The 72089-nt window shown below is 34.7% G+C and overlaps 1 non-coding gene and 1 pseudogene across 1 annotated transcript; one reads left to right on the top strand and one right to left on the bottom strand.

The window, feature by feature from the left end:
- Positions 1 to 11650: 11650 nt before the first annotated feature.
- Positions 11651 to 11995, top strand: LOC117702921 (large ribosomal subunit protein eL29 pseudogene; annotated as a pseudogene).
- Positions 11996 to 26109: 14114 nt separating this feature from the next.
- On the bottom strand, positions 26110 to 26237 carry LOC117704812 (small nucleolar RNA SNORA40). The gene has a single exon (XR_004606331.1). It is a non-coding gene; the product is annotated as a small nucleolar RNA SNORA40 (small nucleolar RNA).
- Between the last annotated feature and the right edge of the window lie 45852 nt (positions 26238 to 72089).

Below are 72089 nucleotides of genomic sequence, written 5' to 3'. Positions count from 1 at the left end.
CTCATAGAGCTGACATTGCTTACAAATTCATGACCTTTTATCCATTAATTGATATCTCATGCATATATGTATATACCGATGAATTCTAAATATAACATGCTCACGATGTATAATGAATGCTACTTGCATGTATGTTTTCAGGGATGGCCATTTGGTGCTGCATACCTTGCAGTAAACAACAACTCTCAAATTGGACATTTCCAGCAAAAGAGAAACCTAGCTAACTATTCAATACTAGTGAAGTCACAGATATTTATTAGAACATGCAACCACTACTTTAATAAACCAGGAAAATTCCTATCAGTAATCTGAACATTTATCCTTTTACCCAGTTAGGTGTAGCCTTCACCCTTCAATAAGGAAGCATCTTGTGCAACACAAAGAGATCACTACACATCACTCCTAAAAAAATTGCATAGTTGTGGATTCCAGTCCCAATGCACATATATATATATATATATATATATATATATATATATATACAAAACACTACCACACCTAAGGCTCAGGGAAGATTGTCAGTGAGAGAGTTGACAAAATATTTGAAAAGGCAGAAGATCTAGGAATTTGGTGTGAGAATGTGTCTCTTTGGAATATCAGAAGTTACACACAGAAACTCTCACCATCATCAATGCCTAAACATGAGCTGAACAAGGTCAACACAAACAGGCATATCGAATGGCTTAGGAAAAGCCAATGGAGCACAAACTATGTAACAAGTTTTATAGATAACTCTGGAATGTTGAGAACAGGAAAAAATAGTCTTCCTTAGGAAAGAACACACTATCAAGGCCGTAATGAAATATTTTGATGCTTCCTTTGAAACTTTTTGGTTTCTTAGACGAGTTTCCAAGTATATCTAAACTTTTTTTTTAAACCCTGAACCTATGTATTTCAAGTTCTGTAGTGCACCAAACTTGATGAGATTGTCACAAAAAATCAAACAAAAATTTCAGAAATTCTTTATCAGATTTACTTGACATGAAGCCTGACAATGTATTTAATGGCTTCTACATATTTCATTTGCACTCATTCCATTATCAATTTATGGACCAACATTTGTAATTTTCTAAAGAAAATATGATAGTACTGAGCTTACAACTCTCCCATATCTAATCTGTATAGAAGTGATTGAATTCACATATTATATAGTCAAACATTAAACAAATTTATCACATTACCTAGGCATACATATATGAACTATAAATTAAAACATATTTTCAAATGGTACAGACCATGCAAACTTCCATCTAGAGTAAAGGCTCTCAACCAGTGGGTTCCAAACTTCTTTGGGGATCAGATGACTCTTTTACAGGGAGTCCTAAGACTACTGGAAAACATAAATATTTACATTATGACTCTTAACTGTAGCAAAATCATAGTTATAAAAGTCACAATGAAAATAATTTTGTGGTTGAAGAACTGTAAGAAAGTGTTGCAAGCATTAGGAAGGTTGACAAGCACTGATCAAGACAGAAATATTCCTCACTAAAATCTATTCTCTTTGAGGATGTTATAAAATGAAGCAATTGAGATATTTGTTTTACATCTTTCTATTGTTTCATCTACATTCTTCAGTAAAATTTAATTGAATGCATTATCATCTACTTGCTACTTAATTTTCTAGAGCCATCTATAATGGAGTCCTAAAGTTGAAAATATCAATTATACTCCTATTTGCATATATAATCTTTTTAATTTGAACAGTTTGCAAAATTTTAGAATCTATGTGCATTCCTACTCTCCAGCACATAAATGCATATACACATGCATATGCAGTCAAGTTTAACAAGATGTTCAAATACAAATTGCAAAATTCTAGAATGTCAATAGATTTTAAGCACTTACCACAATTAATATTATGTGCTACAAAAGTAGATGGCCACAGGTGCTTAGTGATTTACAACATCCCGTAATTGTTGAGGAGAGACTATATTACTGTATTATAAATGATTTCAATGGGATGAGTATTTTTATGCATAACATTGGATTATAAATAATTTTTAAATCATATGTATTTAATTTTTATTAGATAGATATCTGTCATTTACTGCAACATCAATGAAAATTTTGTGAATATTTATAGTCCAAAGAGAAATAAATCTAGTGATTTTTTTCTTATGAAATACACACTAGTGTGATATTAAAGAAATATTACTATTGTTAGCTAATTTTGCAAGTATATAGGCCAAAGAAATCTGTAATGACAAACCTTTGAAGCATGAGTGATGTGGAAGAGTTATGGATATTAATTCAGTCTTTGCATGTGGTGTTCAGTGAAATATTAAGCTTTAGAGTCTGTGTGGGAGTGTATCTAAATATAGTTGTTATTTTGCATTTTTATTTTGCAGTTTTTCAGACATATTCATGGCATGGTAAAAAAATAAAAATGTGTCTGCCACAAAGGCATAATTCTCAATTGTATGTTGTGAGGTAATTTCTTCAGAGCTAAACCACAGCACAGGGAGAAACAAGATACTCTGCTGGGTTATCTCATGATTAGTTCTTCCCAAATTTCTTTTCTTCTGCTGCAGTGTGTGGGACGTCTACAATAATGTTTCTCCAGAGATGTCAGCTTCCATGAGGAATTCTGTAACTGATTAGTTTGATTTGCATGTACCATTGATTGCTTCTCTGATATTCTTGTCAACAGTTTGTTGTACTGGCTGAAAGAGGAAGTTTAGTTTTAAAAGCATAGACAGAAATCGAAAATTTTTGAATCAAGAACTCAAATTTGATCCAAGAGTATTTTGTTTGACTAATATGCTTCTTTAAGGTTGTAGAATAGTTAATATTATATGATAGTCATATATTTTTTCTTTATTATTTCACATTGTCTTTCATAACTGTTGTTTATACACTTATTTTAATTGTCTATTACTGAAATTTAAGATTTCAGCCCTGCTTCGATGGAGACCTTTATGCACTGTGTGCCACCTATGCATTGTAGACTCACAGAAGTTGTCGTTTTGTTTGTTTGTTTGTTTGATTTGGACTAAACACTTTGTTTTTAGATTTTTACTAAACAGAGGTAGAATGAAGAAGTTATTTATTTAAAATCATAAGCAGGGAGGAAAAAATAGAAGCTAACATTTGTAGCAAAAGAGAAATTTATCAGGTAGGGAGGGATATGAAGTTATGGAGTGCCAAACCTAATCCATCTTGGGGCCAGACTCAAAAAAAAGAAAGAAAGAAAGAAAGAAAGAAAGAAAGAAAGAAAGAAAGAAAGAAAGAAAGAAAGAAAGAAAGAAAGGAAGAAAGAAAGGAAGAAAGAAAGAAATCTTTGAACTTGACCTTTAGCAGGAACCAAGCTGTATTCCTGCATCAGGAAGGACTCCATAGCTTGTCCCTGGCCAGAGTTACTCCCCAGCTACTTCTTAGCAACAGTTAATCAAAGATTAGTCTGTTTATTTCAGATGTACTTTCAGACCCGTTCGTGACTGTATATGGTCTTGCTTTAGAGTACCCACCTAACAATAGTTATTTACTTAGGTACTTGCCAGGCTAAACTCCTCTAACTTGCTCATTATTTCCTATGAAGCCTTGTCTCCCTAAGAGTTTGAGGTTGCATCCTCCCACTCTGCTTTCAGAGAAGGTGGTGTGGCCCAAGCTTGAACTTGTAAATAAAGACCCTAATGCGATTGCATTGAATCGGCTCCTTGGTGGTCTTTTGGGGTTCAAGAGCGCTTCCTGAAAACAGTATCTCAAACACAACTAATTCTGATTTTGTCAATTGAAAAAGAAAGATTCTTCCGCTAAATAGTAATGTTAAACAGGAGAAAAAATGCAGAGATTGGAGTCTAGTGGAGGCTTTCTTGGACCAAAGTACATAATCCCATCATTCTCAGAAACTTTTGACAGTATATGACAATATTAGTCAATACACTTGGTTACTCTGAGTCAACAGTCATACTTGCATTTTCATTGCTTAAAATGCAAGAAGATTTTTAAAGACTCTGAAATCAATTTGACACCTCAGTTCTCATCATCTCTTTCAATAGATCCTTGAAAACTTAATGAACCACAAAGACAATAAAACAGATATGTTGTTTCACCTGGATTAGGTTTCTCACTGCCATTTGTTAGCTTCTGCATTCAGTAGATTACTAAATTCCACTGTTTGGAGATCACAGGGATGCTGGGCATTTCCTCAGCTTCTTGGCCATCACAGCACCTCTGGCTTCCTGGGGGTTTAAGCTCCTGTGAAACTAAGATAAGGCTGAAATGCCAAAGCTAAAGTCACTCGGCACCTCACCTAGACACCACTTATACTTGCACAAAATTCACAAGTTTCATATAGAAGCATAGTAACTTCTGAGAATTTTATCTAGATTTCATATTGTATGTCAATGTACAGTTCAACACATACAGAGAGAAAATTTACAAGACTTCCATCTTTGCATGTAAGTGTCTCTCAGGAAATATTCAGGCATAGTGCGTGAATAGCTAATGAGATATTGACCTTAAGAAAAAAGTGAAAGCCTATAGACTGCTTGAGCTAGTCATCTTATTAATGGATATTAGGCTTGAAATTTTCCTAGAAGTTATGTCAAGGAGATTCATCAGACTCACTTATGCAGAACAATTATTACTTAATAATAATAAAAATGAGACCTGTTGCCTATGGATCATGGAGTGTCCTCAATCAAAAATTATGCAGTTTGCTTTAACTCTTGGATGGAGCTATTAATGGCAGATAAATTTATCAATAGAAACACACACAAGGTGTCTGATCAGAATCTCAGGAGACAGATAATTTGGAGTGTAGTACTCAAATAAAAGGTGAAAAATATTTTAAATTAAACACCAAGAAGCTCATTACTATGGATATAAGATTATATAAGATTAAATTTCTTATCTGTAATTCCTGAATGTCTATTAATCAAGATTTGAAGTGATGGTTTCATAATGTTGGTTTTTTTTTAATCTAACCATATACAAAAAGATGATGTTTATTTGGTGCATACATAAACCCAACTGCTTGATGGTTTAACTAGTTTTAATATTTTATCTGTAAGTAATGTTTTTATATCATTTTCCTATTCCCATCCTTCCTCCACCTTTGCTATTCCTCACAATGCCATCTCAAATTAATGACTTCTTCCTTTTAATCATCATCATTGCATATGTATAGAAATAAACATAAATATCTTTTATATCTAGTTAGTGTTGTTCATTTTTAGGGCTGATTATTTGGTATTGGAAAACAATTAGAGAGTTCTTCCCTGGGGAGACATTTTCTCAGTAGTCTTTAATAGCCAGTAGTTCTACATCTAGGAGTGGGGCCCCACATGATTCCCTCTCCCTAAATAGGCTTATCAACTGGGGCTGTCACTGTTCAGGTTTTAACAGCCTTACTATTTCTCAACAATATTCATGAATGAAATTTACCTGTCATATACAGAAGATTCAATCTTGCAGCAAGATGGTCCTTTGGATCTTGTATTCGTTCCATTCTATTTTCTTCAGTATTCTGTGAGCTTTATCCATAAGAGGTATATTATAAATATATCCATTAGGGTAGGGCACCTCATGATCAGCTGTTCTCTGCATTTCTACCAGTTGTATGTTTCTGTGTCTCCTGAACAAAACCTCTTTGATGAGAGGCAAGAACTATACTTATTTGTTGGTATAAGGATAAGTATTAAGAATTAAGCTAGAGATTTTACTGATTTAGAAACATAGCAGAAGTTATCCTCTAGATTGGATGGACTCATCAACCATGGGTAGTTGGCTAGGTTTACAGGACCACACAGGAATTCCTTCTTATTTAGAAGCTCTTAACTCCAATTAGAAACCTCCTTGTTACCCCCAAGGTACACAGCAGACATTGTGCTACACTGGTCACTGTTCTAGGCAACACAGTTGGGTGGGACAATTGATTATCTTCCTCCTTGGAAGTTTGTCAATATTTAGATGTACTTTGAAAGTAAATTTTGGGTAAGACCCAGCTCAATTAAACCAAAATCTGAGTCTAAAATATTCGGAATCCAAAATGTTTGGTATCATAAGCAACTCGGGTTATTTTCATATTCTAGAATGCAATATCAACAATTAATATCCTTATTGATCTGCAATGGACTGCCTTAAACAACAGCATTAAAAATTTCCTGTACCTGGTAGTAGGGTTTTTGTTACTCTGTGATTCTTGGGAAGAGCAATATCACCCAACTGGCAAGAATTAATTCATTCAGTTCATTTAAATTCCTTTCTCTCTCTCTCTCTCTCTCTCTCTCTCTCTCTCTCTCTCTCTCTCTCACACACACACACACACACACACACACACATACACACACACACAAAAACACACACAGACTCCATTTGAAAAATGAATTTTTAAGGTCGTAATTTGAAAAATTATATACAATCAAAATTTGGTTGATGCAAGATATTCTACAGGTTCTTATTTTTTGTAACAGAAATTACCATGTGTGCATGAACACACACTTACATACAACCAAATTATTATTCTTTTGTTTATTTTAATATGTGTATAGATATTTTGCCTGTTTGTATATATTTTCAGCATATATGTCCCTTGTGCACACAGAGGCCAGACAGAAAAAACAATGGATTCCCCAGAACTGGAGTTACAGATGGTTGCCAGTAACCACCCAAGTTCTGTGATTTGAACCTAAGTTGTCTGGAAGAACATTCGATAGTATTCCCACTGCTAAACCATTTCTCAAGCCTTGTCATACACACACATTGTCAGTTGAGCTCATATACTCAATTTCCCTTTTTTATTGGATATTTTCTTTATTTACATTTCAAATGCTATCCCTTTCTCAGTTTTCCTTCCAGAATTCCCCTATGAAATCCCTCTTCCCCTTGCTTCTATAAGGGTGTTCCTCCACCCACCCTCCCACTCCCACCTCCTTGCCCTGGCAGTCCACTACACTAGAGCATCGAGCCTTCAAAAGACCAAGGGCCTGTCCTCCCATTGATGCCCCACAAGGCTATCCTCTGCTACATATGCAGCTAGGCCATGAGTCTCTCCATGGGTACTTTTTGGTTGGTGGTTGAGTACATGGGAGCTTTGGGGGTTCTGGTTGTTTGATATTGTTCTTCCTATGTAGTTGCAAACCCCTTCAGCTACTTCAGTCTTTTCTCTAACTCCTCGATTGGGGTCCCCATGCTCAGTCAAATGGTTGGCATCTGCCTCTATTTGTCAGGCTCTGGCAGAACCTCTCAGGAGACAGCTATATTAGACTCCTGTCAGCATTCATTTCTTGGCATCCACAATAGAGTTTGCATTAGTTGACTGTATACAGGATGAATCCCCATGTGGGGTAGACTCTGAATGGCCTTTCCTTTAGTCTCTGCTCCACATGTTTTCTCCGTATTTCCTCCAGTGAGTATTTCGTTCCCCCTTCTAAGAAGGACCAAAGCTTCCACACTTCAGTCTTCCTTCTTCATGAGTTTCATGTGGTCCTTGAATTGTATCTTAGGTATTCCAAGTTTTTGGGCTAATATCTACTTATCAGTGAGTGCATACCATGTGTGTTCTTTTGTGACTGGGTTACCTTACTCAGGATGACATTTTCTGGTTCCAACCATTTGCCTAAGAATTTCATGAATTCGTTGTTTTTAATAGCTGAGCAGTATTCCTTTGTGTAAATGTACCAAATATTCTGTATCCATTTCTCTGTTGAAACCATCTGGGTTCTTTCCAGCTTCTGGCTATTATAAATAAGGCTGCTATGAACATAGTGGAGCATGGGTCCTTGTTATATGTTGGAGCATCTTCTGGGTATCTGCCCAGGAGTGGTATAGCTGGGTCCTCAGGTAATACTATGTACAGTTTCCTGAGGAACCACCAGGCTGATTTCCAGAGTAGTTGTATCAGCTTACAATTCCACCAACAGTGGAGGTTTGTTCCTATTTCTCCACATCCTCACCAGCATCTGCTGTCACCTGAGTTTTTTAATTACACTTTTAATGAATAGCATCCCTCTTTGCCTCAAGATCAGGTAAATATGGTTGCTCTGGAGTCCCATATTAAATCATTGGTGTGTCCAGTTGGGGGAGTCCTTTATTCTGTGTTCTTCATCATCAAATTTTCATTATACTTTTAATTTTGTGCTCTTTTTGTTTTGTTTTATTGTTTGGTTTTTATCCTGCATCTTGACTGGCGGATAGGTAATACCTACATATATTACTAAAACAATGAAGCAGATATATAAGAGGGAGGCTCAAGGAAAAATAACAATGACACCTGGTTAAGGAGGTAATTTTCTTCATGTTAAAATTGGTATTAACAAACATGGGTGAAGACTAGAGTGTTTGGAAACTGCAGACTAGCAGGTTGAGTGACTGAAAGCCAAAGGTGGAAGACAGAGCCTGCCTAAGGACACTTTGAGGTCATAAAGTAGTGACTGTGTACCTTTTTGAGTAACAGTTCCACCTTCAGAGTAGCATGTAAGAAAATGTTTAAAGACATTGGCTTAAAGTAAAAATTTATTCACAGCAGCGTAGGTCATTAGAAAGGTGAAGGAAGCCACTAGATCAAGGCTGGCAAATAGGTTTCATCTTGATTCCTAGTCTATTTGATTTGTAGTAGCTATGTGGAGAGATGTGGACAAAAGGACTAAGATTTCTATCTAAATCCCACAATTTAGCACCCTGTGATTGATTAGTGATGTCTATGAGGCATGGAAATGTGAGCTACAGGCTTAGCCCATGCAATGTTTCTTTCATCACTGTATTAAATATCTTTTTATGGTTAGTTGAGTACAAGGGTCTAGATCTGACTGATAGAAGTTTAGCTCATCAGTTAAACAATTTGATAAGAATACGAAGCTTTTGAGTCCTTTCAACTGAGGATTTGGATATTGTAAAGAGACCAGAGAATTTAATAGAGTTCCCAGAAATGTCTTTAGATGTTATTTGTGAATATAAATTTGTTATATAAAAAAGAAGACATATAGCACATATTTCTATTTAACCTCTCTATATAGAGTTTGATGGCATAACTGTGGAGGTAAAGAAGAAACTCTAACAAAAGGAATCTTACCACAGGACATGGTTAGGTTGAATGGGATCTCTGTTTTTTTTCATTTTATTTTTATTTTTTCTTTTTCTTTAAAATAGGTATTTTCATACAATATATTCTGATTATGTTGTACCCTCCCCTGATTCCTCTGAGATCCTTCCCATTTTCCCTGCTATCCCCATCCACATCCTTTTTGACTCTTTTAGAATACAAACAGGCCATTGAGAAAGAAGAAGAAGAGGAAGAAGAAGAAGAAGAAGGAGGAGGAGGAGGAGGAGGAGGAGGAGGAGGAGGAGGAGGAGGAGGAGGAGGAGGAGAAGGAAGAGGAGGAGGAGGAAGAGGAGGAGGAGGAAGAAGAAGAGGAGGAGGAAGAGGAGGAGAATGAAGAGGAGGAGGAGGAGGAAGAAGAAGAAGAGGAGGAAGAAGAGGAGGAGGATGAAGAGGAGGAAGAAGAAGGAGAAGAAGAGAACAGATCAAACAGAATAAACTCAGAGAAAAATCATAAGACAGACCTAAAGACATACATATTTTCCCCACATGAAGGAATATTTTAAAAACACAAAACCAGGAGTCATAATATATATGCAAAATGACCTATGCAGTTAAAAGAAAAGGTGCTCTGTCAAAATATTATTATGAGACAAACATCTGTGTTGCCATTGAGTTTGCTTTTGGTGACCATCGACTGCAGGTCATAGCCACTGCCCCCCCCAAAAAAAATCATTTTATTTATTTATGTTTCAAATGATATCACCCTTCCCAGTTTCCCCTCCACAACTCCCCATTCCATTCCTCTCTCATTTGCCTCCATGAGGGTGATCCTCCACCCACATACCCTCACTTTTCCACCCCATTGCTCCAGCATCCCCTCCTACACTGGATCATTGAGCCTCCACAGGACCAAGGGCTTTCCTGCCATAGATGCCAGATAAGTCCATCCTCTGCTGCATATGTAGATGGAGCCATGGATCCCTCCATATATACTCTTTGATTGGTGGTTTAGTACCTGGGAGTGGTTTGTATCTACAGTCAGAGTGCATCAGAAAAAAATTAATTTCTCATCTGTGACTCGTTATCAGTTGAGCCTCAGTATTATAGATGGAGTGGCATAGATTTGGATGCACCCCATGCATGCAACCACAGTCTCTGTGAGTAAAATGTACATCAGTCTCCTATGTTTAAATGGCCTTGTTGCTTTAGTGTCTCTCATTCCCTCTGGGTCTTAGAGTCTTTCTGCCTTCTCTTCTGGAGAGTTCCCTGAGTCTTGAGGGGAGAGAATTCATGAAGATGTCTGATTTACTACTGAGTATTGCAAGGTCTCTTACTCTTTTCACATTGTCTAGCTTTGGGTCTCTATTTGTTGCCATCTACTACAGAAGGAAGCTTCTCTGATAATGGCTGAGCAAGAAACTCTCTATATAGATAGCAGAATGTCTTCAGAAATAATTTTGTTGCTAGGCTCTTTCATAAGAAACGTTGTATTTTATTTTATCCGGGATCCCTGGTTTATGTACTCACCTGCAGGGGTGTCCTTATCATGGATTGAAGGGTTTGTAGCAGATTTTGTTTGCTTTTATCCTACGGAAGAATGCAGAATAACATCTAGCACCATGAAAGCCCCGAATATATGCCAGTTTGACTTCTCTGTGTTCAATGAGTTTTGTAGATGTTCTAAGGCCTTGATGGTGTTGGATGTATGGAGGGGGCTATGGTCTTTGGACAGAATTTCAAAGGCCATGCATGAGTAATTGATTAATATAAGCACTACAAGAGCAAACAAAGTCTTCAGTGGTGTGCCATGAAATACTCAATTCTGTCTGAAGTAGAGCAGGACCACAAACCTTCCAAAACTGAGGTTTCTTCAAGGATAAGAATTAGGATATAGGTGAGCAATCAGTCAAGTCAATATACCTAGCTGAAAAAATACCTGCTGAGGTCAGCGTAGGGGCATCAAGGAAAAGATTGCTCGTTCCATTTGATGTTGTTATACATGAAACTATGTAACTGTCAATTTACTGTTTATCTATGAGCTACTGGGTATTCTTTTGATCATAACTGCTTTTAGTGGTCTGTGAAGCCACATGAGTCAGAGATCTCTATAAAATATATAATTTTAAATATAAAAGGCTCAGGGAAAATATTGAGTTATGTGTTAGCTCATGCATTCCTCAAATGTACGTTTGTTTGTTTCCTTGTATTTTTAGACAGAATCTTGCTTCAGACCATGGATTTTGTCAACAAAAGTACCTGACTGAACAGAGGACAAGGAATACCATTCAAGAATATTTAGTAGAACTAGGTGCTGAAACATATTCCTGACATAGTCTTAGTAGGCTCTAGGCACTTTCTAAAGTTATGAAGTTTGTTTAGGATAGTCCTATTTAGATTTAATAAGTACCCCTTATACAGAATAACTCATTAGGGATGATTGGTGATTCTCACACAGAGAGCCATTATGCAATCTTTCTCTGTGAATAAGATAGGTAGGGCTTTCAGAAAGTCGATTCCCGTCCTAGGCGCTGCTGGAGCTGCTGGTTACTGTGAAAACACGGACAAGCCCAAGAAGTACACTACACACAATCAGTCCAGCAAATGGCACAGAAATGGCTTTAAGAACCCCGGTCACAAAAATAAGAATCTCTTAAGAAGGTTGACATGTGCTTTGCCAAGAAGCACAAGAAAAAAGGCCTGAAGATGATGCAGGTCAACAATGCAAAGGCAGTGAGTATACGTCCAGAGGACATAAAGGCCCTTGTGAAGCCTTCGGCCATCAAGCCCAAGATGCCAAAGGGCCCCAGCTGCAAACTCAGCCGTCTGGCTTTCATCACTCACCCTAAGCTTGGGAAGCAGATTCAAAGCTGCACGGCCAAGGATGATAGGCTCTGCCAACCAAAGCCCAAAGTTTTAACCAAGGCACAAGCCAGAGCTCCAGCTAAGGCCCAGGCTTCAGCTCCAGCTCAGGGTCCCAAAGGTGCCCAGGCCCCCGAGAAGACCCCATAGAAAAGGCTCCTGCCAATGTGAAGACAGATGGACTGCTGGGACACACCTATCTACACACCATTTGCAGATGACCAGTGTCCTATGCTGTTTTTACAAGTAAACTGGAGACAAGAAAAAAAAAACCTATACAAATTCTTTTAGCTTATGTTTGCTTTAAAAGCAAATCATTCTAGAAAATTACGTAGTCATACTGTAGTCAATTATGAAACAAACTCTGTGAGTGTAGTAATTTGTGTGCCCCATCTATGGGTGTGTACCTGTGTGTAGTTTTTCATTTACTGGACCATTTTCTAAATCAGCAAAAATGGACAGTATTTCTGGTTAAAAACAACCAAAGTTAACTTCATAAAAATCATTCTACCTTCTTCCTCAAGAAGTTCTGTGATTGATCAAGATTAGAAATGTATTTGCTTACATTAAATATTTAATCTTTACTTTTGATTATTTGTATGACTCTGTGTCTGTGTTTCTTTATGCATATGAGTACAGTACCTGCAGACGAAAGTTAGCATTAGATTCCTTGGAGCTGATGTTCAGAGACAGAAGTTAGTTGCCTGACATGGCTGCTGAGAATCAAAATACTTTGCAGAAATAGTATATACCCTTAACTACTGAGCCAGCTCTCCAAAATTAACAACTCAGTAATTTACAATTCATAATAATGTTGACATAACTATGTTAACACTATTTTTACTTGAAAGGTAGAATATATAGTTTATTAAATAAAAGTATTTTGTTATGCCTCTTACTTGGTTAATCTTGAATTGGCTTTATTTTATTATTTTGTTATTTTTTATTTGATTATTTTATTTTTTACTCATTATTGAAAGTGAATCATTTTCTCATACAATATATTCTAATTACAAATTTCCCCTCTCTCTACTACTCCCAGTTCCTCCTCAACTCCACTCACTTTCTGTCTCTCATTAGAAAAAGATTCTAAGAGATAACAACAAAACATAAAGTAAGAAAGTATAATATGATAAAGCAAAATACAGCACACTGAATTTTGCCAAGGTGAACAAAGAAAAGGAACGTGACCTACCAGAATGTATAAGAATCATAGATCTAATCATTAACCCACTTAAAGAGTCTTATAAAAATACCAAACTGAAAGTTATAATATATACTCAGAAGATCTAGTACAGACCCATGTAGGCACTATGCTTGCTGCTTTAGTGTCTTTGAGTGCATATAAGCTTTGCTCAGTGGGTTTAGAGGGCCTAGTCCTCCTACTCTGTCCTCTATCCCTTCTGGTTCTTACATTTCTTCTGACTCCTATTCTGTAGGGTTCCCTAGGTTCTGAGGCAGGAGGTTTGTTGATGGACACAATCATTTTGAAAAAAAAGAGCAATTTGCAAATTCACTTGGAAATAATAATAATAATAATAATAATAATAATAATAATAAAAACAGGATAGCAATATCTAGTCTCAACAATAAAAGAACTTCTGGGGGAACCAACATTCACGACCTCAAGCTGTACGATAGAGCAATAAAAACTGCATGGTATTGGTACTGAGACAGACAGGAAGATCAATGGAATAGAATTGAAGACCCAAAAGTGAACCTACACACTTATGGCCATTTGATCTTTGACAACGGAACTGAAACCAACCAGTGGAAAAAGGACAGCATTTTCAACAAATGATGCTGGTTCAACTGGAGGTCAGATGTAGAAGAATGAAAATTGATGAATTCTTATCTCCTTTTACAAAGCTCAAGTGGATAAAGGACCTTCAAATAAAACCAGAAACACTGGAACTAATAGAAAAGAAGGTGGGGAAGAACCTTGAATACATAGGCGCAGGGAAAAAGTTCCTGAACAGAATGCAAATAGCTTATGCTCTAAGATCAAGAACTGACAAATGGGACCTCATAAATTGCAAAGCTACTGTAAAGCAAAGGACACTGTCAATAAAACAAAACGGCAACCAACAGATTGGGAAAAGATCTTCACCAATCCTGTAACTGATAGAAGGCTAATATCCAATATATACAAAGAACTCAAGGAATTAGACTCCAGACAATCAAATAACCCTATTAAAATGGGGTACAGAGCTAAACAAAGAATTCTCAACTGAGGAAACTCTAATGGCCAAGAAGCACCTAAAGAAATGTTCAACATCCTTAGTCATCAGGGAAATGCAAATCAAAACAACCCTGAGATTCCACCTCATAGCAGTCAGATTGGCTAAGATCAAAAAGTCAGGTGATAGCAGATGCTGGCAAGGATGTGCAGAAAGAGGAACACTCCTTCATTGTTGGTGAGGTTGCAAGTTGATAAAACAACTCTGGAAATCAGTCTAATGGTTCCTCAGAAAATTGGACATAGCATTACCTGAGGACCCAGCTATACCATTCCTGGGCATATACCCAGAAGATGCTCCAACATATAACAAGGACACATGCTCCACTATGTTCATAGCAGCCTTATTTATAATAGCCAGAAGCTGGAAAGAACCCAGATGTCCTTCAACAAAAAAATGGATACAGAAAATGTGGTACAATTACACAACGAAGCATTACTCAGCTATTGAAAACAATGAACTCGTGAAATTCTTAGGCAAATGAATGGAACTGGAAAATATCATCCTGAGTGAGGTAACCCAGTCACAAAAGAACACCCATGGTATATACTCACTGGTAAGTTGATATTAGCCCAAAGGCTCAGAATACCCAAACTACAACTCACAGACCACATGAAGCTAATGAACAAGGAAGACCAAAGTGTGGGTGCCTTGGTCCTTCTTAGAAGAGGTAACAAAATATTCATGGGAGCAAATATGGAGACAAAGTATGGGACAGAACCTGAAGGAGGGGCCATCTGGAGACTGTTCCACCTGGGTATCCATCTCATGTGCAGTCACCAAAGGCAGACACTGATGTGGATGCCAGGAAGTGCATGCTGTCAGAAGCCTGTTGTAGCTGTCTCCTTGGAGGTCTGCCAGAGCCTGACATATACAGAGGCAGATGCTCACAACTAACCGTTAAACTGATCTGATCCTGGGGTTTCCAATGGAGGAGTTACAGAGAAGACTGAAGGAGTTGAAGGTGTTTGTGGCCCCATGGGGAGAGCAGCAATACCAACCCACCAGAGGTCCCAGGGTCTAAACCACCAGACTGAGAGCACATAGGGAGGGACCCATTGCTCCAGCTGTGTATGTAGGGGAGGATGGCTTTTTCAGGAATAGGTGTGAGAGGAGGTCCTTGGTCCAGTGAAGGCTGGATGCCCCAGTGGTTGTAGGTTTTTGTTTTGTTCCCTTCTGCTGCAAGATAGTTTCTCTGATGATGGGTATATAAAACACTGATCTATGAGTATAGCAGAATATTATCATAACTCATTTTATAGCACCAGCTCTTTTTGTTGGGTTTGGTTTTTTTGTTTGTTTTTTGTTTTTTTGGGTTTTTGTTTTTGTTTTTTTTTTTTGTTTTTTTTTTTTTTTTTTTTTTTTTTTTGTTTTTTTTGTTTTTGTTTTTTGTTTTTGTTTTTTGTTTTTGTTTTTTGTTTTTGTTTTTTGTTTTTGTTTTTTTTTTTTTTTTTTTTTTTTTTTTTTTTTTTTTTTTTGTTACACAAGTAGTATTTGGCTTCATCCTGGGTGTCCGAACTATCAAGTCTCTGATTCTTGGTCAATGAAATGTTTTCAGAGTATCTTGTGGAGTGGGTCATAAGTTAGATGAGACAATATTCTCATGAACTTTGTGCCACCATTGCCGTAGCATATTTCCCAGGCAGGACAGCAATGTAGATCATAGGCTTTTTGGCTGGGGTGGTGTTTATGTTTCTCTTTTCATAGCATGAACGAATACCTTCCTGTTACAAAGACACTACAACTTAAACTCTGTCATCAATTGGGTGACCAAGAATCAGAGTAAATAGCCCAGACCCAGGGCAAAACCAAGTATGTTCCATCATATGGAGTGGGTCTTGATTCAGCTCAGACATTGGTTGGATACTCTCACAACCATTGTTCTAGCATATTTTCCAGACAGGTCAGAATTCCCCTAGTCCTTCCTTTATACCTAACTTCTCTGGGTCCATGGATTGTAGCTCAATTATAATTTACTTAATTGCTAGTATCAGTGTATAAACAAATGCATACTATATTGATCTTTCTGGGTCTATGTTATCTTATTCAAGAAGATTTTTTTTCTAGTTCCATCTACTGCTTTAAAATTTCATGATGTCATTTTTTTTTGTTGTTGTTGTTGTTTTGTTTTTCGAGACAGGGTTTCTCTGTGTAGCCCTGGTTGTCCTGGAACTCACTCTGTAGACCAGGCTGGCCTCAGACTCAGAAATCTGCCTGCCTCTGACTCCCAACTGCTGGGATTAAAGGCGTGCCACTGCCAGGCAAAAGATGTCATTTTTAACAGTTGTTTACATTTATATTTGTTATGTTAATGCACCCTGTTTTCTTTATCCAATATGCTGTTGAGGGAAATCTAGTTCAAGTTTCTAGCTATTATAAATAAAGTAACAATGAACATACTTAACCAAGTTTCTCTGTGGTAAGAGAAATCGTCTTTTGGATATATCCACAAAATAGGTGTATCTTGATCATGGGGTCTACTAACTTTTTAAGTTTCAGATGACATTCTGCCATTTTGTGAACTTAAATATATTTTATCAATAAAAGAAGAATTTGAAAACTATATTTTAGTTTTCCATTTTATCTTCATATTTGCTTGACAAATAAAAATTTGTAAATATTTATGAAATATAAGATGGTTTGGTATATGTATATCAAATATGTATCTTATATCATATTAGTTTCATTAACCTAATTATAATTAAATACTGCAAATTGTTATCACTTGGTTACTTAAAACTTAATTTGTAGTGGTTTTAAAATATACAGTGTTACTTAATATATGTAGTCATCATTGTGGACAACAGAACTTAGGAGTTTACATTTTGTTCTAAACAAGACTATGTGATCTTGGACTAAATCACTGATACCACACCGTGATATGACTGATAATTGCCACTTTGACATTTTGACATTTTGCATGTGACTGAGATCAGGTTAGGTGGTTTATTGTTGCTGCCTTCATTTACTTAAACCACATCTTAAAGTTCATAATTATTATAAAATATAGCCTACCATTTTAAGTGGCTATATATATTATGTTATTATTTACTTAATATTTTAACCGATAGCCAATAATCCATATGATTTCTTGAAAAATGTTGAAAATTTGATAATTACACACACAAAAAAGAAATAAAATTAGAAATTATCAATTTTGTGCAGAATGTTCCAATTGTCTAAAGATTTAATAGTTATTTTTATATCTGGTTAATTTTTACACTAGAAATTTAATTTCTTTTTTACTATCAAAGTATTTTATTTATTTCATTGTTTTATTAATAGTGATGTGCATGTTTTGCATTGGATATCACCCTCTAAGTTAATTGGCATAGGTACCTAAGCATAAAAGCTTAGACTTAATGAATGTCTGAAGGAATGCATGTCTGTAAATTTACACTGAAGGACATTAGAGTTACATCACAGGTTGTTGAGTCACACAGAAGCAAACAACCAAAACATGACACAAGCAAGTGAACAAAATCTACAAACAGTGTGCTGTGGAGTTTACAAGATGGAGAAGGATAACTAGTAATGTTTTTCCATCATGTTTCTCTCTAGTTATGAAAGCTAAATTCTGACCTTGGTCTTTGTATTCATTATAATTAAATTATAATTCATGTAAGTTGTGTTTTTTAAAGGAAATATAACAAAGACTTCTGATATAACTGATGTGCCTTGGGGGTACAAGATACAATATAGACCATCAATTTAACTTCCAAAAATTACTGTATATTTCTCTAATATTCTTAACATAATTAAAAATGTTTTTTTTTATGTACTTTTCAAACACGCACTGAACATCTCCAGGTGTTCTTACAGTCTACCTATACCATCTTGTTTTTTAAAATACTATGTTTAATCCTATATGTCTATGTATGTTTTGTAGGTATGTATTTGTGAGTGCAGAGAGCTGCAGAGTCCAGAATAGGGGCTGGCAATATAGACACTTGTCAGCCAGTCTCCATGGTGCTGGGACACAAATTCGTTACACACCCTGTGAGAGTAGTGTGTGCTCTTAATTGAAGAGCCATGTCTCTAACCCTTCTTCATAAGTTTATCTAATTCTCCTTCAAAATGTCTTATTAAATGAAACTCTCCTTTCCATACAGTGCTAGACCATTGCATGTGAAAATCATACTCAAGTTCCTGTCCTAATCTTGATGACATTTAATTTTCTCTCTAATATATAATATTATTATATATTATATATATATTATATTATTATATAATATATATTAAATTCTATAGAGACTTATAGAATAAAAAATCATTTTCATTTTTAAGAACGAAGAAAATGACATTTTCTCTATGCCTTCTCCTGTCTTGTTGCAGAGTGTTGGCCTCCTGGACGTGGTCTTTAGCACATTATGTACCACTTATAGATTATTGACCTGTTTGTTTGTATTTTTTTTATGTGCAAAGTTTTAAGCTATCAAGACTAAAGGTGGGGAATTTATGTAAAATATGAATATTTACCATATATGCATCTTCTCTAAAATTGATTATAGCTTTTAATATATGACCTTATAAATGAACAATTATGATGCTTGGTTTCAGTGGATATTTCACAAAGGAGTAAGAAAATTGGACAGTAGAATTAGCTAATCAAAATATTAGCATTACCTGGACAGAATCATTTCATACACATTTGTTCAATACCCAATTCCTATAAGGTGATTCAAAGAAGAAGAAGAAAGCTGTTTAGAAAGATGTAATGGACTCAAGGCAGAAGATGCACACCCAGTTTAAGAAACCACAGCTTTCACACTGGGCAATAAACACATCTCCTCTTTACTTCTAAAAGAATGGCCAATGGAAGTTCTAAGACTGTTTAATCCACAATAGTCTAGAGTAAAGATGCAACCTCTCAATTCAGAAGATATCTGATATATAAGAATCTGAGGAAGCTTGATATACAAAAAATTATGTATTTATTTCAAAAGCATCTTCTATAAAGTTCACATATTCTATGGTTCTAGGCACTGTAAAATTGCTACAAAAAGACATTAGAATTTAATTCTGAAGTTCCCACTGAAAAAGTGTATAGTGGATGAGAATTTTAGAGTAGGGGCCTCACAATGCATCCCAGTAAAAATCATGGTGCTTTTTAAAATTCAATATCATTCCCAGTATTACACTTTTATTTGCAATGGTGACATGTAGGGTTACCATTTTGTGAAAATATATCTTGCATTCAAATACACAGGACTTTAGTTGGACCTCACAACAAAGTCAAAAAGCAAATGAGACTATTGAAGACTATGTATCTCACCTGCTATGTCAGGGTGTTCTCAGCCAATTTAAATTTAATCTACCATTGTGAGAAAAATGTAACAGCCAGCCTTATTTGCTTTAAATTTCGCATGCAACCATATTTTATAATGTAACATAATGTATAAATTTAATCTTAAGTCATAATCTCATTCATGCCCTGACCTAGTGTTAATGCATGCATGTATATATGTATACAATTTTAATCATAGGCTAAAAATAGCCAACTTAAACAACAAATGTCTGCCATAAATGTTTGAAACAACATGGAGATATAGCTTTGTAATGAATGTTTGCAGTACTGTTTGTTTTTCTGATCCGCTAAGGTCTGACCAGGTTAATGTTTCTCCCCTTGTAAAACTCTGTTGGAGATTTCTGCAAGCCATCCCTCATTCCTTCACCATGCCACATGCCATGGTTTCTGAACTTCTTGTTTCTGACCCTGTGTTAGGGACAGTGAGATGTTTGACAGCTCTCAGCCATATGAACAGAGAGATGACAGATAGGAGGACCGTAACCATAAGATGCTGACAGGAAGAAGACACGGAAAGAGAAGAAAGAAATTGATATTTGGGTTTGTTCCTCATCCAGTTAATGACTTCATATGACATCTATACATTTGATTCCTTTGAGGATATCCGTAATGTGACACAGTGGCAGCCTTCTTGCCTTAGTTGGTTCCATAGGCATTAAGATAGAGAAAATAAGCAAATAATTTTTAGCCTTTTGTTATTAACATGAATACATTTTGGAAAGGCTTTGCAACATAATCTAAAGGAATTAACTTCAATAAGGAATCAATACACATATTAATATATGTTTCCCTTTAAGTGTGCCGATTCAGACTTAGGATGCATAGCAAATACTTAATGAGTCCATCTCAACTTACACACAACCAAATGATCCTTATTATTGATTGACCCAAGCAGTCAAAACAATCTACGGAGCACCTCTCTTTCTCTGGAGGAGGTCGTATGCTGCTATAATTATTATGATGCTGGGTGCTAATCTGAATGCTACTACTGATAATAATAATTAAAATTTGATGCTTAAAATAAATCTTTTATACCATATTGCTAATTGTTTTACAAGGCATATAATAAAAATATTTTATTTTTTTACTCCAGAATATGAACTATCCTGAATGTCAGAAACAAAGGCTCATAGACCATATTCCAGCAGAAGCCTTGGAATCTTCCCCTTTATCACCATAAATTGAGCAGCTGGCCTCTAACGTAAATATTTCCGAGATTTCACTTCGTTTAATAGCTTCTGTTAGTATGTCCATTGTTAACGGGAGTATGATTTCACTCCAAGAGTACAATCATGCTTTTCCAACTAAAGACGACATCGCCAGGATTTTAAAAGGTAAAACGCAGTTGCTTTGTTCAGCTCTAGACAGGCTGCTTTGTGCTCTTAAAAGTTTTTTAGGAAGTGAATTAATGTAATAGTTTTACAGTCTGTATAATATAAAAGAGACTCAGATTAAGCTAGCAGACTTGTTATTTGACAGTTTATAAAATATTTTAGTATCTTTTTGGCAGTAGCAGTTTGAATGTTGGCAAATGTACACATTGCTTGCAGTTTCAAAACCTTGTAATGAGTATTTTTCCACTGTAATAGCACAGAACTGAAATTTGGATAAACCACTTAGACTTGTGAACTCTGACATGCCTGGTAACAATGTCTTTGTGAAAGAATTTTGTCAAGTATGGGAGCTCCTACTAATAGCACATCCATCTTTCTGCACACCATAAATCTTAAGAAAATTTCTATTACTCTGCAATTTGTCTGGCTTATGCTATTTATTAGCCATTTTATTCTGCTGCTTTAAGAAGTAATGTGATGTTCATTTTATTGCTGGTTCAATAAATTGTTAATTATAATGCAGTGATTGCAGCTGACGTGATTTAAAAGCCACATTAGCACTATAGCATTAAGTTTTAACTATTTTACCCTTCAATTCCCTGTTTATACAACAGTAAAAGGAAAATAGCCTTAGACTAATATAAAAAATGAAGGTACTTATATGTATTGATCACATGACACATTAGAAATTCATTTTTAATAAAGGTTACACTTTTATCTTGAAAAGTGTTTTGTGAACACTCCACAATGGAACACTTAAGAGAAAACATATTAGGCTAAGAAAGTAAAATACAAGTGAATTTAGTTATATAATGTATATCAATATTCTATTTCATATAAACTATCAAATAGAAAGATATGGTGATTTTGTAAATACCTTTATTTACAGAAATAAAATACAGTTGCTAATATACAAATGAAGCAGCTTTTGAAGAACATTCTTTTGCTTTGATTCCCAAATGGTCAACATTGGAGTAATACAGAGCACTTCTTTCTTTCAGGCTCAAATGAACCAAAAACTTTTTCTCTTGCCTAGAATGTATGAATATTAATCTCACATTGTACACCCTCCTAGAGCTTTTCAGTCACACACTTTGAAACCCAGAGATTGTGACACTCTCAGTACCATACATATTAGCAGCTCCTTATGTACTGGTCAGGATAATTTAAAATGCAAATTTTGTCTTCTCTTGTAAGATTTTACGACAAGCTTGTTTGACCACAGCCCTCTTAAGATTCTGCACATTTCAGCATCATAGTGGAAGTGGGGTCAAGACCTCCTTGCAGAGCTCACTCTATCCAGTTGAATGCAGTAGACTGCTACAACATCATACTTTTCACACCCATAAGCGAGTACAAGGTGGGAGTGTTCATTAATTCTGGAAAAAAAACCTCAGACTTTCAGTGACCTTTACACATCATCTGAGACACAGGGAAAATAAGAGAGACTTTCATTATTTGGGTTCATTTGTGACATCTATTTCAGCATGAAACAAGAAAAAATTAGCTGTTCAATGTTTCAGTTACAATATTTTAAAAATTTTACTCATCAAATACATATTGAAAAATTTATGTGATACAGGAATTCTTTTCTTTTTATTTACTAATCATTTTATTTGTTTATATTTCAAATGTTGTCCTCCTTCCCAGTGTCCCTTCCACAAACGCCCACCCCATATCCCTCCCCTTTACCTCTAAGAGGTTGTTGTCCTGCCTACCCACCTACTCCTACCTCACGCCTCTGGCATCTTCCTTCTCTGGGACATCAAGCCTCTAAAGGACCAAGTACTTCCCCTCCCATTGATGCCTAATGAGGCAGACCTCTGCTACATATGTTGCAGGAGTCATGGACCAGACCATGTGTATTCTTTGGTTTGTGGTTTAGGCCCTGGGAGCTCCGAGTGGTCTGGTTAGTTGATTTTGTTCTTCCTATGTGATTGCAATCCCCTTCAGCTCCTTCAGCTTTTCAGCCCCTCCCCTAATTCTTTCATAGGGGTGCTCTGGCTCAGTCCAGGGTTGGCTGTATCTGCATCTGTCTCAGTCAGGTACTGGTACAGAGGACAGCCATACCAGACTCATTTTCTGCATAACAAAACTCACTTTTGAGTGAAGTCCATATGAGCTCATATTCTAGAAAGGGCTTAGAAATTTTCTTTTGATTATTTTCCCTTTGGCAACTAAGCATTGATCAAAGAATTTATCAATGTAGTTTGCCATTCTGCATCATTGGAGTTCCTTTGTTTTTTTTTTTTCTTTTTTTTGTGTGTGTCTTATGCTATTAAAAGTATATAGTAACATTAATATAATTTATACTCATTTTAATAAGAAAATAATTAGTTTATTAACTATTTTATAGTATCATAAAATGTTAACACCAATACACGCATGAAGCATTTAAGCAATGTTGTTTCAAAATCATTGGTCTTCTGACTGTAATTAGTCATTTCAAATCAGGCAGATTTTCTCTTGTCAACTTTCTCAGTGGGTCATGGAACCTGAATTCACTAAAGTCTCTGTAGATAAGAAACTATTCTTCTTCCTCCAATGTTCTGATGTGGAAGCTAAGGGCCAGGTCAGGATTTTGTGGTTACACAGATTCTTCCAAGTTCCTGTTAATAATTTCCATGCTGTGGGCTCAGCATTCACTGCCCTTCCAACCCTTCTTGTCAGTCCTGCCATGACTGGCTTTCCCTCTCTCTTGTATCTCAGGTAAAGGTTTTACCTCCTCGTGGTAGTTTTCTGTTTTCCAGTTGAGTTTACTTTAATCAGAAATTATCTTACTCAGTGCTTGACCCTCACTCTTTTATTACAATGAAAGTTCAGTCAAGCATGAACTTTGCCCTCAGTTTTTATAATTGCTTTTCTGTTACCCAACAGTCTTCAGGAGGTCAGTCTATTATTGAATGTGAGAGTGCATGCACGATTGACAATATGGGCTTCACAATAAGATCTTGTCGCAAAAACCAAGACAAAACAACGCAATCTTGATGTTGTACTCATGCAGCATTTATCCTTGAATTTCAGACTGATTAATTAATTAAAAACTAATTAAAAACTGTGAAGGCAAAACAGTTGTAGCTATGTGATTTCAATGGCTACACTTATAAACTGGATCAAGCCATATTGAGGAGATTAATAGAATCCTTCTCAGTTTGGCCCCCTGAGGCCCTCTGCTGAGACATTATCTAATATCCCCCAGTCTCAGAATCCAAGGGAAAGAAAAGAGGAAGAGGCTGGAACATACAAGTACCAGTACTTGCTATTCTGCTTCCTGTCCAGCATGAGGTAAGCATCTCTGTTCCAACAGAGATACCCTACTATGATGCCTTACCACATTCCATTGCAATGAGGTCACGTGCCATGCACTAAAACTTTCCTTAAATGACTTTTCTCATGCAATTGCCATAGCAGTAGAAAAGTGAATAATTTTCAAAATCATAGGTGTGAATTATTCTCATAAACATACTTATTCTCTAAAAGGAGACAGCACTGTCATTTTCTTCTATGTTACTCATATAAATCTGTGTATCTGGCTAAGTAAAGATTAAATAAAGGAATAAAATGTGAATTGGCATCTTATTCTTTTAAACATTATTTTAAGCTATATATTTCTTTTTAACCATGTGCACTTGGTACTTCCATCAGAATATATATATATATATATATATATATATATATATATATATATATATCACCATCTTGTCCATTCTTGACAACATTTAAATGATTTTTCAAATAATCCTCACAGTTTTAAGTTCTCCTTGCATTCTTCTTGTTTCACAGAGAACAAAAGAATACCATGGTTAGAAATTGTTTCTCTTATGGTTTTGGTTTAAGCTCAAGGCAAAAAATCTCTTGAACCAGCTGCAAGCCAATCTTGCCAGTCTAATATTTATGATAAAACATTTACTACAAAGTATTCTATTTAATGGAAAAACTTAGGATGTGTTCTTTTCTAAACTTATATTTTGCCTCTTCTCTTCATATTTTATAGGATGAGATATGGAGTGTGAACTACGAATCCAGATATTGCATTGTATACTGGTAATTGTTTTCTGGAGACAGTGTCTATCATTGTTGTAACTCAGTTTTTAATACATTAGCAGAGAGAGAAATTTCTGTGTTATGGTTGTCCCTTTTTGAAAGAATGTTACATGTGTGCATTTCTTGAACATGCTCGCTTATAACAATAAACTAGGCAACTTGGCTCATTTTACCATAACATATTTGTGTGGAAAACATCTGGAAATATACACAGGCATCCAAACTGCTTCAATAAGCTAAATAGAAATAAGAACTTTCTAATAAAGGCTTTTTTTCTAAGATTTTTGATACTTCCCATCTCTGTGAAAAAAAAAAATTCAAAAACACAAAGATTGGAGACATACATCATACAAGGTGTGCCATTTGTAGAAATATGGTCTTGTTCTTCCTCCTGACCCCATGCTCCCAGAATAAAACTCAGACTGAAAATATATTAAGAAATACCTTGAACATATAATTAGGTTCATCTCAGACTAGATCATAAGTTAATATAACCCAATTATTCTGATCTACACTCTGCTATGTGGTTGGTTACCTGTGCTCAGTTACCATGCATTCATCTTGTCACATCTTCCTGGGCAAATCTCCCATGCTTGGCATCCCAGAATCCTTTCTGGCACCCATTTTCCTACTTCCTTTTTCCTTCCTAAACCATAGGCCATCAGATTTATTATTAACAGGTGCTACCTATCAATAATACCCATAGAGCCATAGGTATTCTCTCTTCAGCCTTCTATTGTTGAGTTTGAATAAATTAACTCAGAAGTCAGGAAAATATGTCACTAAAAACACTAATGTTAAAATTTCACATCCCAAAGTGAGCCTTTTTGCCAAAGAAGAAAAACAGACACAGATGAAGGTCTATGGACAGCAAGAAAGAAGAAAATTATTAAATACAATTAAGGATAATACCAGCCAAGATGATGACAAATGAAAGAAATCTATGTAATCAGTAAATGATTATTAGGGAGTTTGTATTATTTTTAGCAGTCAGTTATGAATTCTTTAGGGAGAGACCATGATGGTATGCATTCTAATCCTATCAGTTAGTTCATTATGAATGTATTAATGAATTATAAAGCTTCCCATCATCATTTTTATTCTTATTTTAAGTAACAATTCCTTACCAAGCTGTTTTAGATACCAGTAATAGGTACATTGAAATGAATATTTGTTCACCAATATTTTTATCTTTGACCTCATCTTCAAAACAAGACTTTAAAATATGCAAATTCATCTATCACATTAGTTTCCATTACCTATGCTTCTAGATTATTAGCAATTGTTAGCAGAACTGACCCCACTAACACCATTATTCCTTTGAGCTGTCTTGTATATTATAGTCCTTCAGGAATGTAGCTAAACACATACTCATCAATGAGTTGTGGATGTCAAATGAGGATTTATTTTTGCATTTGTCTTCTATGCATTTGTCCACCCTTTGAACAAAAATACAAACAAGTGTTATATATTGTATTTTTATATTTAATCATGTTTTTTTACAGTCCAGTCATTATCCACTTCCTGGTCTGCATCCAAAAGTTCCTCATCTTATTCCTACTCCCCCTTCTCCAAGAGGATGTCACCACTGCCCATCCCTCCCCACTATTCTTTAAAAAGCATTTGAGGATAAAATACATAATATTGGCACATTACCCATAATTAATAAACTGTCAGCAGGACCATCAATACACACTCTAATCATTTTAGGAAGAAGAGAAAAGGCCTAAGCATTATTCATTATTACATATGGTAGTTCTGCAAGTATAGTACAGACTGTCATATATCAAAAGAATGAGGACAGATAAACAATCTGCTTTAAAGCTTCTGATATATGTTTTATTAGTGTGCAACATAGATATGAGATGGTGAAGACATTTTATGTGTACAATTATATAAATTTCAACCATTTCATATACCATTTATTTTATATTTTTATCAAATATATTTTTTTATGCAGTATATGCGCCATAAACTCAGTCATTTTCATGGCTCCAATATAGCTTTTGTCTTCTTACCTCATTATGGCAGTTAGATTCTTGCATACCATGGCCCAATTCCCTGTACTATATCCCAAAAGTTAGAACAAAGCTAGTTGCCATGACAGTTGTGACATTATCTAATAACATTTCCTTTTCCTTGGGAATCAGAATCATACACAGTCCCTAACAACATTTCTACAAATAACTGTTCCATACATTTTGATTAGATTTTTGCTTATGCTAGGAAGAGAATTCTTTCATCCTGGAAGTAGAAAATAAAATAGTCTATAGGGTCTTGTGTATAACCCAATGGTTAAACATTTGGTCAGCATGTGTAGAGGCCTAGGTTGAATACTTAATAGGGCACAAATGCAAATTAAAAGTAACTATTTTAATTCTAATGACACTACTTTGACTACTGAGAATAAATATATGATTTTAATTTGTCTTAAATTTTATCCCTTTCTTTCTGTTTTAAAGCTTCATGTGAATTTTGGAGAACGTAGAACTCGAGATATCTTTAATTCTACTGGATCTTCAGTTTAAGAATGACACAAGTTAGCAGGAAACAGAGACACAATCTGGAAGAAGACTGTAGCCTGGTGATTAATTTGACCTGATTGTTACTTAGATTATGTGATCTGAAAATTAATTTATTGAGGGGGAGTATTTAAGTTAACTATTTGCAATCCAAAGAATTCTGGCATAGCTTTTAAAATGACAGTTTTCTTTATTAGTAAACAGTTCAGGTTATCACTATTTTAAGTAAGACCAATCCAGTAAATGCTATACTTTGAATGCAATAATGGCTGTTAGCATCAGTTTCAAGTAAATATGGAAAGATGATTAGACTTGATGCAATAAAATAGTTTATTTTTTTTTAGCCTTTATAATAATGTAGCCACCCATTAACAAATAATCTTTACATTTCTAAAATTGATTATAAAGTCATTAGGACAACTGAGAAATTACTTATATTTAATATCTGTTAAGACTATTTTGAATAAATGTTCTGAATGAGATTTGAAATAATAATATATTGTTGAAGTTTCGATTAACATTAATAATGTAATTGTAGTTAGCTGTACATATCAACATGTATACCATCTCTTACTTTGTAATTATTGATAACTTTAGTTTTGTACATGTACATCTATCTATCTATCTATCTATCTATCTATCTATCTATCTATCTATCTGTCTATCTAGACATTTACAGAAAATCGTGTCCTTCCCAGGAGTGTACTGATTGAAGAATATAAGATTATTTTTCTTAATCATTCCATTCATTTACATCTCAGATAATATCCCACTTCCTAGTTATCCCTCCCCCAGTCCCCATTTCACATTTGCCCTCCCTTTTGCCCATATGAGAGTGCTCCCCCATTCACCCACACTCTCCTGTCCCACCGCTCCAGCATTCCCCTACTCTGGGGCATCAAACCACCCTGAGACCAAGGGCCTCCCCTCCTGTTGCTGTAGGGCAAGGCCATCCTCTGTTACATATGTATCTGAAACCCTGGATCCCTCCAGATACACCTTGTTTAGACTTAGGGAGGATTGAGTAGTTAGGCCAGACTATGTTGTTCTTTCAATGCGGTTGCAATCCCCCTCAGTACCGCCAGTCTTTCTGCCAGCTCCTCAACCACGTTCCCTGTGTTCAGTCTGTTGGTTGGCTCCAAACATCACATCTGTAGTGATCAGTTGCTGGCCAGACCTACCAAAGAACCACCACACTTGGTTCCTGTCAGCCCGTGCCTCTTGGCGGCAGTGTTGGGTTTGGTGTCTGCAGATATGATGTATCCCCAGGTGGGTTAGCTCCTGGTTGGCTTTTTTTTTTTTTTTTTTTTTTTTTTTGTCTCTGTTCCATTTTTTGTCCCTGTTCTTCCTTTGGACGGGAACATTTCTGGGTAAAAAACTGCGGTCGGTAGGTGGCCCCATCCCTCAGTCAGGAGCCATGACTGTCTATTGGAGGTGGTCTCCACAAGTTCTATCTCTACAAGTAATGTGTGTTTTCTGCACATTACTGCTAAAGTCAATCATATTGGGTTCTGAGAGCCTTACATTTCTCTAGTGTCTGGGACTCTCCAGTGGCTATCCCCAGTTCCTCATTCCCCCTGTTGCCTATTTTTATTCGACTTTCTGATCCTCTGTACTTCTCTCACATCTCTTCCAGTATCTGATTCTGCCACCTTTATTTCCTCCCCCTCCTTTCTCTCTCCCTTGCCATCCTCTCCTTACACCTCCCATAATCATCCTATTCTCCCCTCAATAGAAGACTGAAGCATCGTCCCCCTGATCTTCCTTCCTTCTATGCTCCATACCGTCTGTAGGTTGTATCACGGGCATTCTGAGCTTTTGGGCTAATATCTACTTATTAGCGAGTACATACCATGTGTGTTCTTTTGTGTCTGAATTACCTCACTTAGGATGATATTTTCTAGTTCAACCCATTTGCTTGTAAACTTCATGAAGTCATTGTTTTTAATTGCTGTGTAGTACTCCATTGTGTATATATACCACATTTTCTGCATCAATTTTTCTGTTGTGGGGCATCTGGGTTGTTTCCAGCTTTTGGCTATTATAAATAAATCTGCTATGAATGTAGTGGAGTATGTGTTTTTGTTATATGATGGAGCATCTTTTGGGTATATGCCCAGGAGCAGTATAGCTTCAGGTAGAACTATTTCCAATTTTCTCAGAAACTGCCAGACTGATTTCCAAAGTGGTTTTACTTGCTTCCAGTTCCACCAGCAATGGAGGAATGTCCCTCTTCATTCACATCCTCACCATCAGCTGCTGTCACCTGATTTTTTATCTTAGCCATTCTGGCTGCTGTGAGGTGGAATCATGATGGTTTTGATTTGCATTTCCCTGATGACTAAGGCTGTTGAACGTTTCTTTATGTGTTTCTCAGCCATTTGAGATTCATCAGTTGATTTCTAAAACAAGAATTTTAGCTTGAAAGCAAGGAAACAAGGTACAGTTTTTGCCATGTGTCCTTTTTGTTACCAACATGGAGTTTGGAAGATACACTTAGAATATATTTATTCAGAATCAACCAGTGTATCATGTAAGTTTGGTCTATATCCAGAAATATTGTTCATGTTTAGTGTCTTAACAAAGAAAATTTACAGGAGGTCTGTATACTGGTTTAAGAATCTTAGGTGCCTGATGTATTCAAAATCAAAGAAAAAGGCAGTCTGGGGACAAAAATAGACTACGTTCCACTAGAAATGAAAAACAACTTATTGAATAAAAACATATTCAATATATCTTCTGTGTAAGGCAAAAGGGGCAGAAATAGGTTATTGAAATACATATAAATATAAATTGTATTTTAGTTAGAAAGCTTCCATGGATTCTTTATGTGGCGAGGACTCATTTACTATTCGATTTTCTGTAGGCTGTTTAGTTATTTACTTCTTCCAATGCTCATCTAAGGTGCTTTCTCAGGCACTCACCAGATGACATGACCCATTATCTGACTCTCAATTTGAAAATTAAACTTAGTTTTTTACTCCCTCATTTAATGAAGTTAAGATGAATGTATCTATTTTTGGAGGGCAAGAATTATTGCTCTTTCCTTCTGAAATTTAAATGTGAGAGTACACATTAAAGACAGAATGTAGATTTCTAATGTTAAATATAACATATAACATTTTTAGAAGTATTTGCTTTTAAATAAATCCCTTGAGAAATAAGTGGAAACTCTTTATTGTCCAAAAGGTATGTTATAGAACAATGTAGGTTAATGCACATAGGAGGTATAACACTCAATATGTTTTGTTTTGTTTTTTTTTAATTTTCCAAAAAACCGAGCATAGAAATTTTGGGGAAATAATTATATACCTGACCACTTTATGATTTATTCAGTGCTACGGTTTTATGAATTTAGATTCCTATTTTCTAGTAATGTATTTTTTTTTAAACTAGTGATGTTTGTGATTTAAAAAAAAAGTTTCATTAATTGTACCATGAACAGTTTCATTATCTTCATCATTTCCTGTGGTCAGTGTGCTTTGATCACATTCACCCTTGTCATACTTTCATATTTCTTCTCTCTCCTCTTTCACATTTTGAATATTTTCCTGTTTAATTTAATATTTGTTTCCCACCCTTGTACTCTACGTAAGAGAAAGTATTCCACACTAGTGTTTGTGAGACTTGAAAACTAACTGTCTACTCGTGTTCTGGTTAAGGAATTCTTGAATGTTTAATATGTACCAAGTGCTAGTTAACACCTTGTCGACCACAGCAAGATTGTTAAAAATTCAGGCTACTGAAAATCATAAACGAATCATAACATGTCACCACAACTTATTTAAAGAAGAATCAAAACCAAACTGTGAATTTGACCGTTATGTATAAGGGCAGAGCTCCACATAGGTTGATGTAAAGTGAGATCTGGAGGAGCTGTGCCAAGATTGAAGGTAAGAGTGTTTTGTAGATCAAATGCCAACCCATTGGCCACAGACAAATATAGTTTGGTTTGTGCATTAAATTATTCTCTTTAAAACATGGCTTTGATATCAAAATTCACATACTTGTGATTTATTAATGGAATACTTCTAGAAAACTGAAGTGTGTGAATCACAAAAGAAAGAAAAGGATAAGGTAAAGTCAAGCACCATTTTTTATTGGATATTATATTTACATTTCAGATTTAATCTCCTTACCCCATTCCCCCAACCACCCAGGAACCTCCTATCCCATGCCCCTCCTCCTGCTTCTATGAGGAAATGGTACCTCAAAATGACTTCTTCTTGAGGCCAAATGCTGGCTTTATCTCTAAGCTCAAGTAAAGCAAAGGAATACCAGGCCTCCATCCATTTATATTCTTTTAAATGACCAAGGAGTCTAGCAGTTAATAGAAGAGGACAATAAATAAAGAGTCTGACTGTAGAAGAATTTAGAAACACAAGCATCATGAAGAGAGTAAAAAAGTAAAAAGACTTGTAGAGTCCACTCAGGAGCTTATTGGGAAGATACTAAAAATAGACCAGAGTTGACTCAGTGAGAGGAACAGTGAAGGTGAGAAAAAGAAACAAGGGTCAGTTCTGAGATTCACCAGGCTACTTCAATAGTTTATGCCCTATTAAAAACAGAAAGAAAAAATTTAAATGTCACAGATTGGTTAAGCCTCTGTTATTATCATAATAACCAGAGTACTGAAAAGAACAGATTATGTTCAATTTTGTTCATTTACAAAGTTCTAAAGTTCTATACACATTTATAAATGTGAATTTAATGTATATTGATCACAAACTACAAGATAGATTTCAGTGATATAAATAGAAAGAGGTCAAAACCCTTTTACTTTAGATACATAATTAAGGGACACATACTTGCCATATATATATTAGGAGATATACATATTTCAATGAATGATCCTATAGAGTGGGTTAACATAACCATACAAAATAAATGGAGATCATTCAATATTGATGGTATACAGATTTTAGAGAGAATGTCAGTAAGGTGAAGTTGTTTATTGTTAGGAAGTACAAAGGGTCCAGAGGTTGAAGATTCCTCATTTTATGAATGGTGCAATTTTTCTTATTGATCAGAATTAGAAGTTCTCTGAATGACCCTCCTAAATTTAGGAGGATAGGATGTAGAAATTTGCTGTGCAGTACAAAAGCCACCAGCCTCATGTTTACACCTAATATGAACTTAGAAAAAATTTCAATATATTTTGAAACTAATTTTTTAGTTCCACTTAGCATATTTCAAGATTTGATCAGAAGGGGTTTGTAGACCCATGGGGAGAGCAACAATACCAACCAACCAGAGCTCCCAGGGCCTAAACCACCAACATGGGCGCCCATAGGGAGGGACCCATGGCTGCAACTGTATATGTAGGGGAGGATGGCTTTGTGGGGCACAGGTGGGAGAGGAAGTCCTTGGCCCTGTGAAGGCTGGATGCTCCAGTGTGGGGGAATTTGAGGGTTGGGAGGAGAGAGTGGGTGGCTGGGTGGGGGCACATTCTCATAGAAGCAGGAGGAGGAGGGATGGGATGGAGGTTTCTGGGTAGGGGGATAATGGGTAAAGGGGATAAAATATAAATGAAATGTAAATAAAATATCCAATAAAAAAAAGATTTTGTCAACCACAGGCAGACAATGCAGCATCCTTGTGTCCATGCATTCCACTATGGGTAGTACTGCTCAGGTAGACAGTGCAGCCTGTGTGCCTGTGCTGTCTACCATGGGCAGTTCTGTTCTGGATTCATGATTTCTATCTTTGTATATTTATAAAATCCCATGCTTTCTCTTTGGCTTTTTCTTTCTTTATTTTCTGTTGTTTTTAAAGTTATAGAGGAATGCCTGCAAAGTTGAACATGTGAATAAATTTGAGTACAATAGAGGAATATTCTTCCTCAGGAAAGAGGCCCCAAATTGGTTTCCAATGCAGAATGGTCATCTATGAAAACATGAGCATATAAATAACATTACATAAATTGAGTAGGTTATATTTAGAAGTACATATATGAAATTATAAAAAAAAGAGTATATGGATTCAAGAGTGAAGAAGAAGGTGGTTTATATGAGGGTTTGGAAGGAGGAAAGGAAATTGAGAAATTATGATATATTTTAATGTCAAGAAAAAAAATGATTTTAAATGGTTAAATATAGCTTAGTAGATCATAATTGTGATGCCTAAAATCTTATGTTGATGTTTCATGAAATGTGGATAGAAGTTTTATGAATTAAGTCAATATTTTGAAAGTGAATAACCATTACAGTATATGCAAATAATGTACTTAAATATAATTTATCTGTGTTTATGCTTCAAGCAGTGCAAAATCCATTACACCTTACTTAATGTATGTCACAATATTGAATACAATATCAGTTGTATGAGTATATGAAAATCATGGGAGTTTCTTCTAACCTTAATTTCCTCATTTGTGAATGAAATTGGTATCACAAAGGTCAGATTTAACAATAAATATAAATATTAATTTAATGACTATTCAACACGTTATTAAATCATTAATATTGAATGGCTACTTATGATAACTTATAACACTGATTCCTAAATATTTTAAAATGGCTACTCCTGCCTTATCCCTCTAGCATCCTTTTTCTCTCAGGCATCAAGCCTGCACAGGACCAAGCACCTCCACTGCCCTCCCACTGATACCCCATAAGGCAGTCCTCTGCTACCTATGTAGTGGGATCCATGGACCAGCTGGCTCATTGATTGGTGATTTAGTCCCTGGGAGGTATGACGGGTCCAGTTAGTAAATGCTGTTGTTTGTCTGATGGGGTTATAATACCCTTCCCCTCCTTTAGTTCTTCCCAAAACCCCATTGGGGTCCCCGGGCTCAGTCCAATGCTTGGCTGTGATTGTCTGCATCTGTCTTAGTAAGGTGCTGGCAAATCATCTCAGAGGACAGCCATACCAGACATTAGCAATAGTGTCAGGGGTTTGGTGTCTGCTGATGGGATGGATCACACAGTGGGGTAGTCTCTGGATAGCCTTTCCTTCAGTCTCTGCTCCATTTTTTTCCCTGCATTTTCTTTAGCTTAGTTTTTGTTCTTATGTGTCCCTCTCTGCTTCCACAACAACTAGCTTTGGGTTAGATATCAGCACAATGTAACTTTCTACAAATCATCAACTTTTGTTGCAAACCCAATTATCTAAATTTTGCTTATGTTTCTGTAATCTAAAAAGTCTTTTTAAATTGACTCAGACCACACAGATTTTGTATAGTTTAGATTATAGGTGTGAACCAATGAGAGACTAAATGTTAACACAGACAGCACTTTTATATGATCCACACAGGTGTTCTCTTAAAGAGCTCCTCACAAATATTGATGTCAAGATGAACACTCCCACACAAGGCAGTACTGCACAGTTTATACTTGTCTTGAAACATCTGTTTTCAGTGCCAACTGGAAGAACACCCTGAAACATCTTTTACTCTAGTGTGCATCCTTATGAATAAGAAGAGTTTGAGTTTAGGTATTTGAAAATCTGCTAAAAATTGTTATGTGTTATTCTTCCAATATTTATTATTTTTTTAATAGCTAAGTATAGTACTTTTACAAGGGATACTTTTCAAGTTAAGAATACCAGTTTTCTAACACTGTTAAGTAGATTGGCTTAGCTGATAGTTAGACCCATTTTAAAAAAAAACTTCTTTTCTATGCTTGGTTAGATCTTTGATTACAATAGGACCAACATCTGGGGAAAAAATGGAAGGCCCACCCCATGTGTTCTAAAACAATCCATTGAAAGACAGTCTTTGGTATCTCAAACCTGGAATCCCCTAAAGCCATGCTAATCTTTATTGTTTAAGTTATTCCTTCAGAGTGACAACTGATCATCTGAATCTAAACTACTTGTTAGGCAAAAATTATAGTTTGAAATTAACTGGAGACAGCTGTAATTTCCAAGTTCTTAAGTCTGTCCTCTAGTCCAGGAGGTGGCACATAGCAGGTACACATCAGAGCAGTGGCCCCTCAGATTGTTTTGTTATAGATGAATCATTTTTTGTCATTATTTAATGGCATGGACACTCTATTTGGAGACACTTGATATAAATCATTAGATCACATGTTCACGCTGCTGACAGGTAGATTTTCAGTGCCACCCTACATTATATAAGGGTAGCCAGGTGCCATGCTTTGGAAAAATGTTCCCAGCATGCTAACTTACACACGACTGTGTGTGGTCATTCCTGTGCTGTTTCTCAAGGATGGAGGATTTTTAGAAACTCGATTTGGTAGTAGGCTCTGCAAAGCTTCCAGCTTCCTTTGAGTGCTAATACTTTTAATAAATTGCTTTTGAGTAGTTGAATGGGGTGAGTAAAAACGTAAGCTTAAAAATATCCTAGCAAGTAGTTTTCCATGTAATCTAATATTAAGATTCTATAAATTCTGAAGAAAAATTATGGCAACTGTAGAAATTTAGGCAGCCACCTCTTAGTGAAAAATGACTAGCTGAATACAATGTAATGTGGTTAATAATTTATACAATTCGAATTAAGGTCTGGCATAAAAATCTAATGAAATTATATAAATGATGACCTCATTTATTTTGTTAAATTATTTTTAGATTTATGTTTTGACATTTTATTGACATTAAGTTTCATCACAATTGTTGACGTTGATTTTTCTAATATTTGTCCCCCAAAGAATATAAGAATGGTGTTTCAATAATGTTATGTTTGAAAACCATTATTGTTAAGAAATAACTTTTCAAAAAGAACAATACTTTTAAAATGAGCTCTATGCTCCATGTATAAGGATTATCATGAGAAACAGAATGTAGGATCACTTCAACTTAAATTTGTTTTTCCATGCTTCACAAACATAGTTGTTAATTTCTCATTAGGTTCAACATTATAGTTTTTGCCAAGACTTTTGGAATACTGGAACGTTCACAGATGCATCATAAAGACAAACTGTAACCAAGATCTAAACACCCACTGTCTAGCATTGTTTTAGAATTCACATCAACAGTTTGTGGTCTTGTTAGTTTTTTTAATCCTTTTTACTGCTCAGCCAAGGCTTCAAAGACAATTGCAAAGTCTTGTAGATGAATTCATTGCAAAGAAAATGCAAACAATTTTACGTCTTACGAAATATGGAGCTAAATTATGCATATGTACTAAACTCTCTACTTTATAGTGGCAAGTGAGTCCCATCAAACATGTATAGTTTTAGAATACATTTTTAAGATCATCAGAATGACTGATACTTGGGCCATAGTGTTATACAGTTTTCTACTCCTCATGGTGAGTTTTACATATTGCTCTTAAGTAGGGTAGAATTTACATGGATTCGAATGTCTCTAAGCTCCTTATACTACAGTCACTCAATTTCACAATTTCCCTGTAATGTTTGTAACTGTGAATAGCAGAAATCAAAATAGATGTAGGGTGAATTTTTCATTAAAACATATTATTATTCTTGGTGATGGTGTTTGTGAGCTTGTACTCTTTTATTTTTAAGTACCATCTACTATTAGAGCTAAATTGAATGATCTCTCATTACTAGAAAGTATGGGCTTCATCTGCTTCTTTTTTCCTTTCTTCATCTGCTTCTTCTTTCCTTTCTTCATCTGCATCTGCATTTTAATCTCAGCTATACTATGGGGTTCACCCTCTCTACCATCCTATAGAAAAATTATAACATATGCATAGTTTCAGTTCTTTCAGGGCAAATTGACTACTGTTTCTTTTCTCTGTTCTTTTTCCTCTATCTGATTTCACACACACAAAAATTAAGTCTATTGTAAAAGACTATAAGAAATGTATAAAGAACAGGTTAATGTGAGGGATGCAATAGTTATATTTAACCTGTATTATCTCAAAGTTCATAATTAAATCAACAGCTACATTTGCCACAATTTACTACAGTTTCAAAACAGAAATTTATAAAAAGCAGGAGTATACCACACTGTGGCATATCTAGGAGAAGTGTCCATATCTTCTCAATCTCAGGTCTGTACCTTTGCAGATCATTCATATAATGCATTCATGTCTATGTGATAAAGAATATCAGCTATATACGGTCAAAGTGCCTGTGGTTGTGTAGTATAAGAAGTTTGACGGTGGTTTGTAACATGAATGTCACTCAGAAGCTGACATGTCAACAGAAGTTCAGTCACTGGAGTCATATACACTAATGAAGTTTGAGAGCCTAAGAATGCTACATTTTTTTTCTATTTTGTTCTGGCCATGAGTTTGCTTGTTTTGCTTTTTCATGTTCTCCCAACTTGATAAACAGCCTTTTCCTGAACCTGATGGCTTGGAGCTGATCAGTACTAGGCTCATATCTCCAAAACTGACACAAACAGATCATTTGTATTTATGGGTTGGTTATTTTAGGTAATTGTTATAATGAGTAAAAGATGAGTAATACTATTTTATAGTCTGTTTTAAACAACGATTTAGGTCTACCAATAACCCTACATAGGAGATAAATGAAGAAAATTGATACCAAAGAAATGGTCTAGAAAATGTATAGCTTTGGCTTTTTAAGTATAGTAGAATTTAGAGAAGTGACATGGGCTGTCATTAGGGTTTATTTTAGTGTTAATAAAGATTCAAGAAAAAATATACAAACTAAAATAACAAGAATTTAGCACTATGACATATGAGGAATGGCTCATCCATTTTCTAACAGTGTCTACAGGGTACATTTTCAGGTTCTCGTTACATAGACTATGTGGACTTTTAGCTTCATACACTCCTACACCATGTCCTTCTTTGTATGCACCTATTATACTTGGGGAGTGTCTTTCATGTAACTGAAGAATACTCATAGTCAGAATAAATCCACAATGATATAATATAAAAATATTTCTCAAATGTTAGATCATACATAGGCCAAACAGTGTGCTTGCAGAAATGAAGGTATCCGTTTAGTAGATGTGAAGTAGAGGATTTAGATCTACGATTCTAAGATGCTTCCAAGTGAATCTGATAGTCTTAAGCAACGGTTCATGCATAAAATTCAAGATATTGAATTCTCATTGTGCTCTCTTGCTTGCAGTAAAATTTCACTTACATATTTTCCTTGAACTTTGCATTTAGATTCTCTGAGAGGGATCCTGTTGCTTCTACTTGTCTTCTCCTACATTAAATTGTGTTAAAGGCATTCAAAAATATCTTTCCCATATAAAGAGTACCTCTCATCTACAAAGAACAAATCATCAAAATTGAAAATATAAGAACATTCTGATCATACCCATCTCTTAGGATACTGATGACTACTGTTTCATTGTATTTGTGTGTATGTATGCGTGTTTGAATGTGTGCATATGTGTTTGTGTTTAAAGAATTATATCTACTTTTGTTGAAAAATATGTTAAAGTTGTAATCACCTCATAAATGTGTGCACATGCAGACACACAAACAGGATCAGAGAGTAAAATGATTTATTCAATACACTTTCAAAGTACCTTTAAATACTTCAAGAACTCCAAAATTTTTAGTCTCTATATTTTCAGTTTACATTAATTCTGATGAAACTTGCCTGTTTTCTAACACCATATTGCTTCTTATTAATGACCACAGTAGATGAGTTGACTGACTACAAAAATTCATTGGCAACTAGAAACTTTTTACAGTATGCAAGAAGACAGGGAAGATTAGATGAGATATTCAGAGTATCAGATCTTTAATGCTGAGTGGGCACAGTGTTATTTCAATTAGCTGCAAATGGTTTTTCATAGTTCTATAGGCTTGAGGCTCTTCAAGTTCAAGTAATTGCTATTATTAATAATGGGCTCAGGTTACAAAGAAAAAATATAAAATATATGTTATACTTTCAGAAACAATAGATCTGTGTTAAATAATATTTTTATGAGTCACTAGTATAAACATTCAATGACAAGATAAGAATTATATTTTTATAGCATTTAAATTTTCACTCTTAATTTCTACATTGTAATTATAAAATGTAAATATTTCACTACCAAGAATTTGTAGTTGTGTAAGGCTGTATAAGTATTTGATTTGGTGAAAAGATTTACTAATGATTTCACACACACACACACACACACACACACACACATAATACAAGTATAATACATACCATATGATATATATCAAATACATATCAAGTAGTATATAAATTATGTATTACACATGACTAGATAAATTTTATTAAAATATTCAATTTTAATAAACAGACAACATGCATGATGCAGCTAAATCAATCTTGTATTTCATGTACACTTCTCAATAATATAAAATTAAAGCATACTAATTCTGATTTTATATTTTGCACCCTTCCTTATAGTAATTGTTCTCTTATCTCCTGTAAATACACAATTTGTGTATGTCATTTATAAATATATCTTATAAAATAGATCACAAGTATATTTCAGAGATGAAACCTTCTAATACTTTATTTAGTGGTAGTTAAACAGCTAATGAAAGCACATGAAATTGGAGATACTAGCAAATCTTGGAAGCCACAATGGCTTTTGTGTAATCAAAATTTCAAACTGCCTTTCACAACTGCCTCAGAAAGGTCTAACTTTTTTAAAGCATATTTTCAGCATCACCAATGCATTTTTTCTTGATTTGAATTTAGGTTCTTTGCAATATGACACATATTCTACTCTTTTATTTTTTTAACTTTAAAAAATTTATTTAATCTTTTCACACTCCAAATTTTATGCCCCTCCCATACACCCCATACACCCCACCCCTTTCTCCATGAGGATGTCCCCAATCCCCTACCACCCACCCCACCAGTCCTCTTCTCTCCCTGGGGCCTCCTGTCTCTTGAGAATTAGTTGCATCTTCTCTGACTGAATCCAAACCCTGCAGTCTTCTGCTGAATATGTGTTGGGGGCCTCATATCAGCTGGTGTATACTGCCTTACCCTTCTTCAATGTGGGGCTGAACCATAACTCTGATGATAATAAGCCTTATGGTCATTGCCTTGTTGAGTGAAAGGTGTTAATTCTTCTGACAACCCCAAATTTGAATCCAGTGATATAATGACAGAGACTGGAGTGGGTTAAGCTCCCCAGCACTGTTCCTTCATAGAGCAAGAATAGTTTCCCTCTGCATGATTGAAATCATGCCTATATCATCCTCTTAATGTCTGTAGTACAGTGCTTAATGGCTTCATCAGGATATATTACTTTCCTTAGCATGGAGCTGCCAGCGAAACACAAATCATTTAGAGAGAGTAATTTTTAGAGTAGGAGAGATTTCAGGCACTGGAGAGTCACAGTTGAAAGGAAGGGACTCAAAAAGAAAAAGAAGGCTAAAGGGTTTGTGGAAATTAAGGAACAAGGAAAATTAAGTGAATAACATACTGTTTTAGCTTTAAGTTGGAAAATAAAATGCTTTTGTTTTTTTACTATACTGACACAAATTTACAGCTGGTCCTTACAAATTAGAAATCCTGCACATTTTACCTATTTTTATTGTCTATTTACCCAGCCAATTACAATTGATATGATTAGAGATTCCGACTATTTAAATCCATAATTATCAGAATGATGTTTTGGTAAGAAGACAATAAACCCTTAAAAACTGAATAAAGAGAATCATAAACTGTATGTAAATAATACATAGAAAAAATATTTTTTATGAGATATAACAGTCTTGGCATATAAATTAAAAACACGTCCTAATGGAATAATTTAAATGTTCTGTTTATATATCTATCTTCATTATGTCATTATTTTAGTGAATATGTTTAGTTGTGAATGTTATCTTATGTCCTATTATGTAATATGGCACTTATTGCACTTGTTTGACACTTTCTCATAAATCACCTCATATTTGACATGAAATACTAGTCATGAATAAAAATCAAGACTAAGTATTTTTTGCAATAAAAAATAAAATTTCCTGGGGATATTTCCATGCATTTTCTGTGTGTCTTCAGGCCACTTTTCCTAATTGAATGTTTTTAGCAGCAGCTTGACAGTAAAATCTGGTTTCAGTTTGTAGATATAATGTCATAGGGTATTGATTTGAATGAGAATCAAAGGACATACAAACGTGTTTATGACAGAACACCTCTACCACAGCCCAATGTTGGACATCTCTGTAGATGATGATTTTAATAGATCAGAATAGTTAAACTTTGTAGTAACATTTTGCCTCCTGTGTCTGGAGAAATACTTTTGGAGTTCCCTTTAGACATTGAATGTATGTGGAGAACCACCTTCTGCAGAGAAGGATGCGAAGCATTTTGAAATTTATAGCAGTTTATTGACCTTCGGCTTTATTTAATATAGGCATCTAAACTCAAGCTTTGGTTTCATGAAAAGTTTAACTTGAGAAACAATGACATATAAAAGTTTACATGAAAATGTAGCTCACTGAAAGATTTCTTCAAATCAATCACTACTTAATCATACTAGTTATTTTTGTAAATATTTTGTAAGCATGGTTCTGTGTAAGATTCTAAATTTTCTAAATATAATAAATTGTTCATTGAGAAAATACAAGTTTATGACTTACTATGAAAAAAAGTAAGTGGTAATTGGTACCTAAAATATAAAACATTGTGCACAATAAGCAGCAGTTAACTCTCAGTTCTATCTCATTTTCAATTAATCCCAAAACCCTTATTTTGAAGCTGTGTGTGACAGGCTGAAAGGAAGCAGCATACTTCATTCATCAACATGATTTATTGAGTGTTTTTTATTTTCCCAGAGCATAGTCTACAAAAGTGTCTCAAAAGTGAATAAAATTCAATTTCCATTCCTAAGAAATTATCCGTGTGTGGGAAAACGTGGGTGTATATAATTTGTATAACTTACAAATAAGTCAATACATCACATCACAAAGAACACTTGTCTGTATTTATAGGAACTGATATTAGAGAAAAAAGTAAGTAAGCTGAATTTTGCTTATGAAATACAGTGAAGCTATTCTATAAAAGACTTCTCTTTATTATTGGAAGTTTGCAGAGTAGACGGTGTCTCCATGTGAAGAACATTTTGAAGGCAATGGGCTAGGTTAGAATCTTTTTTGTCACAGTGTTATTCTGTATGGTATGAAGGAACATTACTATAAATAAATAAAACTCTAAATTTATGATGACTCAGAGTCAGTATACAACAAATGAGGGGAAAGTCTCAACTGTAAAACATGAAACAGGGGTGGACAAGGTTAAGAAGTAAAACTGTAAATCAGAGATTGGACTGAGAAGTGGTCATGGGGATAAAAGGCTCAGAGGACACAGTGTGAGAGCTTCATGAAGCAGGCACCAAAAATTGGGAGACAGACTGAAACAGACTAGAATCATATCAACGTTAGAACTTCATCACACTCAGGTGTCTTAATACATATAGATACAAAGGTTAGAACTAAGTAATTAATTATCAGAATCAATCAACAGGAAGTATATGGGAAGAGATGAAGTCGGACTGGTATTTGGGAGGCAACAAATACAAGTTGGAAAATTTTATAATAAAAATTTTAGTTGCAGGAATGATGATGAGAAATCATCCAGAGAATATTATCAAAATTAAAAAGCATATTAAAATAATGATGAATACTACATTATATACTTAAGATAAAAATGAGAGCAATGGGCATTTTCTGAGACACTTGCATGCATATACTTAATTATAATCCTCATATTAATCATTATCTAGACAAGATGAATGTCTTATTTTATTCATAAAAGATTCCTGGCTCAGCTCAAATAAAATATTTAGCATATCACTTACCTATGAAATACTAGGGATAATATTTGAATGTATACATATTGGCCACAAAACCCATGCTTACTGTTTTTGATGTTGATAAACTCACTGTTAATATTAGTGAATATACTGAAACTCTAATAATTTATTATGTATCATGTATGTTTTTTACAAATTCTATTTTATCTGTATATTTTTAAATTTAAGACAAGTCATGGCAAATAACCCTTTCAAAAATTAAAGAGGTTTCTCTAGTTCAGTGCCAGTCCAAAAATATTTTCAAATTGATCGTTTATATCTTTGTCTTCCTCACTCATCTTTCTTTAGCTTTGGATCCTTGCAGACATTTTTTCCACATAGATCATGAAAACAAATATGGGACTTTATTAGAAATGTGTGGGGAAATGGTAATAAGGCTTGTAAATCTTCCTAAGACTTAATTGTGTATTCAAAAGAAGTGAAAATAGCAACATTACCTAATGGTGTTTAATACATATTTTATAAAGCTCCTACTTTTATTATAAATGATTAATATGTGACAATGAAATCTGTCTTGCTGTGTCTCTTAAAGGTATGACTTACGAACAGCCCAGCTTCATATTTTGCTGTTTTCATAATGTGTTGATGGGATTTGCTTTCTGATGCTCATCAGCATTTCTGTAGGCTCAGGACAAATTGATTCTTCACATTTCTGTTCGTTAAAGTTGTATAAAGAAACGTTGTACATGATAAATATAATAATTTTTCTTCTGTAAAATGTGTTTTTTAGAATGTGTTTTTCTAGAAAAAAATTATATCCTTTTTTCAAGAATATGCTAATTTGCGCCATTTTAATGCCATACATCCAGAAGAAGGAAAGGGGAACATGGAAGGGAATAAAACAAATGGGAGAGGGGGGAGGGAAGACTAACTAGAAAAGAATTAAATACTTCAGATGCTTTGCTTATAATGACTTTCTTTCTGCATTTTCATGAGGATTATTAAAGGAAGTAGAGGTTTCTCAGTAGAATTAGTATGAATCATTTTCTAGAAGGTTCTTTGTAAATGCAGGATAATTTAGGAATAGACTTGCTGAGGAGTGAAACACAATTGTCATCTTTGTCCAGTTCCTCCAGTTCCTCACTGTATACAATGTCACAAACACTGCAATTTCAGATGGCCCTTATTTCAAACTCATGCACCATGTTACCAGATGTGTATGTATCAAGACATAAGAAATTTCAATAATTAAGGAGGCTGCTGTGATAAAAAACCATCTTCCAAGGAATGGTAAACAATTGAAGGGAGAAAACATATTATAAATAAAAGGCAAATAGTAGAAGCAGAGAAATTGTGTGATCTTGGGAGAGGAATCTTTGATTAAAATACTCATGAAGGTCTGCACCTAGTTGTCAGCAGCCCTAACAAAACTCAAGACAATTCTTTGAGCATAATTATTCCCGAGACAAAGCTAGATGGTAAATTATTCCATAATTCAATCTACCTGTGACTTTAGATTGCTCCTCACAGTGTTCAAGTTTATAATATGTAGAACTTCCCAGAGTTCTATACAAGTCTTCAACTTATATAGTGCTTTAGCTGTGACATTAGCATCCTTAGCAAACTGACACTTTGGCCCCAGACTTCTGTTTTTATTATAATTAATTTTGAAAATACATTAGCAGATACTGTACTAGTTAAGGTTCTCTAGAGTCATAGAACTTATGGAATGTCTCATACGATAAGGGAATTTATTGTAATGATTTAGTCTGCCGTCCTACTAACCCAACAATGGCCAGCTGTGAATGGGAAGTCCAATCCTGAAGATGTATGCTCCAATAGAGATGCTGGCAAGTAAGTACAGGCAAAGAAGAATGAACACTTTCTTCTTCTACTGTGATTATGTAGGCCTCCAGCAGAAGATATGGACCAGATTCAAAGTGTGCACCACTATGCCTGGACTTAGGCTTATCTTTGCTTGGAACTTGTTCTTCCTAGGGGCCATATACAACGAAAGAGTGGAAGGTCTCAACTGTAAAATTGAAACATGAATGGACGAGGCAAAGAAAAGTTATGAATAAGAAGAAGTAGTCATGGGGATGAAAGGCTCAGAGGACACATTTCATGATAAAAAAAACAGGCACCAACAACTGGGAGACAGACTGAAACATTGGAGAGTGGGAACGTTAGGACTTCATCACACTGGGTCATCTTAAGACATATTTTCTCATAGGGATAAGATACAAAGTGGGAATATATAAGCCTGTCTCATTAGTCACTTCAGGATGGACTTGATGGAAAATTAATGCAGCAGACACTTAGAGAAGTTCCTTGACAGAAGTGATCTGAAACTCTGGTGACAATTTGAATAAATACAATAGCATGCTGAAGCTTTATTTTTCAATTGATTTTTATAGAATCAGAACACTATATATCAAAGAATGATCATTTTCCAATGAGAATGACTAGCAGAAGTGAATTCATATGTCACTGGATTATACAACAAGAGTACTTGAGTGCCTGCCTTTTAAGCATACTGAAAAACTTTCTCTGAGTGACTCTATAACCCTGATTCTGTGTTACAAACAGAATGGCAATCATGAAGATAAATTTAATAAATGATTCTGAACTTTCATGTTTAGCGAGTAGATTGAGCCTCTAAACATCTCAACCATTACCTAATTTCTTGTCTTATATGATTAAAATATTCTCAGCAACTGAAAAATTCCTACTCTAATCTATCCGAAGAAGTTGTATGATGATGACAGAAATTTTAAGAATTAGAAGACATATTCAACAACAAAGACTAGAGAAATAACAGTATAATCTTAATTATCTATTCCCTGAATTGAATATCTTATCTCAATTTAGAAGATAAGTTAGGACATCAAAATTATAATATGTTTAATAAAGTATCAACAGCCATGTACCGATTATTTAGGACATACTTTCAGTGGTAGATTGAACTAGTATGGTGTCTACCATTACCTGAATAGTGACCAAAAATATTTTTCTTTTTCTCTAGTATTATAACTTAGGACATCATAAACTTTGGACAGCATTCCTGTTATGGTCATGCCAAGGTGTAATCTGATGATATGTTGATACAACCTAGTAAACAGTATGTCCCATTTAGTTTTAGAAACACAGTGACATGGTTTTATGCTTTGGTGTCATCAGCCTTATATAAATGAAGAGGTACAGATAAATAAAGGGGTTTGCATCTGATAACATAAGTCATATCAGAATACTTGTTGTAAAAAAGAAAACTATCATGCTAGATTATGGGCATCCTAGCTAGGAGAGGAAAAAAGTGCTAAATAGATTAAGAGTAAGACAATTTGTTCCTTTCAAAACCACTAACTTTTTATAGAATATTGACTATGAGAAAATAATGTAGCTCACTAAATATACAGATTCTTAAATTATTAATCATGTAGATTAGCATAAAGCAATTTTCTTCTGCTAGATATGTTTTTAATAGCTTTGTCAAAATAATATGATTATAACTGTGAGTTTACCTTTTGGTCCTTTATTATTATTTTATTATTTTATTATTTTATTATTTTATTCAATGGCTCTGTAAGGTAATTTGAGACCAGGTTTTGTGGTACTCTATCTAAGTTGTACTCTCTGCTAAGAATTGCTTTGGCCATTCATGAATATTTCTAATTTCATACAAAACTTAAGATTTATTTTCTAGATTTTTAAAAATGATACTTAGTAGTATTTTGGGTGAGTTGCATTAAATCTGTAGAGTACTTTTGATATTTTAGCCATTTTTAAAATAATAATTTTTGTAGGTCCATGAGATGGGAGTACTTTTCATATTGTAATCTCTTCAATTATTTTTCACTCTGCTGTCTTAACATTTTCACTGGACAGATTCTTTAGTTATTTTATATTTCATGTAAGATATTATGAATGGTATTTTTTTTCTGCTTTTTTTTTCTCTATTGGGTAAGAAAATTGTGACTTTTTTTCTTTATTGGATATTTAATTTATTTACAATACAGATGTCATCCCCTTTCCCCATTTCCTCTCCCTAGAACTCCTTATCCTTTATGCTTTTATACTATTTTGATTACATGCTTGTATTAAGGTCAGGTCTAGGTTGAGGTTCTAGCAATACATTACACGCAAATAGTCGAGAAATAAGCAATATAATAAGCAAAGATAGTAAAAGGAAAAGCAAGGCATAAAACCCAATTATGTGAAAACTCCTGTGATCACTGTTTCTAAAGGCTTGTCAGGATGACCAAAGTATCAGAGACTACTTCCCTATCCTAGCCTAAGGTCATTTACATGTCTGAAGCCTACTTCCTTATTCTAGCCTAAAATTTAGATTCTTGTCTGAAATTGTTTCTTTGTTCTAGTCTAATATTTATATTTATAATCTCAATCTTCTTGAGATTACTTCTTTGTTTTAGCCTACAATGTAGTATCTTACCTGAAATTATTTCTTTGTTCCAGTCTAATGTCAGATCCCTGCTTGAAGCCTACTTCCTTGTCCTTGGCCAATGTCATATTCCTGCAAAGCAGCGCATTTCTTTGTCCTTGGCCCATGTTAGCTTCTTGCCAAGTAGCCCCAGAAGCTCTCCACTTCTACCCTTTTTTATTTCATTAACAAGACTGAGCCTGCCTTAGGTTGTTCTGACAAGAACGCCTTTCTCACCCATCATGAAATATGCATTATCAAAAGCAATGCACTTCTGTCTTAGGTTGGTAAGGCTCTGTGCAGAATCTTACCTGCCCTTGTTTTGTCAGCCTGCTAATTTAATAACTCTGTCTGGGGGTCCATTTTCTGGTTCAAGCCATGTACTTTTCCTGCCAACATGTTGATGTTGTTAAAGATAAGTTTTAACATGATGGGCAGGGATAAAAGTATTCCCAGGACAAGAAGGGCTAGCCTGATCAAGCTATAAATGACATTCCTGAGGTTTGAACCAAAATGGAAATGCTGACCTCAGGCCATAAATAATTTTATTGGCATTATCAGCAGCATCAAAGGTCAACAGAGCAACATTCTTTAAATTGATAATCTCACTATGCAAAGTTCACACACCCAGAAAGGTGTTAGGAATATGCCAAATATCCTATAGGTGACTTGAAACTTCTTTCTATTTATAATGTTAATCATTGTGAATTTCAAAAGTAACACTACTCCAATGATATTTATCATTACACTTGGGATGGCTTCTAGCTCTTGAACCCAGAACTTCCGTCAGATAATTTGAATGGGTTATAGAGCATCATTCATTGTTCCAGATACCTACAAAATCCTTTTGTATACTCAAAACATTAGTAACAATTTTGATAGATGGTTAATAAAAATGGTTGTCTTAACTCCTTGTGTCAATGCTATTGCAGAAGCAGAGATGCTAGCAATTAATGGAATTAAAGCTGTGGTACCAGCAATAATCAAGCCCTCTACCTTCTTGCTTGTGCTTAAATCTAACTCACTTCTTTCAGCACTTTCAAGCTTTTTTTCAGAGAATCAAGGTTTTCTTATTATATTCAAGGCAGAGAGGCAACAGCTGGTTGATAGCTTCTCATGACAGACATGCCAGGTTTCAACATACTAACATAATTAGAAATTATACAATCAATGCAACTTACAATAAATATTGTAGAAGAGACAAAACCAATTTTAACTTGACAATTAAAAGAGCCTAAAACATGCACTAACCGTTGTTTGAAGTTCAGATCCTGTCCCAACTTTATCTCTTGCTATCATAACATCATAGTGAACTACAGCTAACTTCCAAATATGTTCCTAACAAAGTCCAGATCCAGTCTTCCAAAAGTAGACTGTTACTTTCCATATTGGATTGATTTCTAAACGAGTACATGATTGAGTTCAAATAGCTGGTCACCTTCAAGAAGAGACATAATTTCTCTTTTCGATTCTCTATCTTACAAGGTTTAAGAACTTGAGGCATCCTTGAAGTTACTCCAGTTGTGGGGAGACAGCCACTAGGCAAGAATTGCCTCTCTCCATCTACAGACAAATTACTATTCAGAAAAGGACACACTTGCAGAATAGTCCACTGATTACATCTGCCTAGACAGAGTAATCAGCCCTTAATAATTCTGCATCACTAAAGTCTGTCAGATGATTCTGAGCCAGAAGGCTGAAGATTTGATGCTCCAATGTTCGGTAGTATAGGGACTGTCCAGGTGTTCAGTGGTCTCTGTAAATTGGCTAAGTTTTAGAAGCTATGCTTAGTGCTTCCCATAATTTCAGTTAACTCAGTCATTCTGGATTTCTGACTGGATTGAAGACCTATAGTCTCATAGCCAATCCTGGCTATTTACTTTGAGAGAAAAGATCTGAGTGGATGTTTTTCAGCTGACATTCATTCTAAAGCCAAGAAAAAAGCCAGCTTCAGAACTAAGTTGTTGGGGGCCGACTTTTAGCAGAAAGCGGCTATCTGCTTTGCAGCCATCTTGAGCCATATACCCTGACATGAGATTTAAATTACAATAGCCTACAACAGCTGAGAACACTCAGATAATCTTGGTTTAGATACCTTGAGATTAAAGGTGTGTGAGATTAAAGGTGTGTGATTTAATAGTATACTTAGAAGTATAGAGATCAGAGTTAGAGACAAGACCTAAGGGCATGATTAAAGGTGTAACTTAGAGGCGTGGCTTAGAAGTGAGACATATAAAAGGCAGAGACAGAACAGATCAGAATTGAGACAATAGAAGACAGAACCAGAGATCAGAGAATATAGACGGAGATCAGAGACTATAGAGGGATCATCAGAGACGAATTTCAGACATTAGGGAGACACAGCAGAGAGAAGACATTAGGGAGACATCAGACGAGAGAGAGAGATTCATACACATCAGACATTAGGTAAAATCTGGCCTCACCCTCGCTCTTGCTGAACCCCCGACCTGAAGACCAGAGCGGCAGCTTGGGCCGGAATACAGTGGCTGCCCAAACGTGGGTCGGCCCGGGCCTCAACATTCTGCCTGGGCTGCAACATTTATTTTGGCCACCCCAACTTGGGGCTAGTGAGGTCCCCAACACTAAGTGTTTTAGTTAGGAGAGATGACAGAGGTTCTGGTTAGTCAACAAAATGATGGAGTGGGTATTAGGACTATCTTGTACCTCACTGGTACGAATAGGCATAATTATGCTCTAATTGTATTTTGAGAGAAAAGTTTTATTTTATCAGGAAGGGTGATATGTAGGAGGAGCTAAGGGGGAAGGAGAGCAGAGAGGAAGAGTTAGAATAAGGAGAGGAGAAGATGATGGAGAGGAGAAGCTAGGTGATGAGAGCAAGAGAGAGAAAGAGAGGGGGGCATGAAGGCAGATGTTCAAGTGTCTCCACCAGTCAAAGATAGTTTATATATCTAGGTTAGGTATTGGGTTACACTTCTGATTGAGCATTACGAAACTTATAAAGCCTTTGATTAGCATTTAAAAAAATTGTACAAAAGCAAAAAGAAAAAGGGGGCATGGAATAGGGGTTTTCTAGGGAAGGGAAATTGGGAAAGGGGATGGCATCTGAAATGTAATAATATATCCAAAGAAAAACAAAAACAAAATTAAATAATAATTTAAAAAGATAAAAAAAAAAAAAAAAGAACTTGAGGCAAGGCAGCTTGTCCCATCTGGGATATAGTCAAGTCAAAGGTGGGTCAGGAACATATGTCCAATATGGCTCCCCAATCTCCTTGTCAGGGCACTCAGCAATCTCAAGGTGGGCATCACTCTTTGTCTCAGCAACATTATGTATCAGCAATCTTTTTAAAGTTCCATGAGCCTCTTTAACAATACCTTGTCCTTGAGGATTACACAAAATCCTTTAAATAAATTATTGACAAAAAGTCACAACTGCTCAACTACAATTACCAGACCCATTATCCGTTTTTTGATGAGGTATTTTATTTATTTACCTTTCAATGTTATATCCTCTCCCTTTGCCCCCCCAGCCCCAAAACCCCTTATTCCACCCCCTTCTTCTTATTTCTATGATAGTGTGCTCCCACCATAACTCCAATTCCTGCCTCCCTGCTCTTGAATTCCCCAACAGTAAGGAATCCAAACTTTTAGGGACCATGGCCCTCCACTTCCACTGATGCCTGACAAGGCCACTCTCAACTACCTATACAGGTGGAACCATGAGTCCCTCCCTTTGTGATCCCAGGCAGGATGTTTACACCCTAGGATCTCTCATTGAGTATTTTGTTACTCCATCTAAGAAAGACCAAAGCACCTGTCATCCCTGACCTCAAGCTGTACTACAAAGCAAAAGTAATAAAAAAAAAAAAAAACTGCATGGTATTGAAACAGAGACAGGCAGGAGGATCAATAGAATAGAATAGAAGACTTAGAATGAACCCCTGTACCTAAGGTAACTTGATCTTTGACACAGGAGCTAAAACCATTCAGTGAAAAAAGACATCATTTTCAACAAATGGTACTGGTTCAACTGGAGTTCAGTATGTGTAAGAATGAAAACTGATCCATTCTTATTCCCTTATACAAAGCTCAAGTCAAAGTGGATCAAGGACCTTCACATAAAACCAGTGACACTGAAACTAATAGAAGAGAAAATGGGAAAAAGCCCCGAACACTTGAGCACAGGGGAAAAGTTCCTGAGCAGAATACAAATGGCTTTATGCTCTAAGATCAAGAATTGATAAATGGGACCTTATTAAACTGCAAAGCTTCTGTAAAGCAAAAGACACTGTCAATAGGACAAACCAGCAACCAACAGATTGGGAGAAGATCTTTACCAATCCTACGTCTGATACTGTGCTAATATCTAATATATACAAAGAACTCAAGAAATTAGACTCTAGACAATCAAATAACTCTATTTAAATGGGTTACAGAGCTAAAGAAAGAATTCTCAACTGAGGAAACTCATATGGCTGAGAAGAACCTAAAGAAGTGTTCAGCATCCTTAGTCATCAGGGAAATGCAAATCAAAACAACCCTGAGATTCCACCTCATACCAGTCAGAATGGCTAAGATCAAAAACACAGATGACAACAGATGTTGGCAAGAATGTGGAGAAAGAGGAACACTACTCCACTGTTGGTGGAATTGTAAGCTGATACAACCACTATGGAAAGAAGTCTGGTGGTACCTCAGGAAATTGAACATAGTTACTTGAGGACCCAGCTATGCTACTCCTAGGCATATACCCAAAAAATGTTTCAATATACAACAGGAACACATGCTCCACTATGTTCATAGCAGCCTTATTTATAATAGCCAGAAGCTGGAAAGAACACAGATGTCCTTCAACAGAGGAATGGATACAGAAAATGTGGCACATTTACACAATGGGGTACTACTCAGCCATTAAAAACAATGAGTTCATGAAATTCTTAGGCAAATGGATGGAACTGGAAAATATCATCCTGAGTGAGGTAACCCAATCACAAAAGAACACACATGGTATGCACTCACTGATAAGTGGATATTAGCCCAAAAGCTCACAATATCTAAGATATAACATATAGACCACATGAAACTCAAGAAGAAGACCTTTTTTTTTTTTTTTTATAAAATGTTGGTTTATATCATGCTACACCAATTGTGTTTATCAGTTCTAAGAGTGTCCTGGTAGAAATTTACAAGTATAGATTTACATCATTTTAAAAATAATAATTTGCTTTATTTTGTTATATTGTTAGTGCTTTAGTTAACAGTTCAAAGAAAATCGTGAATAATTGGTACTCAAGATCCAGATTTCAGAAGAAATGATCTTAATTTTTTGCTGTTTAGTAAATGTCCACTACAGGTATGTCAAATATATTCATTATTTTATTGACATATGTTTCTTCTATTCTTAATTTCTTCAGGATTTATATTGTGAAAACATTTTGAAAATTGTCAAAGGCCTTTTCTGCATTGATTGGGGTTACCATGTGTTTTTTCTTCCTTAAATTTATTTATATGCTAATTTTACATTATTGATTCACATATGTTAGATAACCTTGCATCCTTCTCCCTCAAATGAAGTTAACTTGATCATGACCTCAATATGTTTTTGAATACAACTTACAAAAATATCATTAAGTTTTTTGAATCAAGGAAATTGGTTTACAGTTGAGTTTCTTGATTGTGTTTATATCTGGCTTTGTTATCTATGTCATGCTTAATTTCAAAAATGAGTCTAGTTTTGTTTCTTCCCTTTCTATGTTATGGAATAATTTGGAGACCATGGTTCAAAGTTTAGCAGAATTCAGCAATGACACCATCTTGTTTTGGACTTTGCTAATCTTGGTGCAAGTTCTATTTGTAGAATGAAATCTGTTCCCAGCCATGAAGAGTGTGGCTCTCTGTCCTGTATTTCTAAGCACAAAATGAGTGCAAGCAATTTATGGAACAAAAATAGTATTGAGTTATGCAGCTCACTAATGTTTGAAAGAATCACACTCTCATGAAGGCCTGTAATTGTATTGTGAGGTTTATGGGCTCATTCTAGGGTGAGACAAGCTTTTGTCTGTCTGACTTACCACTTGGAAGTACATGCCTGTTTTTTCTGCCTGTCTGTGAAAACCTACTATTACTAAAGTAAAATTGTTTCTATTTTATGAATATTCATCTTTCCATCTTATCCATCATGGATAGTTCCATTCTTAGATCTTACAAAAGATGCTTCATTGTATAGCAAATAAAGACTAGTAGAGAGATCCACAACTCATGAAAGAATCAAACTCATAAAAGTTCAGATAATAAATGACCATGGTGCACTTTGCCCCAAATGTGTGAGTGTGTGCATGTGTGTGTTTGTGTGTTGTAAAAAAGCTCTTACATTAAAATAGTTTTCTCTGTACAGTATACGGATGTTGATTCCACAATCACTCAGCAATAGAGCTGCTCAAATAAGATATGCTAAAACCACATCTATTAATCTGTCAGAATGCAAAGAAGAAAATTTTATACCTGTAGAGGAGAAACTACAGATTATCAGTGTCTTCTTAGAGAGAGAAAGAACCAGTTTTTGCTTTTTGGCTTGGTCTCACTTTCTCTCTCCTCTCTCTCTCTCTCTCTCTCTCTCTCTCTCTCTCTCTCTCTCTCTCTCTCTCTCTCTCTCTTTGTTTCCCTGTCTCACTGTGTGTCTTTGTTTCCATCTCCATATCTCTGTCTGTCTGTCTGTCTGTCTGTCTGTCTGTCTGTCTTTCTGTCTGTCTGTCTATCTATCTGTCTGTCTGGATATCTCTCTCTGTCCCTCTCTCTGTCTGTCTTTGTGGGGGGGGGGTCAGGGGGTGAGTGTACACGCATGTGCACATGCGTATCTAAAGTAAGACCCTAAATGTAAATGGTCTAAACATATGCAAATATTGGAAACATTAATTGGATTCCATAAAAGAAGTCTTTGTGTGCACTCATATATATGTGTGTATAGATACATAATATGTAGGAGAAGTAATAAATTTTCAAGATTAACTTTTAGTTTTTATGCTTCTCATACTTTATCCAAAATAGTAAGTTGAAAAAGAGAAGCTTGACATGTGGCTTTTATCACAAGCAAAAATACTTGAGTTTGAATGCTCAGCAATCACGTAATAGAGCCAGCTTTGAGGAAGTGTTGACAAAATAATCCCTAGGAACAGTGTTAGTGTTACTTTTTATCATAATGAATGATTTGGAACATTATTGGCTAATAAATAAACACTAAAAAATGAGATAAATTCTGAATAAGAAAAGTTGTTCAACTTCTTTAGGCCAGATGAGAAATATATCTAGTAGGGTATTAAAAAGTAGCTTTCTAGATATCTGAATTTTGATAAAGATGCCAGAAACACACACTGGAAAAAAGACAGCATCTTCCAAAAAAAAAGAAAAATGGTGCTCGCCAAACTAAAAATGTAGAAGAATCCAAAAGATCCATACTTATAACCTTGCAAAAAACTACGCTTTGAATGGACCAAAGACTTCAATATAAATAAAACTTAACTTCAAAAGGGAAAGTAGCAGAATATAATCTGAAACTTACAAAGCCAGGTAAACTGTAGATCTAACTGCACCTATCTTATGTATAGACTCAAAGATGATTCATTCATTACCACAAAGACACTTGATAAAAAACTATTAACTGTTACTGAATTCACAATAGGAAAAAATTGGAAACAACTTAGACTTCCTCTCATCAAAATCAATAAAAAATGTGACATATTTACACAATAGAATACTACTGAGTGATTAAAATGAAAATCATGTAATACTCAGGTATTTGAAGACACTAGAAAAAAATGAAAACAAACAAAACCATCCTGAGTTAGGTATCCCAGACTCAGAAAGAAAAATAAATATATGTTCCTTTATATGTTGATATAAGTCTGTAATAGACCCTTTGAACTTATACTATGGCTTTCAGTTTCATGTGTTTTGGGAAATCCTGGGTGTGTGAAAAGTGGATCTCAGATTTTTGTACCTTCTTTTGTTCTTCTTTTCTTCTGTTGGTTTGTCTTATTGAACTTTCATGAGACAGTTTGTGATTTTATTTCATTATATTTTGTTTCATTATATTTCATTATTATCTCTTAGAAGCCCATTCATTTCTAAAAAAAAATCAGAAAGAGAGTGGGTTTGAATGGGAGAGAGAATGGGAGGAGTGGAGGGAGGGGAAATGTAATCAGGATGTATTATGTGAGAAAATAATCTATTCAATAAAAGAGGAAAAAGTAATAAAACATGGCCTTCAAAGGCTTGAAAATTATGAATTGCAAATAAAACAATAAAATAAGTTTAGCTATTACTCCAAAATAGAATAATTTTAATTATAGGGGTTCTCATGGTAGTAAATAAAAGAAGAAAGATAGTTGCTAAACTATATTTTACAATCTCAACTGTTTGAAACTCAGTGTTTGGTTTCCTTTGTCTATACATATAACTCATTGTCGTTGTTCAAATTCTTAGTCATGCATTCCCCATATTTATTGGACCAATAAAACATATTTATTCTTTATAATAGTTATCAATTAACTAATACAGTCATCTTGATGAGACTTAGAATAACTTCTGGATAAAAATAAAGTTATTTGAATGTGAAGATTAGTTAGAAAAAAAGAAATTATTAATTGAGTCCAGGGTAATATAATTTCCCAGTATCTTTCAGTGCTCACAACTACTAACATACATGCATGCTTGTTGTATGCGCAAGTCTACATGCATACATGTGTGTATGTATACATAATGTGTAAGTAGTAAATGCATATTTAAAATTTCAAATATTATTTATTTAAATTTCCTACTCTGGAAACTTCAAATATGTAAGTAAAGTGTTATAGGAATCGAGAAAAATATGAAACTGATATTATAAAGAAGGCAATAGAGAATGACATATCTAAAATCAAGAATCAAAATATATTTATAATTTAAAAATATAAAATTATGACCAAATTGCATAATTTCCCTTCTTTCTTTTCTTTTCTTGAATGTTGCTAGTACCTACCATCATTTTTCAGGATCATTGTCTTTTCTCTAACACACACATACTCACACTCCTAACTATATAAGCTCAACCTGCTCAAGCTGAATAATGTTACTTGTGTGTGTATGATGTTAGGGTTGACTAAAATTTATACTTTAAATAAATTTTCTCTAATTCTTTATGAGCTCACATACATTGTAAATTGTGGTAAAACAAGACATGTAAGCAAAGACAATATGGTGAAAGTTGGAAAGTCTTGAAAACTGCTTTTCAGGCTTTGTGTATAAGCTAAGCAGGTATGTTTCTCAAGTTTACAAAGTAAGTGACTATAGGGTTACTCAAACTTATCTGCATAGATCCTGAGCATCTGCTCTAATGTATTTTTTCTTCACTAGTATAAAATTGAGCAAAGCCATGGAACCTGATTTGCAAAATGGGCCATTACTAAGTAGAAATGTTTTAGGTGTAAAACATGTCAGAAGGAGAGCTATGTAAGCCTGTGTCTAGTGAGACACAACAGGCTTCTGAGAGAAGAATGCCAAGGTAGCACAGGGAGAACTGAAGCCGCATACCTGAGAAGCATGGGAAAACCTCAGGTTGTGAAAATCATGATTTAATAGAGTAACACTAAGACCATCCAAGTGCTTCCTCACAACGCAGCAACAAAGTAATCTCCAAACTTCTCTCCTCTTATATTTGTTTTCATTTCTTTTTATCAATATTGATATCTAGTTTCTTAATGAGTCTTTAGTCTACATCAGAAGTAACTCACATATTAGACTTCATGAAATGTAAAATTTAAGAGCGAGGAGAATCTGTTCATCTTCATGACTGTATCTGCAGGCACTAAAGCAGTACTGGCACATAGCAGACATACAATATTTATTATATAGATTCAGAAGACAGAAATTAGAGTTTAGCAATACTGGTCTGTATGTCCCAGGTGTACCCCTAAACCTCTTCCTTTGCCAGGTAGAAGTAAGTACTCAGTTAATAATTGATGAACAAATGGGTGAAGAAACACATTTTTCCTGTGTATAATATCTACCACCTCTGCCTTCCATACTAATTCATTTATTATTCATGTACCCATTCAACAAATTTTAATTGAATAATTTCTGCACCCAGGTTCTATTCTCTGAAAGAAGAGATGTTTATTCTCCACATGAGGGAAACCTAATGCTTATAAAGATAAGAATTCATTTTTCTGTTGATGGATATTAATACTGATTCTATAATGTAACTTGTGAAGACTATCACTATAAAAAGTGTATAAGGAAATACATAGAATGCTATTGTCTAGTGGAGTTTTATTCAGTCACAAAGATTTACTGTCCTTGCAGGAAAACATGTGGGAAAGTAGATCATTTGTTAAGAGATCATGTATTAAGAGAAGTATGCTAGAATCAGAAAGAAAAATACAACAAGTTTTTATTCTCATAGTTAGATTCTAGAATTTTAAAATTATACAAGCTTTGAAGCCTACAAGCTTGGAAGTGGGGCAATTTTAGAAAGAGAAAAGGGCCAGAAGGTGACTGGCAGAGGATAGGCAAAGAATATAAGAGGTTGAATATGGTTGGCGTACATAAGATGCACGATTTTACAATTGAAAGTTAATTTACACAGTAGGATGAAATTTAATTTAAAAATATTTCTAAAATAAATAAATAAATATCAATAAATAAATAAATAAATATTTCCTAGTGGTTGTGGACAACCTGAGAGGGTCAACTTGAGCTCAAATCAATATAAATCACTAGGTTATCTTTTTTTCTTTCTGTTAATTTAAATTTGGGTCTTTGGTTTCATAACAGATACTTTGTTTGCATGGTTCCTAATACACCTTACCTGGCTCAATCATTAGTGAAAGTTTTTTTTTTTTTAATACGGTTTTACAACAAAAGCATTTATTATGTGATAAACCATATTTATATGATTGAACATGATGTAGTATTATTTGTTTTACTGAATATTTATATATATGTTATATATTTATAAGTAGTAATAAGAATTAATAGAGAACCATGTGTCTTTTAAGTATAGTTGAATCTTTAAAAAGTTGCAGTATCAGCAAGTCTTGATAATGATATTTTCTATTTCAATTATGTAATTTCATTATTATAGATACTTGTGTGTGCCTACAGGTGTATGAATCTAGGCATTTGTAATCATAATTCAGGTTTAGTTTTATGTTCCTGCTACCACTGTCTAGATAAGCTTTAATATTACATCATGTTCTATTTAAACCAGTGTGGAACAAATCATGCAACATTTTGTAGCTTGATTTTGAATAACTACTTCAAAAAGAAGATGTCATTATTATCCACAACCATTTACATGAAACTAAGTAAAGCACAAAAGTATTCAAAGACAACAATGTATACTATATAATTTAATTATAATATGTTTGATATTATGGTTGATATTAAAGTTTGGAAATGAAGGAAAGAGGGTATGTGAGTATAGGGATGAAAGGAATTATTATTGTGGAAAGGGAATTATAATTATAATCAAGTGCATTAATATATGCTTTCAGTTTATGCTAGTTCATTTTCTCTCTCTGTACTCATTTAGTCCCTTTTTTTTTTCTTATTATTATTTGTTCTGGGTTCCCACCCTGCTTTCCTCTCTCCCTTCCTCCCTCCCTTTCTCTCTCCTTTTCTTTCTTCCTTAATCCAACCTTCCTTCCTTTCTTCCTTTCTTTGTTCCTTCTTCCTCTTTTCTTTTTCCTTCTGCTATATAAAGATTGTCTCACTAAGCAGCACATACCAATCACTTTGTCCTGCAATTTATTACCATTTCTATCTTGGCTAAATGAATTTGTATGATTGCAGTTTTTGGAAAATACAAATTTATGGAATTGATAATCAAAGTTTTTTCTTTTACTGTGAGAAAACTACAAAAGAGGAAGTTAGTATATTTCTTAAAATAATTTTGATAGTTAAAGATTGCTTTGAATAATTAGTCAAAATCTTCTGCTTACAATGGTAAATCCTTTTATTTAGTCTATTGAATTACCCAGATAACACACTTTCAAATGTTATAAAATTTCATGCTTAATTCCAAGTCAGTATTACATTAGATCTGATGACTAATATCATAGAAATGTGCACTAATAAATGGCACTGGGTTTTCACTCCTATTAAAACCTACTTGTTTTTCAGTTGCCTGGTTTTATCACTTTTTAATGATTTATCATGAGTTCTAAAGACAATGCAATTAATCTTCCATGGATTCACCAATTAGCCTGAAAATAATCTAATAAGTTTTTAAATTGAAAAGGAACCTCAAAGCCTTTAAAATGTATCTATCATATTGAATTAAATACCAAAGTGAGAAAATAGTAACAAGTACAACAAGATTGCAAAGCATTTCCTATTGAACCCACTGTGGACCTTCTACCTCAAAATCCTGGGGCTGGGATTACAAATATGTGACAGACTCTTCCAAGCACAAACAGTTTTGTAGCCCTAGTTTTGGCCTAGATTGAAGTATGTTGATGCCTTTTCCAGGTGTCAACCCATGCTTAGGTTTTCATTTGCTCTTTCTCTGGACTTGGTATTTAATTTGCATAAATATTTCATCTTCTGTGATACACATATATATTATAATTTACTGTTTCAGTTTTTCCAAAGATTACTTATCCATTTTGAAATAACTATTTGTTTAATAGTCGATGTGTAGAATAGAATTTGTTAACTTCAGCACTTGTGGTAGTTTTGGTCATAGAATTCTTGGTTGAGAAAGCTAATGTGAGTACTTCAGTTTTTACATATATATATACATATATATATATATATATATATATATATATATATATGTATATATATATATATATATTATGTCTGCTAGGTCCTACACATGCCCCTACTTGGACAAACAATAATATCTCCAGATATTGCTATATATCTTTTGTCAGGGACCAGGATAAAAAAAAAACATGTATACTGAAAACCACTGTGTTAGATTGCTTCTAATGTGTTCATGGTCTTAAAAAATATTTGAAAGAATCAATTTGACTTAGGTTTATCTACGTTTAAAAATTCTAGCACAGTTATCAGCGTGAAACTGTTTTACAAAAATGTAGAAAGGCCACATGTAATATTTTCTTTCAAGATATTTAGAAATATAAACAGGTCTTACATAGTTTCCATTACTGATAGAAGATCTCTCTTTAGTAGACTAGTAAAATGTGGATGTCAGATAAAATTGTTATTCATTATTTACCATAATTAGGACAGCTTCTAACAAAAATACCCTCCACTTTGTCATATTAAGGTAACACTAATCAGACATCCAAAGGCTCCCTAGATTCCTAGACTGAGATGCCTGATGAACTTGTTCAGTTAATTCATGATGATTTACCCTGTTATACTTAGCTCATATATTAATGTTTTCTCAATTAGACTTTTTTTCTTGATTTACTATTGTAATAATATCATAAAAGATTTTAAGAGGAAGCTACAGTTTTTACCAAGTTGATTATCACAAGAAATTTACCACTAAAACCTCCAATAGCCAGAATTATAAAATATTGAAGTAGATTTTACAAATAATATGCAGATAGACTAAAGAAAAAAATCTAAATCTCCAATCTTACCAAACACAAAATACTACTATTATATTTATTTTATTGTATGTTTATGAGTGTTTTTCTTGTATGTATGTTTATGTACCACATATTGGGTGGGTGCCCAAAGATAGATATCAGAAGAGAATATCATTTGTTGGAACTAGGATTTATAAACACTTGTGAGACAACATGGGCATTTGGTGACCAAATCTAGGTCCTCTGAAAGAACAATAAGTACTTTTACCAGCTGAACAACCTCTTCATCTTCTGTTGCATCATATATATATATATATATATATATATATATATATATATGTATGTATATATATATATGTATATATATGCATGTATATATATATGCATGTATATATATACATGTATATATATATATAGTATATATATATTGAATATCTCTTTATCCTAAAGAATAATAGAGAGTAAATGTTGTTTGTTTATCCATAATGGCTCAGATGATGAGAGGAGAGGAAGTTTGGAAATTGAATAGATCTATAATAGAGGTTCTAATATAATATGTATATCAGCAATGTACAAAAGAAATTATGAGCCAGAAAAATTGTCTAGCAGTTAAGAATATTTGATGTTCATAGTTAAACCACAGTTTTAAGTCATGATTATATAAGTGTGAATAAAAGTGATTAACTACCCTATAGACTTAAAACAAACATATCAAAAGCAAATATTGTCAGTAAATTATACTTCAAAAGCTGATGCCAGGCTCAGTCTCCGACTGCCTGTAGAATAGGACCTATCTTTCAGCTCCTATTCCAGCATCATACCTGTCTATCTGAGGCCATGCCATCCACCATAATGATAATAGACTAATACTCTTAAGATATAAGCAATTCTACAGTTAAATAATTTCTTCTATAAGTTTCCTCAGTCTCAGTGTTTCTTCACAGCAACAGAACAGTACTAAGATAGTCCAAAAACTTGTAGTAATATTAAATAATTTTATTAATATTAAATATTAATATTACTTTGTAATATTGTATTATTAACTAGTTCACCATGCAAGCATGTAACCATTTTAGATACAGTGCTTTTAGCTAGGTTTGTGTTTACCTTTCTCCTCTGGTATTGTGCAGAGTGCCTTCTGGGAACTACTCTGTAGCAGTGAAGGCTTTAGGTTGGTGCCAATTTAACTTCTTTACGGAAAAAGAATTAAGATTTATAGTGTTTTGAAGTATAACATTAATTTGGTGTTATACCAAAATGATTGGAAAATATTATATATCAAAGATTATCTAGTAAAGAATAACAAAATAGATTTTATTAATCAAAGAAACAAAAAATACTCCTATATACATATAAAATAGATAAAATTCCCATTGACAAATTTCAGGGCTTACAAGCCCTAAACACATATGTACAAGTAACATTACAGGCTAAAGAGGTTATATTTTGAAATATATATGTATCTACACATATGCAAACAATAACACTTTGGGAAAAATAAGGGCATGAATTTGAAGGAGAGTGGGAGGGCTGTATGGGAGGGTTTCTCGAAAGGAAATAAAGGGAGAAATAAATTCTCAAAAATAAAAAATCATAAATGTATATATGTACAAGTGCATGTCATTAAATACCTACAAGATAAGTTTGTATTTGTGACTTACTATATATATATATATATATATATATATATATATATATATATATATGACACACTGTGCATATTTTCACTTTTTGATATGAAGGCTGTGTCAGACTTATGTACAGATACATTCTATAAAACTTGGTGAACCACAGAGCTTTATTGAGATTACTTGCAGAAATATAAATGAGGGTTACCAAAAGATACAAAAATGATCCAAAGACAGTTGCATCACCAAAGTTCTTAGCATGGGTGTCTGTTTAAAAAGTTGCTCAGTTTGCAGGTACTCAACAAGGTGGATAGTGCCCTTTCCAAGTGACTCGGTTGGTCTAAACCTCTTCCATGTAGCTCCTCTAGTTTTCTATTTTTCTGGGCAGCTCATCTCCTTGCAGAGTCTTCTTCCGAGCTTTGTTTGTCCTAGAGTCTTTGCAGCTAACTTGTCTACTCTTGGGAAGAAGAGGCTTACTAAAGCTACTTTTAGACATCTACCTCCTTTTTAAAGGATGGTCTCTGAAGGATGGAATGTTACAATTTTTAAGAAAATGGACACACAACTTCGTTGCACACACAGACATATATGTGTGCATATGAACCTATTTATACTTAAATATGTAAGTTTGATATGTTCTTTAAGAAAGAATCTCTCACCGAACATTACCAATTTTATCTGGCTAGCTTATCAGTGTGCTCCAGACATCTTGCTTTCTCTGATTTACCATTGCTAAGATTACAGTTGCCTGGATTATTTTAATGGATGTTGGAGATTTGAACTTCGGTTCAAATTACCAACTGAGACATCTCTGAGGGCAGCTTTATTTCTTAATTTTCTCTACCATTTATGTTGAAAAGGAGGGATTGAAGGAAGAGAGAGATAAAGTAGAGGTTGAGGTACAGGTAGAAGTTAGAGGTAGAGATAGAAGGTAGGTAGATAGATAGATAGATAGATAGATAGATAGATAGATAGATAGATAGATAGATATTTGAATGAATGTTTCATGAATACAGGACTTTGTTTCAGAATTAACAAGGTTTGGGTTTTTTCTTTGTTTTTTACATTAGCATTTATTCACCGGTAATTAACTGTAGAGCAATAACTTTCAATGAGACATTTATATTTTATAATTGTAAGTTGGAGAACTACTTGTTGCACCAACCTGTTGGTGTCCTTGAATGCATGTTATCGCTGTAAAAGGGTGTGTTTATTTTAATATATTATGCAGGTGTGAATCTCAGACATTTTTTCCCATCTTAATTGACACCTTTAAGCACCATAGAAAATTTTGTCAAACATGCCAGCAAAGCTGATGGCTTACATACTCATTAGATAAGAGATTCTTCATTTGTATTATTATTATCAAAGAATTATACAATCTTCTACTGAGATCAGAATAACTGGGTTTCAGTTCATTACGTTCAAGATCATTTACTACCTGTGGCTGCGTGTTGTCTGATTGTCTGGTGCTTTCCCAGAGATGAGATACTGCTTATAATCACCTCTTCATGTTTTAAGTGCTTGAGGACCAATAATTCTTCTCATTAGCAATCATCAAACTCAACTCCAAGGAATCCAAACTGTTACCTATATTACTCCATTTTCTCAAGCCATGTAATGACACATTATTTAATTCCTTTCTGTTAATGCTTTGACCTCCCTCTTACAAAACAGCAAGAAACAGTTAAACGTTCCAATTCCTAAGAGGTTGAGCACTTCTACAAACAACAGTCAGCATTGGGAAAAAAGAAAATTAACGGTTTTCTGCTAATGACTTGTATTAGGCCTCTTTGGTGGTCTAAAGCAGTGGATTACATCTTTTTATCATTTCTTCCATCTGCCTGTCAAAGAACTACGAGGGTGATTGCTAGTTTTGTTGTTAAAAAATGTCACCCTCCTTTTTTTTCAAAATCTTTAAAAGTAAACACAGGAAAAGTGGTGTATACCTGTCATTTAGATCAAATAAAACAAAGGTCGGTGGGAATACATTTCTCGTTTGAAGAGGCTCCCCTGCTGATTTTGTTTATCAGAAAATGGCAAGTTTTTGTTCCTAATGGACTGAAATTTAAATAAAATCTGACCCTGGAAATAAAAGCAGCCATTATGATGAAATAAAATTATATACTTTGAGGGAGAAATTGAATTAGAATGCTGGCTTTCTTTGGTTAAATTCTTTTACATAAGGAAATGAGCAAAAGAGAGAGAACTGTTGTGTAGAATGAGCTTTTAAAAAATCAATAATTGCTTCCAATTTAGTTTCAAAAACTTTGTCCCATACTTCACAGAACATCATGAGTTATACTGAATTCTGTGAATTTATTTACACAAGATTCTAATTAACACTCAAAGGACAAACTGATTTCTGTTTCTGTAGTTTACTTTAACAAACTGAGTTCTCAGATAAAGTAAAATTTTATGTGCTATTCACTATTCTTTCAATACTGGAACAACTGAAGATTAAATGATCTTCACAGAAACATGCATTTGAACTGAGGGAAATATTGTAGATCTTCTAGGATGGCATCTGATTTTAGTTGAAATTCATCATGGAAATAAAGAGCTTATACATTAATATAATTTTAGTAGAACATTCCTTAAAAATCTCAGTTATACAAGCAACTGTCGTGTTCTTCATTGAAAATACCACCTATCCCATTCCCAACTTTTCTTAGTTTCTTTGTTAGGAACCTTTTTCACCTGTTGCTTCATAGTTCTAGAGCTGTGACCTTGTATGCTTTTATCCGCCAAGTTTTGAATGTCCACTGATGTCTTCCTTTGTTCACCTTAACTCTGAGCAGTCATTTTATTGGGACTTCATGGATGTAGCTTCTAACATATGAGGACACACAATCTCACAGGAAACTCCCTGATCCTGTGGCTCTTAAGCTCTTTCCACCTCTTTATTTGAAATGTTCTCTGAGCCTTAATGGAAATATTTTGTGGGTGCCTTTACTGGGACTGGGATCCAATGCCATATTTTTCCCCTGAAAACATACATACAAATAATACTATGTGGAATAAATAGGTTATAGTTAGAAATATGTATATGTATGCATGTGTTCACATAATAACAATTAGTGCCGGGCAGTGGTGGCGCATGCCTTTAATCCCAGCACTTGGGAGGCAGAGGCAGGCAGATTTCTGAGTTTGAGGCCAGCCTGGTCTACAAAGTGAGTTCCAGGACAGCCAGGACTACACAGAGAAACCCTGTCTCAAAAACAAACAAACAAACAAACAAACCCAAAACAAAACAAAAAAACAAAAAAACAAAACAAAAAAACAATTAGTGACAAAAGAGGCCAGAAATTTGAAGGAAAAAAAGGGAAACATGTGTAGGATGAATTGGAGAGAGAAGAGAAATGTTGCCATTCAAATACAGTCTCAAAAAAAAAAAAAAAATCTTAACTTGAAGCTTCTCAGGAAGATCACTTTTCCCCCCTTGGTCTTCTTGTTTTGAAAGAAAATATCTTGATCTTAATAACATTCAGAAAAGCAGTCCCAGTTTATGAACTTTAACAAATCAAGGCAAGTTGATTTAATATAATAATAATATATATATATAATATATTATTAGATATAATAAATATTTTATTATAAATATACATTTTATTAGATATTTCATTTATATTAAGATGTTATCTCCTTTCTTCATTTCCTCCCCACCCAATAACCCCCTATTCCTTCCACCCTCCTCCTGCTTCTAGAAGGATGTACCCCTACCCACCATTCAACCCCACTTCCCAGCCCTCGAATTTCCTCACACTGGGGCATGCAGCCTTCACAGGGCCACAAAGCCTTTTAGCTCCTTCAGTCTTCTCTCTAACTCCTCCATTGTGAACCCCATCATCAGTTCAATGGATAGCTGTATATGTCACGCTTTGGCAGACTTCTAAGGACACAACCCTATCAGGCTCCAGTCAGCATGCAATTTCTGGTATCCACATCAGCTTCTACCTTTGGTGACTGCACATGAGATGGATACCCAGATGGAACAGTCTCCAGATGCCCCCTCCTTCAGTTTCTGTCCTACATTTTGTCTCCATTTTGGCTTTCATGAGTATTTTGTTAAATCTTCTAAGAAGGACCAAGGCATCCACACTTTGGTCTTCCTTGTTCATGAGCTTCATGTGATCTGTTAGTTGAATCTTGGGTATTGCGAGCTTTTGGGCTAATATCTACTTATCAGTGAGTGTATATCATGTATGTTCTTTTGTGATTGGGTCACCTCACTCAGGATGATATTTTCCAGTTCCATCCATTTGCCTAAGAATTTCGGGAATTCATTGTTTTCAATAGCTGAGTATTAGCTCCATTGTGTAAATGTACCACATTTTCTGTATCCATTCCTTTGTTGAAGGACATCTGGGTTCTTTCCAGCTTCTGGCTATTATAAATAAGGCTGCTATGAACATAGTGGAGTATATGTCCTTGTTATATGTTGGAGCATCTTCTGGGTATATTCCAAGGAGTGGTATGGCTGGGTTCTCAGGTAATGCTATGTCCAATTTTCTGAAGAACCATCAGACTGATTTCCAGAGTAGGTGTACTAGCTTGCAATCCCACCAACAATGGAGGAGTGTTCCTCTTTCTCCACATTTTTGCCAGTATCTGCTATCACCTGAGGTTTTGATCTTAGCCATTCTGACTGGTTTGAGCTGGAATCTCAGGGTTGTTTTGATTTGCATTTTCCTGATGACTAAGGATTTCTTTAGGTGCTTCTTGGCCATTCAAATTTCCTCAGTTGAGAATTCTTTGTTTAGCTCTGTACCCCATTTTTAATATGGTTTTATATCTAGCCACTTTTCTGAAGTTATCAGGTTTAGGAGTTCTCTGGTGGAGGTTTTGGGCTCACTTAAGTATGCTATCTTATCATCTGCAAATAGTGGTATTTTGACTTCTCCATTTCCTATTTGTATCCCTTTGACGTCTGTCCTTTTGTTGTCTAATTGCTCTAGCTAGGACTTCCAGTACTATAATGAATAGGTAGGGAGAGAGTGGGAAGCCTTTTCTAGTGCCTGATTTTAGTGGGATTGCTTCAAGTTTCTCTCCATTTAGTTTGATGTTGGCTACTGGCTTACTATACATTGCTTTTACTATGTTTAGATATGAACTTTGAATTCCTGATGTTTCCAAAACTTTTACCATAAAAGGATATTGAATTTTGTCAAATTCTTTCTCAGCATCTAGTGAGATGATCATGTGTTTTTTTTTATTTTTATTTTTTGAGTTTGATTATACAGTGGATTACATTGATGTACTTCCGTATAATGAACCCTCCCTGCATCACTGGGATAAAGCCTACTTGATCATGATGGATGATTGTTTTGATGTGTTTTGGGATTTGGTTTGTGGGAATTTTATTGTGTATTTTTGCAATGATATTCGTAAGGGAATTTGGTCTGAAGTTTTCTTTCTTTGTGTGTCTTTGTGTAGTTTAGGTATGAGCTTAATTTTGGCTTCATAGAAAAAATTGGGTAATGTTCCTTCTGTTTCTATTTTGTGGAATAGTTTGAAAAGAATTGGTATTAGGTCTTCCTTGGATGTCTGATAGAATTCTGCACTAAAACAACTGGTCCTGGGCTACTTTTGGTGGAAAGACTTTTAATGACTGCTGCTATTTCTTTAGGGGTTATGGGGCAGTTTGGATGGTTTATCTGCTCTTGACTTAACTTTGGTACCTTGTATCTGTCTATAATATTGTCCATATCATTCAGATTTTCCAGTTTTGTTGAGTATAGGCTTCTGTAGTAGGATTTCATGATTTTTTGAATTTCCTCAGTTTCTGTAGTTATGTCTTTCTTTTCTGTTCTGATTTTATTAATTTAGATACTGTCTCTGTGCCCTCTGGTTAGTCTGGCTAAGGGTTTACCTATGTTTTGATTTTCTCTAAGAACTAGCTTCTGGTTTTGTTGATACTTTGTATAGTTCTTTTTGTTTCTACTTGGTTGTTTCAACTCTGAATTTTGCAGTGCATTTGTTTCTTTTTATTCTAGAAATTTCAGGTGTGCTGTCAAGTTGCTAGTGTATGCTCTCTCCAGTTTCTTTTCGTAAGCACTTAGAGCTTAGAGTTTTCCTGTTAACCCTGCTTTCATTGTGTCCCATAAGTTTTGGTAAGATGAGTCTTTATTTTCATTAATTTCTAAAAAGTCTTTAATTTCTTTCTTTATTTCTTCTTTGACCAAGTCATCATTGAGTAGAGCATTGTTCAGTTTCCACCTCTATGTGTTCTTTTCAATATTTTTTGTTATTACTGTAGATCAGCCTTAGTCCTTAGTAATCTGATAGGGGCAAGGGATTATTTCAATCTTTTTTTTTTTTTAATCTGTTGAGGCTTGTGTTGTGACAAATTATGTGGTCTATTTTGAAGAAGGTATCATGAGGTGCTGAAAAAAAAGGTATATTCTTTTGTTTTAGCATCAAATGTTCTATAGATATCTGTTAAATCCATTTGGTTCATAAATGCTGTTAATTTCACTGTGTCTTTGTGTAGTTTCTGTTTCTATGATCTGTCTATTGCTGAGAGTGGGGTGTTTCTTGTATGTATGTTTTCAGGGGAAAAAATATGGCATTGGATCCAGTCCCAGTGGAAGCACCCACAAAATATTTCCACTAAGTCTCAGAGAACATTTCAGATAAAGAGTTTAAGAGCCACAAGATCAGGGAGTTTCCTGTGAGATCGTGTGTCCTCATAGTGTCAGAAGCTACACCCATGAAGTCTCATTAAAATGACTGCTCAGAGTTAAGATGAACAAAGGAAGACACCAATTGACATTCAAAACTTGGTGGATAAAAGCATACAAGGTCGCAACTCTAGAACTATGAAACAAGAGGGAAAAAAAGCTTTCCTAACAAAGAAACTAAGAAAAGTTGGGAGTGGTATAGGTGGTATTTTCAATGAAGAACACGACAGTTGCTTGTATAATTGAGATTTTTAAAGAAATGTTCTACTAAAATTATATTAATGTATAAGCTCTTTATTTCCATGATGAATTTTGACTAAAATCCGATGCCATCCTAGAAGATCTACAATATTTTATTTAGAGCTATTTTTCACAAATCATGACATATTTAAAGATACCATAAACAGCATAAACTGGAATTTATATATGAACAAAACTGTTTTCACCCTTGCTGCAGTTGAAACAATGTATTCTCATTTCATTTGTCAACTTTGCCAGTTTTTCTTCATAGAGTTGTCTTAAACATTAGAAATATGATACTTAAACATGCACCTGTCTTGTAATATGTGCTCACTAGAATCACCAGACAAGAAGGATTCAAAAAGAATGTCACAGGTTTTCAAGGTGATAAGAAAAGGACTTTTTCACCCATGGAATCTTGTAACTTCCTCTTATATATTGAAACAAAAAAAGAAAAAGTAAAGAGAAAAAAGCATGGGAGAAAGAAGAGAGAAAGAGAAGAAAGATAAAAAGAAAGGAAGGAAGAAAGGAAGGAAGGAAGGAAGGAAGGAAGGAAGGAAGGAAGGAAGGAAGAAAAATGTAGAGCACCAAATAGCTAAATCATAATTTCCGAGTAAATCATCAACTCAGCATAAACTGCCAGCCCACTGAAAGGCCCCTCTATGTTCTCAAAGCTAATGGAAAGTGTGCAGGCAAGTCAAGAACTCAATGCACATATTTTCCCAGGTCTACCAGAATTATATGAAGCAGCAACATGTATAAAGAGAACTAGATTCCTGTGTATACACCTAACTAGCCATTCACTGGAAAATTGCTCAAAGACTTAGCACGGTAACTAGCTAGCTATGTTGTTGCTTAGCTGACAAAACACAATGTGGACAAAATTGTCGGTGAGGATAGGCTCTTTGACCAAGAGGTGGCCAGTAGGCTTTCTAATGAGTGTTCCTTATCCAGTCTCTGCCTGCTCCATACTCCATCATTCTCTCTCTCTCTCTCTTTCTTTATCACTCCATCCCTCTTTCTCCTTTCCTCTATCTCTCTTCTCATCTTCTAATCTCTCCTATTTTCTCCTCTCAAAATCTATAAGTTTTAATCTCTTTGCCTTATCCACCATTTCTGAATATGAATATTTTCACTAGTCTCTTTGGAGCCTATAACAATGCCTTAGTGCAGCTAGGGTTAGAGTAATGAAGATACAATCATAACAGAACTACTTTCTATATCATTCTATGTTTTAAGAAGTCTCTCAAGTGGAAACACAGAGGTGATGTAAACCATGAATGTATGGCAAAAATGTTGAACTACATGAACTACAAAAGAATGCCACGACAAACTTTCATGTATTTCACTAATCTTTTACTTTGTAAAGGGACTAGAAATAGTGTCAATACCTTGAAAAACTTGGTTTTTTAAAATTTTCTGTGATAAATTAGGTAACACTTGAAATTAGAAAAACATCATTTTGCTTGAAGCTCACTGTGTCTAATTACTGAATCTACATGAATAAGATTTCACAATGTGTACAATAAAATTCTTTTGAGTTTTTATCTGAAATCTTTGGACTCTGGAAGGATGTATCACTAAGGTGCTTATGAAACGTATTACAGAAAGAAATTTACATGATACGCTGAGAATTTCAAAGGCAGGTGGTATTCAAATATCAACCTGTTTCTTTCCACTTTTAGTGATTTAATACATAGAATGTGTGCTCGTGGTTTTTATGGAACTTGATATCTCAACTAGATAGAGTGATAAACTAAAATTAAAACATAATGTCTCCACAGTAGAATTTGAGGATTCTTAGGATAAAAATTATTGGATAAAAGCCTACAGAACTTTTGACCTGATATATGCTTTGTTTCCATAGTCTAAGTGAACTATAGGTTTACAAGCATTGGTATATTGCTAGAAATTGGGTCTGCTGAATATTCAAACACTTATTTTTACATAGCCAAAAGAAATGGCTTATGTGAGGTTTCACTGGGCCAAGGGAATATCCCATTGTTTTCTGCCCAGAAATTACATAATTTTGAAAGCAGTGTTTGTACTACCCAAAGGAAGAAAAGTTCAGGTTTCATTTTCTTCCCCTGGGTTTTTGTTTACAAAATCAGAAGTAAAGTGGCACATTACAAATACATTCTATCTGCTTTACAGGAGTTAGGTGTGAGAATACAATTAGAGTCCATGGGACTAAGTGTTTATTAGCACAAGAAAAGAGCCTCCTCACCTCTGTGACCAGAGTTGTTTGATGATTTTAATCTATAGCTTATGAATTCCTTAGGATGCACAGAAAACACCACAGCTAATCCAATTAGTTAAAGCCCGGAATGCCTTCCCTGCAGATTTTACTGCCTTCTTAAGTACTTATTCAAAATCCAGTATTTCATGTACATGTGCATAAATCAATTCTCCTTGTGTGCATCCAGACTGGATATGTTAAGACTACTTCAAATTGGACTACAACTCTGACTCAAATACATGCATGATGATTAGATTCTTATGCCAATATTTGAAAGAGCCACCTTTCTATGATGTTTAACACATTTAAAAATAACAATTATGAATGAAAATATAGTAATATGTAAATTCTTTATACTAGAAATGTGTTTAAAATTTGGTCCCAGGTTGCTCTGTATGTGTGTATCTGTGTCTCTCTGTGTATGTGTTTGTGTGTTCGTGTGTGTGTCTTTCCAAAT

The sequence above is a fragment of the Arvicanthis niloticus genome, chromosome 2 (genome assembly GCF_011762505.2).
Source record: "Arvicanthis niloticus isolate mArvNil1 chromosome 2, mArvNil1.pat.X, whole genome shotgun sequence".
Classification (NCBI taxonomy): Eukaryota; Metazoa; Chordata; class Mammalia; order Rodentia; family Muridae; genus Arvicanthis; species Arvicanthis niloticus.
This window is presented reverse-complemented; position numbering and strand designations above follow the sequence as displayed.